This window comes from Camarhynchus parvulus, chromosome 6 (assembly GCF_901933205.1).
Source record: "Camarhynchus parvulus chromosome 6, STF_HiC, whole genome shotgun sequence".
NCBI classification, from domain to species: Eukaryota; Metazoa; Chordata; class Aves; order Passeriformes; family Thraupidae; genus Camarhynchus; species Camarhynchus parvulus.
Window position 1 is genome coordinate 28567785 of NC_044576.1, and position 61699 is coordinate 28629483.

Below are 61699 nucleotides of genomic sequence, written 5' to 3' on the forward strand. Positions count from 1 at the left end.
TGTTTAGCCGAAATCAAGTTCATTACAAGTTAAATACAGTACCTAGCCTATTAGGATGGTGTTTATAATTATAGTCATAAAGCACTTGTAAAAACACCTTCATTGCAGCAAATAGGTGGAAGTTGGGTGTAGGGGCTGCTAAAGCCTCTCAGTTCACCCTCTGCATCTTTGCAGCATCATGGACCAAGGTCACCTGTGCCACTGAATCACCTCCAGAGCTTGTGCCAACACTGCTGAATTTCGGAGGGACACGGCCTACAGCTGTTAGCAGAAAAATGTAATACTGCACAAACTGCTGTGCAAAGGTTTCTGCAGTGCAGCTGGACCTTACTGAACCCTAGATCTATAAATAGGCACATTCTCATGCTAATATACCTGGTTATTGGCCAGCTTATTTGCCTGATAATGAATTTTTAACAATAAAATAATACAAGAACTAAGGGATTACACCTCTCTTTGATATATCAGATTTTGTATTTCATTTTCTGGCTCTCTGAGAGCATCATTACAGAAAATACCTGATCTGCTTTTGGTATTGCCCAAAGTCTTTCTGCCTGAACTCCAACAAACAAACACCTTACTCAGAGAGCTACACCAATTTTGCTGGAAGCTGAGTCACGAGCAGCAGTGAAGCTCCACCTTGGGCACACAAGGGAACTAAAGCCATACAGATGGCTGGTGTCACTTCTGCTCAGTCACACACATAAAGGAGCACCCAAATTCAAGCATAACCACTTGGCCTGCCTCACTTTCATAATAAATTAGGTTTCTTTTTATAGCCATTTTCATAAGAATAGTAGCACCCAAAAAGAGAAATTAGTTTTAAGGTATTTTATTTGACATGATTGAAGACACAAGAACACTCAAGATACAATCCAGACAAGTTGTGAACAGCTCCAAGTATCAGTGAAATCTGAATTTATCTTGCACAGAGGTGAACAAGACCACAATGGTTGGTTTTATAATATAGTTTAAGACTATTTCAAGCAGGTGAGTACTGTGACATTATGCCCAACAACTTTTATACTATTCATCCGCTTAAGCCACTTCATATCATAAGTATGCAGCTTATCTTGGCTATTAAATCTCTGCAATATATAATTAGCCTTCTCATAATAATGCATTAAAACTCCTGTATACGAATATTGGTATACTCATACCACTGAAAACTGTCCTAACCACCACTGCACATTTATCATATTCTAGCACAATTAACCATTCCATCACAATTAGCTGCTAAACTTCAGCCTAGAGTTCAGTAACTTGGACCCAAACTTGCAAATTGCTGCTTACAGCAAAACTCCTGCCAAGACCTTCTGCTTTCCCTATGGATAGCTGGCCTTGTTGTCTTTCCAACACTAAGTTGCACAATGTCATCTGAAACCCCTACCAAAAAAATGCTCTGCAGGGGAATGTCCTGCAAAAGTATCATAACTACAATCCTAAAAATGCCTCATTTCCTAGTGAATTTCATATAAATTTTACAACCTAACATCTTTTATCGAAATGGGCATCCTCATGCCTCTTAAAATGTAAAGCTGTTTAATTGGGTTATTGTCTACAGACCACAGCATAATATTCTATTTAACAATCCTAATTCCTTAGAGAGACAAGCTAATTTTCCATTCTGAAAGAGGGCAACAAGGACAGCTGGGAGTTTGTTCAGTAGTTCAGTGCTCTGCAAAGATAAGCTTGATAGTGTTCTCACCAGACTGAAGGAGGAAGTGCAAAAATATGTAAACCACGTTTTACAGTTAAAGGGATTTCAGAAACAAGCCCCTGCTTGGATCCAGATGGGATCTTACAAAAGGTGAATCAGAAAGGCAGAGAATCACTGCTGTGCAGGGAGCTGTGCTTCACAAGAACTGCAGAATCCACCTGTAGCTTTCCCTGCAGACAGGCTGGAAACAGCACAAAGCTCATGGGCCACCTGATCTTGCAGGTCACCTCTTCACAGGCGGGACAGGGGGTGGCAGCCATTTATTAAACCAAATCCTGTGTTAAGGCCACTGAAAACAAATCTGTGCAGAACTGGACAGAGTCAGCTTAACATAGCATGCAAAGACAGCAAAGCCTATTTTTCTGTAAGAATTTTGGTTTTTGGCAGGTGGAAGTGGTAGACAGACTGTGTCTTACCTGCAGCTACAATATAAGAGTGTTGCCTGGCTTTGGGAGGTAGTTTTTCACTTGTTGTTGTTGTTGTTTTTTAAACTAGAGAAGATCCTTATTAAAAACCCAAAACCTAGTGAAGAAGCTGTATACCCAGATTTTACAATCTGATTTTTGGTTTTACAGGAGGATTCATCCATTATTATGAAGAATTGCTGGAGATGGAATGGTCACCATCTGAAACAAAGAAATGAAAACTCCAGCAACAGACTATTGCATTTGTGTGATGTGCTTAGCTGGTATGACTTGCATTGCAGGAAGAATGTTGTATTCTCTGACACACCAACATCTCTTTCCTATTATTAAAAGATTGGCCTTTTACATTTCATATCTTACCATCTTTAAAAGCCTATAATTACAGAAGCTGATTGAGAAACTGTGTTATTTAAAATTAACAGCTGAATGAAATCAACAGAGGCAAAGTGCATTTTTATACAAGAAAATAGCACTGTAGAAAGAAAGAGTCTGTACAATATTTAAATATTGTATATACATAAAATTATATTGTTCATAACTCATCTTAAAGTTTCTCTTGTTTGTAAACCATGGAAAGCAGCACACACAAAAAAAAAATCCCAGTATTTAGCTTTTAAAGCATTTAGCAGGCAGCAGGAAATCGACTGCGAACAAGCACACTTTGTAATTATAGAAAGTATCCAGCAGGATACTGTGACTAGCATTCTCCATAGTCCTTTATTTATTTATTTTAAAGCTGAATGCAGAACACATTTCCCATTAAATCAGGGAATTCTGCAGGAGACACAGAAAACTCAATGACAAAATGCAGTGGATCAGCTGTCCAGCTCTCTACTGTGGCAAAACTCCAGGATAAACACAGAAAGTTTAAGTGCAGGATTGGAACATAAATTAATGAAATAACTGTTAAAGCTTTAATCTCCCAAAAGTGTCAGTAATGGATTTAACACATGCTCAACTTTTTAAAAAGGAAGGTTTAGATTAATAATTAACATTGCAACGTTTTGAAAATGCAATGAATTCCAGCAGGTAATCAGGCAGCTCTGTATAAATGCACTGGGAAATGTCAGCATTTTAGGATGATTCTACAGGTTTGTACCACTCTGCTAATTTGGAGTGGAATTAGGATTTGAATTTGAAGTTGTCAGTTCATGGCAGAATGTAAGCTTCAGAAGTTTTCTTCCTGTAGCATTTTGCAAAATAAAAACTATTCTAGTTGCAAAAGAAATTTGCCAGGTGAGCATGCTTAAGGAAACATTTCCACTTAAGTTATTATTTGGAAAACAAGATGCTACCATGGCCATCAGTGCATTTCTCCTGCATCAAGAGCTCTGTGCTCACTGCCAGGTAAGGGATGCTTTATTTAATGCTATTTATAGTTTCATTCTATTGGCTTCTGCCTTCCACTTCATTGGCCATTCAACTGAACCCAGCAATATATTTTACTGAATTAAAATGTTTCCTACAAAAAAATGTATTATGGTATTTTAGATTTGAATGTTTTGTCTCTTGTGAATTGTTTAAATGTTTCTGGACAGCCATCATCTAGCTGTGCTTCCAAATCTTAACACAGGAATGAACAAGAAAAGAAATATAATCACCTGAGGAAGTGCTTGATAAAGCAGATGGGTCAGAGGGATGTTGAGAAATGTGCAGACAGGAACCTCATGAAGTTCAGCAAAGGCAAGTGCAGAGTCCTGAACGTGGGCAGGAAGGAGCCCGTGCACCAGGAGGAGCTGTCTGGGAGTAGCCTGGCAGCACAACACCCCCTGGCATCGTGGCAGGCAGACACTGAGCCAGGCTGAGCCTGAGCCAGCAGTGTGCCCCTGCAGGGAGATGCCAGCAGCCTCTGGGCTGCACTGGGAACTGCACTGCCAGCAGAGCAGGAAAGGGATCATTCCCTGATTCAGCCCTGCTGGGACCATGTCTGAGTGCCAGGACACGAGAGACACAGACACAGCTCTGAGACCAGCAAAGGGCCACAAACGGGAGAAGGGACTGGGGGATCTTTCATGTGAGGAGAGGCTGTGAGAGCTGCAGGGAGGCTCAGGGGATGCTAGGAATGCCTGAGAGCAGACAGGAAAGAGGATGGAGCCAGACTTCTCAGAGGTATCCAGTGAAGGAGCAAGAAAGAGGCAACACGCACAAATTTAAACTCAATAAATTCCTTTTAAGCATAAGAAAAAAACCTTTGCAGTGAGGGTTGTCAAATAAGTTGCCTGGAGTTTAGGGATCTTCATTTTGGAGACCATAAAATTGGAAAAAGAAACTTGTTCTGACTGATACTGCTTAGAAAAAGAGGTTTTATCAGACAGTCAGTGGATGTCCCCTTCAAGCTTAACTACTCTGTGATTCTGTGGTTTCAGATGGAGACTAATAAAAATAAGTTTAGAAGACCCAAAAGAGAAATAGGTTTGTTCTTAATATTATTTTCCAAAGTATAATGAGGGTAATGCTAGCTAATTAATCTGACAGCTTGTTCTGAGAGCTCTGACAACAAAGGCCTTGTTTTTAACCTGGAGCAATCAATATTAGGCCCCCAAAACACATATGTATTTCCTAAATATAATTTTAAGAATTTCTGGGGATTTTCTTTACACAGAATTTAAGTAATTGAGATCCTATTTCTTTGAGTCATTAATTTTCAGCACTTTAAATTCTGAAAGCATTGGGAAAAATCAAAAGAATACAATAAAGCTACTAATTTGTTCCCATTGCCAGAGGATGGTGCTGTTTAAACAGATATCCCACACAGATACATCCCCTACAGCAGCCACGTGGGTTAGTGAGTTTTTCTCAGGAGGAAGAGGAAGAAGAACAAGGCAAAGAGATTAAAACTTGGTATTTTTTTAACTAACCTTCAGGACCCAACAATAATCAGTGTTTATTTTATAAAGGTAGATCTTTAAGCATGCGTGAGTAACTTGGTAACTTTTACTACCTCTGGAACTTTTGCTCCTAAAACTTTTTAAGGGTTTTTCAAAATGCAGTCCTTGGTCACCAAAGGACACAAACACAACACACCCCACCTTACTAGCTGTTCTCATGTAGCCTGCTGAAATTCACGGTGATGACATGACAGACAGAAGTCAAAAAACGGAACAGTGGAAGATCAGTCTCACAAACAGGCTGTGGCAGGGGAAAGGGCCGTCAGTAATTTAAGAAATCAATACCGACTTTGACACTTTTAGAGGTGGCAACATCAACAGCCATGGCTTTGATTTCAGTGTCCCCAAACTGCATCAGCGTTTTGATCTCGCGCCGGTTGGGCACGGAGGCGTCAGTTCCCGTGAGATCCAAGCGCAGCGTGCCGCACTTCTTCACACCAGGCTCGGTGATGAAGCTGACGTTGTCCTGCTCCGAGCTGTAGATATTGATCACTATCACTAACTGAGAAGGCTTGGCAGGTGTGTAACTGCGGGTCACAGTCTCTCCCAGGGCTACAGACTGGTCGGCTGAGATGAACTTGTCGAAGACATCGGTGCACCAGCGCGTGCCGTCCTTGACCAGCAGCTTCTCCGGGGGATGCTTGCCCTCCACGAAGCGATTGAGCACCCCCACGCCGTAGGTCAGCGGGGAGCGCCGCACCTTGATGACCGCAGGGTCGAGGCCAAAGAGAACAGCTCCTTTGAGGATGGTCAGCCCCACATCCTGGGGAATGATCACCCGGCACCTGGAGCCAAAAGCGCTCTGCACGGCTTGCTGCAGCAAGGGGGATTCAGCGAAGCCGCCCACCAGGAAGAGGAACTTCACATTGGTCACCTCTGGCTTATCGAACACCTCACCTGAGCAGAAACAGAGAGCATCCAGTAAAATCCACTTTGACAAGGCAGTGCAAGTGAAAATGGCAATGTCTGAGTGTACTGAGTGTTCCATGCACATGATCTGAAACTGCCACGTCTGTGCCCACACTGCCACCCCCTCAGCATGCACCAGTCCTACATCTGTTATCTCTAGTGTATTTCACTACGAATTCACTCACCTCAAACCAAACCACATTTTTGAAATTGGCATTTAAAACTGAACATAAATTGCATTCCAGATAAATCACTCCATTCCAAATTCACTTATTATTTCTAACCCTAGCAGAACCACAATAAATACCATCTGCAAAATAATCCCTCTTTACATTTTTACACATTTTCCTTCTTAGCTTAAGCCTACATCTACTTTCAAGAAAACCATGCACTGCAGTTGTAGGCTCACTTTTAGTTCAAACAAGTGAGTTATCTGTCACAACCGCTGCAGTCCTAGGTGCCTCCCTCCCTCTCTGCTCACATATAAGCTGCTCTACACTTATTGTCTTATTAAGTTCTGAAATTTAGCTAATAATCCCTCACACATGATGAGCAAAGCTGGATATTTATTCCAAACAGTGCTTTGTAATGTGTAGAAAGAAATACTTTTCTCACCACAAACATTATACTCGACACTAATTTCATCTTTGGCTAGGAAGACCTTAAATAGTAACTTTTCCAATAAGCAGATGTCACTTTCCATTACTGGACAAATAAATTCATTGCTGCTTAAGCCATGCCTGGAAGTACTTTTATCATGATGCATCATTTACTATTTGTGCTTTAGAGATGTCAGTGATGGTCATGAACAAATGTGACCTTCCACTAGGGAGGAATGAATTGGAGGTCTTAATAGCTGGAATAGTCAGAAACTAGATACAACTCTGGCATAATTTGGTTGTTGCCTGAACCAGGAAAAAGAAAGGCAGGATCTGGGTTTTCCAGTGGATGTCAGCCCTCTGAATGCTTGCAGCCCTGGAAGCATAGAGTAATTGGAGCTTAGGCAGTAACAGAACTGAATCACACTCCGCAACTAGCACTAGAGCTAGGCAGGAGTATGTGCTCAGGACACATCCCTTACTTTTATTATTTTCCTAGTTGATTTGTAGAGAGCTGCAAGTTTCAGAACTGAATTCCTTGTCAACAACTGGTGCATACCAGGAGTTGTTACTGGGTTGAAAAGGGTGAGCAAAGTTTCAGTTTGAGCTCAGGCAGGAAGTAGAACCACATCCAGATACGTACTCAGGTGCTGAACGATCTGGTCAATTGTAGGTTTGAAAAGAGCATTCATTGCATCTGGGCTCATCCTCAGCATTCCCTGGGAGGACCACTTCACAAAGTCCACACTGCAAAGGAACAGTGAGAAAGAACATTAAAGCATTGCAGCTGGGCTGTGAAACCACCAGCATTAAATAAATTAATGAATTTACAGAATCTGCATGCATTTTCCTTGGAACAAAGCACCCCACCCTCACCCTAGCCCCATACCAACTGCAGTTATGTAAAACTTGAAGGGAGAATTATTATTTTGGCTTGTCTAATTGTTGTTTTCTTTGCCTGATTGCCTTCTGCAGCATTAGCAATGCTCAACTGCTCTCTGAAACAGCTGGCAGTCAATGCAGTGCTCGCTCATCTGAAACAGCACTGATTCATCCCCAGAAGGGCAACATTTAGATTATAGCAGTGGCCTGCCAAGGCCACTGGAAACACACAAGGAAAACAAGCAAGTTGGGAAGCCTCAGGAGTAAGAACAGAGAACTGCATTTGTAATGAGGCATAACATTTATTAAGTGAACACTGGCATTATGCTATTCTATCACTGACACACACATCTGTATAGCTCAGTAATCTCCCTTACATTCATGCACATTATATGTTAACCTTTACTCTCTCTATCCTGTTATCCAATTAATTTCATTTCATCTAAAGGGAGCATCTATCATTTTCTCTAAGATTCACCATTAAGACTACTAACAAAAAGGAGATGGCCTCGTGAGGAGGAGGATTTCCAGAAATTTTTAATGATTTCAGAACCTCAGTCTCATTTAGAAAGCAACTTTTTGCTGGATTCCAAGTCACATAAGCTTCCCGTACATTTACCAATAACTTCTGAAAGAGATGCAGGAGTTCCAGCCTGCATACTACATTCAACACTGGCTAGTTTAAAAAATTAAGGTACAGGTACTAAATATGAGATCTTCCCCTCTCAGGTCCCAAGCACTCTGTCCCAGATTCAAAGGCTCTCTTGCTCATTCTCATTAAACTCCCGGTTTTTCGTAATATGTAACTTCAAGAGATGCAAAATGCCCATTTCTACTTTCTGCTCACTTCCTTTTCTACAACAGCCCAGAGCCTTGTCACTTAGAGTGACTTCTTGATACTGAAAATCATTAATTAAGATCTCTGGAGGAGATTATGTCTCCCTGCCTACCAAGCAAATTATCAAACTTGTTAAATACTATAAGAAGCAAAAGCCTGCCATCACTTCAAAAGCTGAATGCTTCCTCTTACAGAGCTTTATGCAGTAGGGTATGTTTTCTCTAGTGATCTGATACTGTTAATAACTTCCCTCAAGCCATGAACATATTTTCACATCTTACAATCTTGGACTTTTTTTTAGGATCCAGGCCACTAAAAATTAAGGTTCTAGGCAACAAATTCTGTGTTTGATCTGACATTCCTAATTAACATGCAAGAGATCCACAATATACAGTCAAAGAAAGCATTGCAGTGGTGACCTAACAAGTCATAGAAAGCAATATCTGAAAAGTGCAAGTCTTGTACAGAAAAGCTTTTGCAAGAAATTGATGAGAACTTTTCATTTTGGAAACTGCATCAGAAGCAACCCCATTTTCTCATCCTTGCACTACACTTCTACACTATTCCCTTTCAGTTCTAGTGTAATTAATTAGGATATTTTAATTATTTGTCTTTGCTACCAGTAGTTAATTCTGCATCCATGTGCTTGTCTACTCACTTGCTTTTCCTCAAGGCATGCTCCACACTGTGCCCTCGGAACTTCTTGTAGTAGTCAATGAAGGAGAAGGGCAGGGTGATGTTCAGGGGGTTGGTCCTGTCAGGAGCTGCCGCCCGCTTGCGGGACTCAAACGCGATCATCAGATCCACCCAGGCTGCAGGGCGCTTGATTTTAAACTGCTCGATGAAATCTTCCCCAAAGATTTTACACAGCAGCTTCTCAAACTCGTAGTCCACACCTAGGGAACCGTATGGGCCACCTGTAGCACAGACAAAACACAGCTTTAATATTCAGGATATTCTTTAATATTCCTATGACATTTCGAGTTGGCCACATACACATCGGAACAACACTCTCAGGACTGTCACAGGAGAAGATTCACAAAAAGAGGATCTTTGCTAAATGTAACAGTTGGTCTAATACACAACAAGATCTAACCTTTGCCTCACTGTTACTCCTGTATCATCACAGCCACTCTAACACTACCACTATACATGAGTGATTCAGCCAACCAGCAGCTGGGTTATCGTAGAAACAGGCGATCGCCCAGCCAGGGAATAACGTGCTTTGACTCCATGATTCAGAATGCAGAACAATTGATTTATTAAAGCTATACTATATTACACTAATACTATATTAAAACTACACTGAAGAGATACTATACTATACCATACAAAAGATACTAAAGGAAAACCCATGACTGTCTGAGACAGCCAGGACACAGCTTTGACCCAACTGGCCAAGGAAACAAAACAACCTTCACCGGTGTCCAATTACCAAATCACTTTCGGTAAACCATCTCCATAAGGCATTCCACAGGTGCAAAACAAGAGGAGCAGTGAATAGAGGTAAGAATTGTCTTCTCTTCTCCGAGTTTTCTCACTGCCTTTCTCAGGAAAAATCCTGGGAGAGAGCTTTATGTCTCTCTCAGTTCAGAGAACGTGAATGCCACACTGGGTTATACTAATTTTGTGTGCTGGTCTCATTTCAGGAAGAACTGTCAGTAAAATGCAATAAAGGCACACATTTCCTTCACTGACAAGCCAAAACATTACATAAATATGTAATACACCATCTAATTACACAAAGCAAGCAGTGGAAGTGACATTACATGAGGTGTTAGGGCATAGGTTGGACTCGATCTTAAGGTCTCTTCCAACGTAGTAATTCTGTGAACTCTGTGAATACCTGTTGCTTTGTAGAGCTCCTTCAGATGTCCTTCAGGGAGCCTGATCTGATGGACAGTCATGTCCACTGTGCCTCCTCCGCTGTCAACCACGATGTACCGATCACCTGGAATGCCAAGGGGACAGGCCAGGGCCATTTAGCCATTTATACCACTATGAGCACAGCAGCTCATTGCAGTGAGAGCTCCTGAGGGCATCAGATAAGGGAGATAAGGGTCTACAGACAGCCAGCAATGGCCATGCTGAAGACCTGAACTCTGCTAGTAATTACAACACAATGATTGATAACAAATATCAAAGTCAGATGTCAAAGGCTATTAATGTAGCACAGCTGAAAAGTGGAACTGCTCATGCTGCTGGTGTACATCCTAGTGGGCTACCAAATATTATATCATATTTACAAAGCCTGTTCTGAGGAAAATATTCCAGTTGCATGGCTTTCCACCATCTCATTAATAGATCTTATTATGCTAGAGCATACAGAATTGCAATTCAGCACTTGTAACCAAGAGCAGCACGTGAACTTGTGGTTTTTTCCTTTTTCCCTTTATAACCACTGTGAGAACAATGCAGTGCACAGCACCTTTGTGGGAAACACAATATTTGCCTGCAACACAAAACCAGTGAGAGCAAAGTTTGCTGAAGAAAGGACAGTACCTTCCTCCAGCTCAGACCAGATCTCTCCTATGACATTTTCCACCATGAAGGTTCGGCTCTGCCGGTTCCGGCGCACGTGCTCCTTCCCTAGTGATTGACAGAAAAAAAAAGTTATTGAGTTTAAAAAAGCATGAAGAAATAGAATCAAAAACTACAGGAAACAAGTGCAAGCAGGCTAACAGATCTGTATGTATCCCTTCTTAACAAATATACAAAAATGATTGCACTGGGACCAGGAACGTTCGAATGTCATTCCTGGAAAGAAGGAAAAATGGTTTACAGCCACCCTGATCTTCCTTGATATTGTTATATATACTTACTGTCTTTTAATCTGTATGAATTACCTAACAGAAATAATGCAAACTAATGATATATAGTAACAATCTAATAATAAGAAAGCTATGAACAGGTCTGACTTGCGGTTTTTCAATACACTCTGGCTTGCTAAGTGTGTGCTGGCAGCAGGGTAGGAGGCTAGCAGCCAGCTGTGCTCACAGCAGCCAGCTGTGCTCACAGCAGCCTCCACCACCAGCAGGTGGCAGCCCCAGCCCACACCCAGACAAACCCCCCATCACCCGGGATGGGAGAACATTCCCACATTTCCAAAAGCCACTGCTCATTTTGAGTGCTCAGGCAAATACGCCTCCCCAGCCTCTCAGGATGTCAGTCTACCCCAAAAAAAGCAGCCAGAAGCACTCCTGCTCAGATTATTCAGAATTATCTTAAGGACAAGTAAGAATTAGAATTAATCTTAAGGACACAGTGACCACCAGGGCTGACCTTCACAATATTTAAAATATACACCAATTTAAAATTAAGTGCAATCTTGCAAGACTATTGTAACAACCCATTAACTTACAAGATTTAACTGCTACTTAGACATTTAAAAGATGCAGAACAGTCTGTCAAGAGAAAGCAGAGTAGTGAGAACCTCTGCTATTTATGCCTCTAAATCAACCTCCATAACTGAACGATCAAAAAATCCTACATTCCTTGTGTTATCATCACTCACCTTCAAAGGCACTTCATAAAACACTACAAGAGAGGCAGCCTGTCATGAGTATAAATTCTTTCTGAAAATACCAGCATGCAAATCACAGAATGCACTTTGCTTCCTATTTCTGTAGTGCCTGTCATCAGAAAATAGAGCATCACCTCCACTTGCTCCTGCACCCTCCCCAAGAAGGCTGCACAATGCAGAGAAGCTGCCCCAGCCCCAGTTCAGGGACTGGGCAGCACAGGGAGAGCTCAGATGAAGAATTCCATGGCAGAACAAGAACTAGGTCCAAGTGAGGGCCTGTCAAGCTCACAGAAATCAATGGCAATCCTTTCATTCTCTCCAGTGGGCTAGAAGTGAACACAAGAGCCAGTCTTTAACTACAACTGAAGCAAGCTTATCCTTGCTACTATGAACACTAAAATTTCTGTTTTGACTTCACAGCAATAATATGGTCCTTGGAGTGCTTCTCTCTGTTTATATTTAAAGGGTTTTTCTCCTTAATCTGTTCTCAGCTTGTCTTGGGTGCTTGCCATGCCTTTATGAAATTTTAATTCCAACCCCAAATTAATTCACTCCAAACTTTGTTTTCATTAATTTTGACATGAAACCTTTCTCATCCCCAATAGCTTTTTACCATACAAAGTCAAGAATGAGAGTGGTACCCCCACCCAAGAAAAAGCCCATTAGCAGAAATCCATGATCTGCCAGATTCTGGCCAGGTTCAAAACCTCTACCAGCTAAACTCCTTTATTATTTTCCTACAAGCAAATCCCTGTGTTGTCTGAAAGTGAGCTCATGTAACATCACATGGAGCTGGAACATTTCAGGGCACGAATGAGGGGGACAGAAGCCAAGGGGCCCTGAAGGGACAGAATCCTGAAAACAGATTGTGTCCTGTACTCTGCGTGGGCCTCCAAACACTGAACACATCTGACAAGTGCTGGCTGGGAGAGCCATGGATTGGAGAGAATGATGTAGTCACTCTGCCTAACTAAAAAAAATGTTCTGGTAAGTGCAGGAATAGCTCTACTAGCTTAACCTCCCACTTGCCTCTACTGTTTTGGCCTAGCAAATGTGATAAAACACAGACTCTTCTGAGAAACTCCTTCTAGGATAGACTGTCACACTACCATCAGTATCAGGGCTACTGTTACAATTCACAGAGGTACAGAGAAATATGCACATTAAGCAGCTATCAGATCTTACTGCTGCAGGCCATTTTCCTTTTTGGTTTCCTCTTTTTGCCTCCAGTTTCAGTAGGCTGCCAAGCTCAAAAAAATCTGGTGATGAAGGATCTTCCTTCAAGTGACTTACAGGGCTCCAATCTCTGACCCTCCCCTTCAAACAGCGCCAGTAGCAACAGATCCCAGCTCAATAAATCAGAAGTGCATCATCCACTTGCTCTTCAACATGCAGATAAATTCATTGCTACATTCCAATGCCATGTGTTCCACTGAGTGTTGAAAGTCATTAATGATATTTCATATAAAGATGACATCAAAAAGCATCTGCCAATACTTGGGAACACCTCAGACTAATAGTTTCATTGCAGATCCAGTTATTTAGCACTGCCTCAATAATGCAGATAATCAAACACATAATTGCTTCCAACAAATTAAACTAAAAAAATGATCCAACATGAAGTACTAACTTAAATTAAGGCAGAAAAATACTGGTGTGAAAATACTAAAAAACTCCTATAACATCCAAATAAAGGCAAGACAAAGAAGCTACCTGCATAAAATTCAAGTGTATATTTGGAAGAAATTGTTCCCTGTGAGGGTGGTGAGGGGTGCCCAGAGAAGCTGTGGCTGCCCCATCCCTAGAAGTGTCCGAGGCCAGGTCGGAGCAACCTGGGCCCATGGCAGAGAGCTGGAACTAGATGATTTTTGAGTTTCTTTCCAACCAACCCAAATAATTCTGTGATGTCTGCTGGCTCAACATATAAACAAGTCTAACTATGGTAAGCAGCAAAACAGTTTTTAAAACAAACTGATGCCAGCCTGAAACATTTCAAGGGAACAAAGACAACAAGAAAAGGTGAGAAACCAGCTCCCCAGCTGGGGGACAAAGCAACGAGAATCTGCAAAGTGAATGAACAGAAGTACCCTGTGTAAATCCAGTTCCAATAGTGTCACTCGGGCTGTAGCCATTGACAGGTGCCCTATTACTCAGGTCTATCATCTGGTGCAGGCGCAGCTTTCGGCAGTAGATAGAGGCAGCCTCGGGCTCCAGGGCAATGATCAACTGCTCGGGGTTTTCAGGAGATGCCATTCCTGCCTGTGAGAGAGAAGGGATCAGAGAAGTGGGGTGGGGAACCCTGCAGCCCAGCAGCCCCTCTCAGCACAAGGCTGTCCCCAGCCCCTGGGCTCCACTGGCTCGCCCTGCAGAGCTCACCCCAGCAAGGAGCTGCTGCCAGGGGGAAAGGTCTGCATCTGGGAATTGTCCTGCCCACACTGCACAGCACAACTGCACAGGCTGTAACAGGGAGGATTGCATGCACTTACCATGCTAAGTGGCTAATCGAGCACTTGTGTACATGACAGGTGGAGAAACGAAGGAAATCGGTTTGAAACCTGTTATAATTGGCCTAAAACCTGAACTCAATTCTAATTAACCTGTGAATCTGCCAGCTAACAGGGGCCCCAGCCTCCTTTCAGCCTCCTTTTGCCTCTCCTCGCCACAACAATATTGTAAGTATGTCTTTATGTCCCAGATATTCACAGTCCTTGCCAAAATGAGGTTCCTGCACTGTTTAACTGTATAGGAATATACAATACACTTTGCCAGTAATGCATCTTCTGTCTTACAACCAACATTTTCTATTTCAAAATGCTTTAAAGTACATTTGCTTTTATACCATCTTCAAAATGCTCAGTATATTCAAGGAGACAAAACACAACAGGGCAGGTTCCCTAAAATGTAATGAGAACAAGCCTAAAAATAATACCACAGTATAAAACCAGTGTTTGCCATTCTTTCTATTTTCTTACTGGATTTTCAGCCTTCAGACACAGATATTTTCAAAAAGCCACAAGTTCTTATGTAACTACATCACTCTCAGAACTAGGCTTAGAGAAAAATATTCAAAGAACAGTTCAAAAAACTCTGTTTTAATTTCTTTTTCATAATACTTCTGCCTACAAAATAAGACATCTTTCAACTCTTTCTGCCAACTTTTGTGTTAAGTGCTGAGCACTAACGCTTGCTAGCAAACAAATAAAACAAAATGAACATTTTCCTGCTTCCACAGTCAGTCTTCCAGCCTTCAACTCATACACACACACACACACACAGTGGTATCTCTAGAGCATCCCCAAAAGAAGGACTGGAAAGGACATGGAAAGTCTGCAGGCCTGGACTGGAATTTGGCTTCTTTCATACAACTACACTGTGGGCTGTGGGAATTGCTGCCTCATTGACAACTGCAGCCAGAAACTCAAAGTAAAGTCGGTTTAAAAAGTAGTACCAGGATAAGACTTGAGACACAAAACTGTCCTTCACATTTCCTGACTCGCTTTACCCTCTCCATCCTAAGAAGTAAACATAAACAGATTCTGAAAGAAAGCATCTACCTCACTGTTGGTAAAAAAAAAAAAAGGCAAAACAATAACAAACAAGTTCTAAAATGAGTTAAGAGTTAAACTCTTAAATCATGGTTGCTCATTATTTTACAAGCACACCACGACTGGGATTATGGTCACTTTACAGCCTTTACTGCTGTTGGGCAAACCTTTCTGCTTCAGTTACATCCACTGGACTAAACAGCATGATCCAAAATTAGCAGAACTGTGGGGGAAGGAAAATATTGAACAAATACTACACAATTTTAAACCTTGCCAGCTCTGTGGCAACACATATTGAAAAAAATATTGTATTGAAAAGAATGTTTGCAACCAAACTTTCAAACTTTGGAAAATCAATTTACATCAGCCAGAGTAACCCTAAAATGTATAAAAAGAGTATCAATTAAGCACAGACTCTCCTGCCATCACACCATTTGTATGTGAGCATGCTGGCAGAAGCAGCCCTGGAGCTGTACTGGGGATGAAGATGTGCCTCAGGACAAACCCAGTCCCTCCTGTGACCCATCTGGATGGAGTAGGCTGGTTTCATGCCAGCTCACTTCAACATCACTTATCTCCAGCTGAGCTTTTCCACACAGGAAGTTTTGGTTTGTTGCACTGGAAAGAGCAACATTCCAGATATGAATCAATACTTGGGTCCCTGACAGACAGACTTGTCTGATCTGCTAAAGAATTCCACAAATGTATGGTGTCTGCACACAGTCTTTGCCTTTGGGGAGTTTTGCTAAAAGCCAAATCTGGATCTTGCTGCAGCTCTAAGGGCAGCACTTCTGGCTCTATCCAGTGGCTTGATCCTGACTACCCCGCTTCAGTTTTTACTTGCATTAAATCCATTATCATATTCTGTGAGAGCTCTGAATCTGAGCAGCAAGTGAGGTTTTTTCACTATCTAGCAATGTAAATGAACTCAAGAATGCTCAGTCTGCTCCTTGTACTGGGCATGTGTCAGCAGCACAGACAATTCTTAGGCTAACCTAAGCACTGAAGACAAAACTGTATTTTAGGGAAAAATAGTTTGCTGCCAAGGATATTAAAATGCAAAGGCTACAACCTAGAGCATTTGCAGAGGTGACAAGGACTGAGTTGCACACACATGGAATGCACTGGTATTTCCAAACTGGAGGTGGTGGTGGGGAGAAGATTGTATTAATTGCCAAATCATCTGTTCTAGGGGGAATTTTAGTACAAACTCCCAAGGCTGGTCCTGCTAAAAGCAAACAGTAAACCATTAACAATAACATTTGCTTCCTCCCCTCCTCCAGCAGCCTGTACCATGAACTTTTCACACTGCAGCCAGGAGAGGAAGGCAGTGACCTGCAGCGGATGGACTCGAGCTGTGTTCTCAGACCCTCCGTGCACAGCAGATGCTATTCTTGCTCCTTTTTCTCCCTAGCTATGATTTTAACATATCCAAAATATCTCCTGAGGAAAACATGCAACAGAAATGACAGTTTTTAACAGTTCAAAGCACAGCTGATCCTAACAGAACCTCACGAAGAAAGTGCTGAGGTCTTTAGTTTAAAAGCTCTTCTTACAGAGTTTGAAGGGCCAGTTACAATGAAGAATGTGTTGCTTCACATCATAAAAAGACCATACAGAGGATCTTTTAGAGTGAAAGGTACAAGGCATCCAACACATTTTATATGTAGACACACATATATGTAATATACACACACATATATATTTACATATATATATGTGTTATGTAGCAATCAATATTTCATACCTCATGTATACAGTATTTCTACTTAAACCATGAAAGAGAGCATATTACATATATATCTATACATCTATACACAGCACAGAGAAAATGGGAGAGGGGGAGATGATAAAGAAACATGAGCACATAAATACTGCTGCAGAGGAATGGAGCAATGAGGTTGTTTTAATCCAAGCTCCAAGAGGAAGACTTAGGCAGTGCATCTGTCCCATCATTACGGCCAAGGGACAGATGGGAGAAAAATATGGAGCATGCAGAGAAAGAGGAGTGGAAACAGCAGGCAGCCAACATGAAGAAACAGTGATGCATTTGTTAAAATTATTAATTGCAGGCATTTGGGAATTTGCTGTATTTTTCACTTTCTGCTTTCTGTCTGCCTCACTCCATGTTCTTGCCCACTGCTGCCCAAGCACTACTGTAATAAACACCAGGGATTCACAAGTTAACAGGCCTGAGCAGGGCAGATCTAAACAGTGTATTCAACATTCTAGAGATCATTCTGGCAGTGGGAGAGACACACCAATTTGCTTCTGCCCAGGGCAGCTTATAGCAGAGTTTAGAACAGAGCAGTATCTTGACTCCAGCCTGCTAAGGAGATTTTCTTGCTCCTGTAACCCTCACTAGCAGTCATCACTTATGGAACATGAAGGAAGTAGAGAGCAAATTCCCCAAGAACACAAAAGTGGAAAACTCATCATGGGATTACAAAAATTATTTGAGCACAAAAAATTTCTTAAATCAATTTGCAAGACATTGCTGCATTTATACACCTGGAAGAAGCAAAGAGCACTATGAAAAGAACTGCTCTAAAATTCAACTTTGCTCATATGCCTGAGGACTAGGATTTCATTTTTTGACAAGAGAACTCCCAGACCTCACTCCCTCCAGTAGCACAGGTCTGTGTGCTGGTGCCAATTCATTGCTGTTCATTTGCCAAGATGCATCATGGACAGCAAAATTCAAAGCACTTCAAAGTCTCATGTAGTGGAGCATAAAAAACTTCACCATCCAGATGCAGGTGAATTCTCACCCTGGCCAACAGCTCTGTTTTTATAGCCAGAGAGGTGTCACCAGGAGAGAGCCACAGCTGACCACAACACATTCCTGACTCCCTGAACAACATCAGCTGCCAACTGCTGGAGTAATTCACCACTAGCAAATACTGAGGTCTGGACTGCAGCTCACTACAGCAGTCTGAGCGCTTCAGAGAACTGTTTTCACTCACTCCACATGCAGAATCACCATTGCTACAGATTAAAAGATGCTGCTTTTAAAACCCAGTCTCACATGCCACAGCACACAGGAAAAAAAAATCAAAGCCCTTTTATTTCTTTTTAATATTGTAATGTATATGACATTAAAGACAGCACTATAATAGAATATTCCATGTAGTCAGTCTTTTTAAGGTAGGCCTAGATGAAAATGTCCCATCTCTAAATGCTGCTTTTAGATTAGAAGCATCAGCATCTAGCTGCAGTTCTCCACAGCCAGACAGAACACCAGTGTGTTCTTTATTTATCACACCACAGTGACCTCAAAAGAAGTCCAATGTTAGGAAATCCACCATGATTGACAAGGTACCTCTTTCCTATTCGTATCCTTGCAAGTTCTTGAAAGCAACAGGTAAAGTTCCTTCTTTTTTTGGTTTATCAGAAAGATACATCAGATATATTTTCTAAGGGGGGAAAAGAATAGCTTGACTGCTGATTTGTAACACGAGGAACATGCCTTATGTGACTGCAGCTCTTTTGAGCTATAAAACTTATTAAAAGAACAACTGGATGAATTCTACTTTTTTTCTGCTTTGATATATTTTGTAGTCATCTAAGACCCAATTCACAACTGCTGCAGAGTGGTAGGCACTGCATTCACAATTAATAAAGCATTTCCAGATACAAAAATGTAGCATAAATAAACAGATAACCACTATGCAAAAGAGGTATCCTCATTACACAGTTGGAAAAACAAGGCACAGAGACTAAAAGGTTTTCCTTAAGGTTGCACAGGAACCCACAACAAGGTGGGATTTCCCTCTACAACCCCAGAACTCCAATTCAGTGTCACAGCTAAATGCTACTCTTCCCCAGACAGCAAGGTTCCATGTCTGCCCATGGCATGGAGCACATGCAGAAGCTGCAGGAACAGCTTCATCCTCACCTCCACAGCCTTGGGTCCCACTCTCCTGTCCCACTTTGTCACCCCCACCAACTACACTACTTTAATCACTGCTGAAGGAATGCTGCAGACCAGACAAGTACAATGATCCATTCTTCTGGGCGGTAGGAAAAACCTTTTAAACCTGTTTTACCACTACAGCCCCATTTGTCAGCACCAGAGATAAAATTTAGAAGTTGGATCCCATGAAACAGCTCTGTAAAAACGATGGGGTTCATTAGGAAACAAAGCTCTGCAGGACAACATCATTCAGCCAAAACAAGAGAAGCTGAGAATTAACATCAACATTTTCCTATTTTCCAAGATACTTACTATAATTAGTAACAATAGGAGAGGCATGATTACAAGTTAAGCACTGTGCAGGCTGCATGAAGAAAGTGTTGTGAAGCCGAATCAAGGCAAGACAAAACAGCGGCTGGAAATTAAGTGCCTTGTGAAACTTCCAGTGTTTAAACTAATCAGTTCATTGTGTTAAGGGCTTCATGATAACACCATCCACTTAGGGCCTTGAGAAGTGAGCTCCTCTAATCCTCCTCCTTTTTCACTAGCTAGCACTTTCTCCAGTCCTATGGCATCAGACTGGGATGTCACAAATAAACCACTGAGATCTAATTACAGAGGCAGAGCGTGCCAGGAAAGAAGATGAGCAACATGGGAAAAGACTCCCAGCAGTATCCCAAAGAGGAACTGGAGGGGAAGCAGGGCTGGCAGGAAATGGGGTGAGTGGGTACCACAAAGCTGCAGGAAAAGCACACTGAATGCACTTTCACTGGATCCTCAGCCTGGAGAAGGTTTAAAAAAGATGTTCGAAACTCACTACACCATCACATAGCCTGATGCTTTTGCCCTTAGACTTCAGAGTAATGAGGATGCTACAGTACAGGAAATATCCTGGATAAATAGAATAGACTGAGGTCAGACAGCCCAGTTAGCTCTGCCCACTTATCTCTTCAAAGACAGATTCTTAAAATTGCTCAACAACCACAAAATAAACAGAATTTTCAAAGATTCCTCTTGGTGACCACAGCAAAGAGGCTGGGTTTGCCAAAGGCAGGAGGAAGAGCTGCTGGGAGCTTCCCTCCTTTCAAAATTACATACTATGGATAAAAAGCCTAGAGGAAAACTGAATATTGACTTTTTTTAAAAAATCCAATCAACACAGTGTTTGGGGGGCAGTTGATCCCACAAAGATCTGACATTTACAATGTCAGAGGCCCTTTTTGCTTCACAGAAACAAGAACATTTTGCTTTCTCTTAGCATTCACTACACAAACATGCACATACCTAACAGATATACATGAATGCATACATTTTCACACTATTACTGCTGGCTGAACTAAAATCAGGCTTGTGGCACAGGCTGTCCTTCGTCCTGGCCTGATCAGGGGTCACTGATACTTTGCATTTCACAAGTGAGAACATTGTGGATAATTGTCACAGCTGCAGAATTCTTTCAGCGTCAGCTTCCCCATCTGTACAGCTCAGGGACAGGACAAAGATACTCATCCCTCTGTGAGAAAACTGCTTGAGAAAGCATAAAGGTCATCTAAGGCTATGGTAAAACAGTAGTAACTTCATTTTGCAGACAAGAGGAACACAAGCTATAGAAGATGAAAAAGTCACTAATGGAGTAGCACAAAGTGGAAGCTAAGAGACCCCTGTAATAGTTTTCATTTACTCACTTCACACAAATATAAGTGATGAAATAACATGAAAGGCATAAAAGGATGAAATCCAAAGTAAAAATCAGCCTCTAAACCTTCTTTGGGATTTTGGGTTTATCCTGCTCTTTTGGGGCCTCAGACATTTTCCCTTCTGCCATGAAGAAGTAGATACTGTCACCATATATTTATACACTATTTCCCTGCTTTTAAAATACCAGGGTGTAGGCTTGGCAGTGCTTTCTGAATTCCCAGGGCTTGCCCATATCAGAAGCCTGTATAAAGGAACTTAACCCACAGAAAATTCACAACCTTCCCACAGTTTCCACCTGGGCCAAACCCACTGCTGCTTCCACTTCAAGCAAGGAACTCAAGCTGTGAGCTCCTGTGAAGGGTTTTTGGGTGAAATCCTCCCATCTGCAGCCAATCAGGATAGATGGTAATAAGGTACCTCATACTGGCATCTGTACAGCTGGTTTGGTGACCATCACTGGACAACATAGAAAATTAATTCCAATTAATAGTTACACTACTCCCCCTTTACAGTTGTGCATGACCACGTATGCTGAAGGACCCAGAGGTTTAGGTTAGCATTTTACTTACAGTTGAAACTAGTTTTATGGTGAAAGAAACTCTTGTAGGCCAAGGAGCAGTTGAACACCTGCCTGCAGCTCTCTGAAGGGCAGGTCCCAAGCAGAACACAATTCTTCTCAGTCTTGCCAGGAGATACAAGGAGGGACAAAAGCCACATACTGCAGCTTGTGGGGTCCAAACTGGGTGTTAAAACCCCTTTTTTACTAAGATGGTGATGCAGCACGTGAACAGCTGCTCAGAAAGGCATCTCTGTCCTTGGAGAGCTTTAAAACTCGATTCAATAAAGCCACTGCTGACCCATGTAGCAATAACCCCGCTGCACCTGGAAGGTCAGGCTAGATGATCTCCAACCAACACTCCCACTTAATGCCTCCATGTCTAAAATGCTGCAGTATCCTACACTGAGAAAGGCCAGAACTGCAGGAAGGAATCCTTCCCATAGGTTAAGGACCTTCACACTTTTTCTCTCCTTGTCTTTGTGACTCTGGTGTCAAATCCTTGCGTGCATCAGTGAGAGGGAGCCCATGGTGGCTGACAGGCTGGCAGCAGGACCAGACTCACTGCTGCAGCTATTCAGGTCCTCACAGGTTTCTGTATGGATTGTAATAAGAACTTCTGTTCAAGTGTCTTGGAATCAAAAGGAACCATTTATCACAGCATATTTCTTTTATTTTTAAAGCTAAAAATATATAGAGCACAACAGCCTCAAGCAGTCCTGTAATCCTAAACATCAGCCACGAGCCACATGAAAAAGTGACGCATCATATGGAAAGCAATTGGTTCAATGCATCAGGGGTGCACAAGTTGAGTTTACAACACTAACACAATCTGCACTCAAAAAAATTACCTGCCTCAGTCCAGTGTCTTGTCAGAGAAGGAAATTCAGCTCCTAACTCATTAATTCATTAGTTGTAGAGGTAAAAATGGTCTTTATGCTTAAAAACATGAGGATACAAACAGCAGACATAGACTTGAAACCCAGCTTTTGCATCCAGCTCTGCCACAAGCTTCCCACGTAACATTTTGTAAATTACTAAGAACAAATTTTGTGAAACAACCCACTAATGAAAAAGCATCAACTTCTGAGTACCCAAATCAATATTAAGTTTTTCAGCGGAGCTGTTGCTGAAGTTTGCTGGAATGAGGGGTGCTCAGGCTATGAATAATCACCTGGCTGTCTGTGCATGCACATACTTGATCATGTTACTTAGCAAGTCACTTTGGGCCAAAGCAGAATCCATTTGATATTTCACTTCTGTTTGCTAACCAGTCAGTAAAGCTATTCCTGTGGTAAGAAATAACATGGAACATTTCTCCTCCTCAATGGCTGCCTAGAAACTATGCCATTATCTCACTGCGAAAAGCAAGAGAACAAATGGGGCACCTGGAACCATAATGAAGTGTGACTTTTATTTTCAGAACACTTAAAATAATGAATGTGTGGAGCTGCACTGGCTGTAGCCAGAACTGCTGCATTTGTGTGGCCACTGATTAGATGAACCAGTTTGTTACAGACAGCTAGGCTGTCTGATTGAGATAAATGCCTTGCTAAGCACAGCCAGACTGCCTCAATTTATTTTTGTGGTGTTGCTATTACCCAGCTAAGAGTACAAATTGCTTTACCTGAGCATTTCTATACTCTGTATTTTATACACTACTTTTATTATCTATTCTTTTATTCTCAACCTGAGCTTAAAATTCTTTGGAACTGTAGAGACTGTTTGACTCTATTAGTAAAATTTATACTTATCAGATCTTTTGGATTTTATATTACAATTTCCTCTTTTTAATTTATAAAACCTTTTTTTTTTCTTTTAGGAAGAAAAATGGAACATAAGGCAGGAAATATCTGAATTATGACCACTAGCTACCAATCACGAAGCAGGACTTTTGTTTACAATTCACGGAGAAGGTTCTGGAGTTTACCTGTGCCTATTTGACAAGAAGCTTTTATTAACTGCTCATAAGAAAGACAATTTCTTGCTACACACAGGCCATGCAGAAGATTTCTGCCTCATGAAAGAGAAAAGGATTTCTTGCATTTGTGAGACATAACAGAATACCAGTAACAGCAGCAAACCTTACATAGGACACTAGACCCAGTGTATCACACTTTGGTCTCAGAATTTTCCAAGGAGAAGAATCTTGGATCATTTTTTAGGTAAGGAATAATCACAAGAGACTGGAATCACCAACATTTTTCTTTCCACAAATTGCTTGTTTTGTTGTGCCCTCAAAAAGTTTCTCAGGTATTGGGACTACAAATAAATCCAAATTAGCATTACTAAAGCTGAGTTACATATTCCTGAATGATACCAAGTAGAAGTCATGGTTTTTGGGAATGGGACCACAGTGGCATTTGGTCCATATTTCTCCAGGGTGATGCTGCTGCAGCTCCTTCCCAAGGGACTCTTGTCACAGATCACATTTGGGCAGTAACTGAAAGCTTAGCTCCAAGTGGCATTACCAAGAATTTTTTGCTGCATTACATTATATCCCCCAAGGTGCAGGAAAACATTACTTGCAAGTTTGATGAGTAGCGTGCATTAGAAAAATGAAGCCATTAAATTCTCATAAGCTTTTCAATTTTTAATGTTATAAAACTCTAGAAATGCTTTTTGTACCCGGGGCATGCACCAGTTACCACAACAGCAAAGCCTGACTCTTCCTATTCAAGTCTCTTCTTAATGTCTCAGGCTCTCTCCTTCCCTTTATTTAGAACCATCCTCATTGTGGCTCCTCATGGCTCAGGCTGATTTTACTAAAAAGACACAAGTGGCCCTCACTGAGAAGGACCTGCACTGAGAAAAATGCCTGCTTGCCCTTTTCTGTAAGATGCATCTTGTTCTGTACCTTGGGCTTTTTCATTTTGCCTTAATATTTTTCACTACAGTTCCAATTTCAGCTCGTATTTCTTTTCTTTGTAACTGAATATTGGCATCTAAGATGTCTTTTAGACCAATCTATTGACCTCTTCTATGAATTTATTATAATCAAGCCCATTAGTTTCAGACCCTGTCCATCCTGAGTTACATTTGTGGGTTTCTATCACTCCCTAATGATTGTAGTTTGCAGACTTTCAGACCATCATTTTCTTTTTGGCTTGGTAAATGCCACCTAGCACAGCCTTTCCACCAGGCAGAATGAAGATTCTATTTTTTGGCTGTATCTGTTGCTTTCAGTCAATTTCTAAGAGCCTGAGAAATGTGCTTCAAAACTGTGCAAGAGACAGGCACAGACTATTACAAAGAATGCTATTAAAACCTCTTGTTTTACTTGTTTAGCAAAAGAAAAAACTCCAAATGCTCCAACTTGTGCCACAAAAGTGGACAAACAGAAATGTACAGAACTGGATTAGCAGATGCCTTTGCCTTCATGTGAACCTGGCTGAGGAACTCAAATGTGTGAGCACAGATCAATTAATATACATTTTTCCACTCTGTAATCTTCAACCCTCAATTAGTTATCATTTCCTAATTAAGCACAGCTATAAGATGCAGAATTGTCCCCAACATCACTCAATAAACAATTTAATCCTCACAATTAAAAAGATCTTAATATCACAAAAGTGAAATCAGAGACTCAACAGACCCCCACAATGGCTGATGTATTAACACACTTCTGCCTCACTAACAAGTACTGTTTCAGAAAAATAACCAGCTTCCCAGTGCTGCTTACACCTTCTAAGGCAGTTTATAGCAGAAGCCTGACACACTGTCCCTACACAAATAAATTTTAGTTGCATGCATTTTATGTACAGAACAGACTTATGAGGGAATAAGAGTAGCTTCACAAATTTCAATCTGGTTAAGCCTCCCAAGCCACCTTTTAAAAATCAAATATACTTCATGTCATGTTTTTATTAGCAAGGAATTTCTTGTGCTGTCACATTATTCTCTTGCCAAGTTTGTTTATTTTTCTCTGAAGGTTTCTTCAGAGTAAAGCAATATTGATCAATGTAATGTCACTGACCCCAGAACACAATGTGTTAAAAAATTCTCATTGTGCACATTCCATGACAAAACTGATGTGAAAACAATAATAAATGTTCAGCATAGGAGCTGGTTAAATTAAGCCTCTGGAATGTTAGGCTCACATGCTTTAATCCTATAACCTAGACTGCCTCTCTTTTTGTTTATATGAATTTACCATGCAAATGATTTTATTTGCTATTTGTAATTGAAAAATAAATCTACTTCAGAGCTCTAGAAATCTATTTCAAAACTCAAGAGTTCATATTAAAAAGAAAAGAACCCTCAGTATTTCAGACTAGACCACCTGACTAATGTTTGAAAGCCCAGAGGGTATTTTGGGCAAGCTTATGAAAATGCACCAGCCTCCCCTTTCTTTTGCCCTGCCCCCAAGTGCATTTGTTATGTCATGTTTTACTTTCTTATCTCACAGCTTCTGCATTCACATATCCCTGTTACACTCCAAACTTTTCCTTAAGACTTTATTCCTATTAGCATGTTCAAGGAATTCCAGCCTGCAGATTCCAGCTCTTCACTCCCTGTGCCCAAAGAGTGTGAAGCAGAACAATAGACACAGAAACAAGAAAAGTTGATGCTATTTATGAGGTTTTATGTTCTACCAGTGGGGAGAATGGCAAATTTGACTATAAACCCTGAAAGCCATTCCTAAGGATGTAGTGAACACTGATGCAATGCACACTAATCCCAGCAGACGTGTTTTGGGGAAGGAAACTTAAAGCTAAGTGAGTCCTACAGAGTTAACACTCTGCTCTTGCCACAGAGCTCTCTCCAGTTCTGACCAGACCTCAGCAAGTGTCCCAGAGCCTCAGAGCCATCTCTGGGCACATGGGAATGAAACACGAGGCACAGGAAAAAGCATCTGTGAACTGTCATTCAGGAATAAAGTAATTTTGATTCAGCAACATAATTTGTAAAGACATGCAACTCTCTACAGCCTGCCAGACTGAGTCCCTCAGAAGGCCCCAGAGAGAACAAACAAATATCTGCTTCAAAGAGGCAGTAACTCAGCTACAAAAATTTTTAAGGATACAAAAAGCACAAAAGATGGCTAGAGATAGGGCAGGCAGAGTAACAGCAAGAAGCAATGAGTAGTTTTCTTATGTAAGTGGGTTAATCACAGTCAAGTTTTTGTAGGCATGATAAAACCCAGCATTTTAAAAAAAGTCTCTGAAGAGGAAAATAAGTAAGCAATGCAGATGTTCATGTAGCTTATGTCTGAGACGACACAGATGGAGTCAAATGTGGGCTGATTCCCTGTCAAATGCAAGGCTACAAAACTCTTTTGGGGCAGTATTCTGAAGAGATGCAAACCAGGCCAGACTACAGCTGCTGAAGCCAAGGAAATGATGTTGCAATAACCAAGATGCAAAATCACTGACAGCTTGGATGAAAGCTCAGCAGTGTGCAAAGACAGGAAAAGCTGTCATGCAGACAGAGTTAGCAGGATTTTGATAGGCTGGATGGAAAGAGAGAGGAAGAGCTGTGAGCAGAAGGGAACAAGCAGATTACTCATTCAGTGAGAAAGCAGCACAGCAGCTGGAAGGGGACAATGCAGGAGCTCTTGGGCAGATGAGGAGCTCCAGGTTAGCAATGTTTTGTTTAAGGCAAAGGACAGATGAGGAGACATCAGAGGTGCACTGAGATCATAGGTTGGTCACAAGCTGATGGGTGTTGAGCACAGAAGCAGATTTCCAACACTTTACTTTATCAATTCCATTAGCTTTGCCTAGACAACTACTTAACCATTCCAGGAAGGCTGGGCTTTACACTGTGAGCCAGTGACTGAAGCTGTTTTAGTACTTCACTTCTCTTGGAGCTACCTCAGTTGACACAGATTGCTCAGCAGATTTCCGCAGCTCATTAATATTTTCTGCAAGTTAACTCTCAGCTCAGACTGGTGGTTGTAATTCTGTGTGTCTCCTGCTACAAGGTTTCTACCACTGCCTTTTCACACTCTTCTCTACATGATGCTCCTCATTTTCAAGATGCTTCCATCTTCCAATAGCTAACAACAAGAGCTGCAACTTCTGATCCATCCATGAGGAACACCTGGATGCAGCAACAGGAATCTGGAAGACTGAATGGCAATTCAGAATTCTGTTTTCTGCATCTGTTTCTTCATCCCCACTGCTTTGAAAAAATCCAGCCACGTGTCAAGTTAACATGAATTATTTCCCTAAACTCGAGTTCTCCTGCAGTGGATCACACACCCCGAGTTAAAAGCCTTGTCAGCCCTTGCTGTTTGTCAAGCTTGCCCATAGAAGTACACAACCACAGACACAACCACAGACACAGACACTAATTAACAACATTCCATTGTGCCACAAATGAGAAATGCCAAGAGATCTACCTGCACCCTGCCCTGCTCCTTACACAGCTCCCACTTCACGAGCACACATGCACACAGACAGCAGGCAGACAACAATATACAGAGAGAATGAATGGGTCTCTAGTGTTTCAGATTTACCTACAACCGTGTCCTTCCATCAGAACTTTAAGAGTGTTTTGCTTCTGGCACTAGCATTAGCAATCCCACAATACAGACTGTTAAGAAAAACGTTGCTCAACATTAGAGATAGTCAGAAACAGAGTTAGAAAAATCTGGGTGCTTCCCAGGAGCACTCTGCAAATTACTCATGTGCTAGAAGATATTTTACAAACTGCATTGCATAGCTGCTGCCAATGGGTTACACAAGTCTCTGACCAAAAATCAAAAAGAAAAAAAAAAAACCAACTAAAAATGAATATCCTGATGAAAAGAAGAATGTGTACATCTCATGTATTAGAGACACAAACTGAATTTGAAATAAAGGACATGCATATGGAAAGTGCAAATATCTGAGGGGCGGTTGCGTGGAAAGAATTAAATGCAGATAAAACTCTTGCTGGTGAAAATAACATTTGAATTTAATTTTATATCCAGACTATCCAGTTCACAGTCCTTTCATTCCTACTGTGGGAAAATGGGAACTGGGAAAAAGTCCCACCAAGGAGGCCCTTTGCTTTCCTCCTCTTTTTTTTTTTTAACTTTAAAAGTCTGTGATGACCTAAAGAAAGTAACAAAACAAAAGAGTGTCCAGTATTTTAAATTCAACTTTCCCTAGGGTCTCAAAACTGCATCTGTTCCACGTGCACTGAATTCAGCAGGAATACATTGTCCAAGATGACTAAAGTATCAGAGTCTGCCGCAAGGGACACCAATATATAAAAGTAAATAGTAAGAAAAAGGCATTTAAGAAATGAATACATTCAACCTACAGCCACTGCTTGGTAGAGTTAATTTCTCTTTCAAGGTTGCTAGACTGTGTTTATACCAAATCGCCCCAAATACATTTTATCATTTAGCTTATAAACTAGGGCTTTAAAGGGGCATTTCTACATTCAGCCTGTAATATTACCTTGTAGGCAGCTTGTCTCATAAACTGCTTTGCAGGCTGCTTCCAAATAGCAGGCACTGTAATGACCCATCTTACTTCAGTGTTTTCAAAGTCCGAGCCTCCTTGGTCACTGAGCTCCTAAAAAATGGGAAAGAAGAAAAAAAAAAGAAAATAGAGGTGAATGTAAAATGATGGGTGTCTACAGGAAAACATTCTTTTCTGCTGGCTCTGATAACAGTAACCCCCTTTGCAATTTTTTTCCTGTTACATCCATGCTACAAATCAGAATTACTTCCAACATGCCAAGAATGCTTTACTGTGCCAAAAGGTGGGATTAAGGTTGAAGCTTTCTCAAGGAGGCCTATAGAAACGTTTACTGCTCAAAATAAAGCAGAAAAGTTGGCTTTTGCAAAAGTAGCAATTTACAGAATATTGCAGCATATTTATGTACATCCTTAGCCATGGTGTGGGATTTGCTGTTAGCTTGAAGAATTCACACATACATCTTGATTAATGCACAGAAAAATATTTGGGGCATCACTGATGAACATTTATGTTTTACAATCTGGATTTTTCAATGACTTCTTTATACACCACTTACCTTTAAATCAAACTTTTAGAATGCAGTTAACAAGGGGAAGTTACAGTTAACCCCTCTAAAAAAATGACTGATTGGTCCTTCAAAATTTTGCTTTAAGCAAACATTCAAGACTAGTTTAGTACTTTTATTGTCCTTTTTATACTCCCCTTAAAAAAGAGGGAAGTCTGTACTGCATTTGCAAATTAGGTGATATACTGACATGTTTTGGGCAAGGTTCCAAGTAAAATGTCATTACCATATGTCCTATCTAAATCTCCATCCAAACAGAGAAAGGTTCAGAAAGGTGGACAACAGGCCTTTAGAATGTAAAAAAATATGTTTCTGCATGTGCTGAGCCAAGGTGTTGTGTTTGTTTAGCTATGCTGCAGTTCAAAAATCCATGCTGGAAAAGTAGCACCTTTATACTGCACAGGGCACCACAGACAGACACAGCACAGTGCAAAGTAACAGCTCACTTACATGGCATGTCTAATTAGTTCCAGGATTCACTCACAAATGCCAGGGATTTAGTTATTAACATCAGGAAAAGGATGTAGCTCTGAGCAGGCAGCACAGCAAATATATGGGATTTTATCCAATATTCATATTTGCTAAGAATATCCCCAGTTTACACACAGGTCCAAGTCTGTGACTCCACAACCAACCCCAAAAAAGTACAGTTAAAAACGTCCCTAACAAGATGAGGCATTTGAGCTATAGTGGCAGGATTGTTTCTCTGCAGCCATAAGGAACAGACTGGGATCTCAGAAAAAATAAATTAAACCCATTCAAAAAAGTAGGTTAGCTCTTAACCACAAGGCTATTTTAAACAACACTTGCTTGGATGAATACTCTGATTTGACCCAGGAATTGCTCTGCTCACACTGACATTATAGTGGCATGTTGGAAGCCAGTGTTTACTTAACTCACAATTGACTATTTACACGAGATTTAACATCTCAAAACCTGTTTACTGGGGACATTGGAGAATAAGAAAAACAATCTTGTGATCCAAGAAGACTGAAAGAAATGAGCACTGCAACATTTCAAATCAGAAATGGAGAATAATAAGCTTTTAAATTTTCTTGTCAAATGTACCTTTTTTCCCATTAAAAATACAGCAGAAAATACCTAATCCAGTAAAAAGCTATTCAGAACTCTGCATCACAGGGATGCTATTAGTGAATCAAGCTTGACCTGTGCAAGGGGAAATTACTTCAGGCTATTGTGAGCTCTCCAGAGTCCACAGCCTGCCCAGAGTTTCTACACCTGCCTTGCTTTGTTTACATCAAATACAACTTGGGTCAAATCTTGGCAAGGCTAAAAATATTAGACTCGTGTTTATACTAGTTATAAATACAGAAAATCTTGATAAGGAAGCATTACCCCACCTTTAATGCCTGCTCCTTAAAGAACTGCAGAGCATAAGCAAATATCTCAAGTGCTTTGACTTTTTTGCCATTTGCAGCTGTCAGGTCTGTCTCCATGGTAAGATTCTACATGAAAGAAAATAACTGGAAGTTATTAAAAGAAAAAGGCAAACATCAAATTAATTCCCACTGAGGACAGTGAACTCTTCATTATTCACCTGATTAGGAAAAAGTGACAAAACTATTCTGAAGAGGATTTAACTCATCACTTGAATTTCCTGGAGCATGACACTTTGCTGCTTATTTTAGACTTTGTTTTGAAACACCATGCCTACAGATAACTGCAGGCAGAGAAAGAAATATGGACTAAATATTAAAGAAATGCAATAGATAATACATCTGTAAATAAATGCAATAAAGTTGCACACTCAAGATACTTAATCCAAGTTAAATGTATAGATCTTTGGTTTCCCACCAACAGATGAAACCAGAAAACACCTCAAAACAGAAAGTACTGGCCAATTCCCAAAGCTCTAAAATGGATTAAAGACAAAAACACAATCAGTAGGAATAATGTCAAATTAACAGCCCTACTGGCACTTGCAGTTCTGGCAATGAATTCTGGGTGGATTTGCTTGGCTGCTCTAGAGCTCAATCTGGCTCTTATATCCCATTCCTACTGACCAGATTTATTGAACAAACCAACCTCATGCAGTCTCCCCAGACAGGACATGAAGATCTAAGCAAAGCAGATTTTGAACTTTTAAGATCTGCAAGATACAGCTGCCAAATGCAGTGAGAAATAAAAGGAACCATAATGCTAACTGAAGAGTTTAATTTACTCAATTTACTCTGCAAACATAGAGATGCTTCACTTCCAGTTGACAAAAATTTAATAACGTTCAAGGAAAACAACTTGAGGAGCAAACACAGTTTTGGTGTTACTTACACCAGTGGTATGCAGCTTCATCTTAAACTTTTCAAAATACAACCAGTGCTTTGATTCAGTGGGATCCAAGTCATGGTAGAAGTCTCTTGCTGCATAGCCAAAGCTATGGAACTTTCTCTCTGGTGTGAGGAGGATTGTGGTTGGGGTCTTCTGGTTGGAAACACCTGGATCTCCACCTTCCCATCGTCTGGCCAAAAAGTGAAACAGCTCCAGTAAGTGATGCTCAAGGTCAGAGCAGCAGGAAAAAGCAAGTGTATCATGAGAAAAAGCCATGAGGTGGCAAATTACGCAGATTGCTTTTCCCTCCAAAAATAGTAATTTCAAACCTTATCATACCAAAGTCAAGTGGGTTTATTTCCACCTAAGAAAAAAGGAGTGCAATTTTCATTTCAGGTAATTCAACACATTTTTGTGGTTATGTATAATCCTTAAGGATACATCACACTCAGATAAGAACACGGGTTCCCTGAAGCAACCCATACACAATTAAGGAAACAGTTTTGTACTTAAAATTTCTACCTAAGCCAACACATGTAATAAATATTGTAGAGAAAAAAAATAAATCAGTAATTATCCAAGAACACTACTAATAAAAACCCAAATATGGCCTCTCCAATTGTGATTCAGACTTTAAGAATGGTTACTTGCAAGGGATACTTTTCCCATTTTGAATTAGGGACCTGCTTAAGTCATCTAACATCACCAGGGGGAGGCTGAGTAAATCCCCATTTCTGTCCCAGAACATTGCCTGAAACAAGACAAGCCAGTTCAACCAACATCTGATCATGTGCTTCATTTCCTAGACACTTGAAACTCTGAAGGCATCTATGCCTGCAGATGCTGAGCTCTCTGCACTGCATGTGAAGTTGATGGATTTTGTGTTTCAAATGCTGAGCTCTCTGCACTCATGTGAAGTTGATGGATTTTGTGTTTCAAATACCCAAAATGCTGTACAAGTTTTAAACTATCAAAAATGAGGCAGCCTTCCCCAACCTCCAAGGATGTTAAAGGCACCAAAATATTTCTGTCACTACTGGTGAATAAAACTAACCTATGTCATGAAGACTGTGAAGGTATTTTTAGGGGATACCCACAAAAGTTTTAAGGCAAAGGTAAACCCAAAGCTGCTTTCACAGAACGGATCAGGAAATAAATAAGGAAATAAATAAGAACACTGAATATGGGAACACCCAGCGGCAGGAACTGAAGGGGGGCATGGCAGGACAAAAAGGTCAGACAGTAGAAAGTTGTAGAAACAGCTGTAAGCATTCCTTCTCCATCCCAAAAAAAAAAGGCAGAATGGAAGAAACTCACATTACTGTTCCTCCCCCCACCATATACAAGTACTTTCTGTATGAGAAACAAACATTTACCAGAAAACATTTTCTTAAAAAGGCATCAGTGGAAAATCTGTTTATGCTCTCAGACATAATCATAACACAGCTCAAACAGGAGCCAAGTTAAGATCACACAGGCAACTGCATTCATTATTAAACTACACGTCAATTGCTTTTGCTAAAGATAGCAAAACGTACTTTCAGAACATACTCCTGCCAAAGCCCTCATTCTGAAGCACAAAAAGTCTGCCTTGCTCTGTGGTAGCTGTTTGTGTGACATAGGAAGAGTATGTAGAAAAAATAATTTCCATCTCAGTCTCAGAAACAGCTGAATCCATTGAACATGAATTGACCTTCAGACCAAGGCAGAAAACTGACATGGCAAACTGCAATTTAAGGGGTTGGTACTTGGCAAAGTAACAAGGAATGGGATCTTCTGAAGGGCTGGGACCCCTTCACATCATTCAACTGGATCAAACTGAGCTAAATCTTTTTTTTTTAGCTCAAGCAGCAGAGAATAATACATCTGAACTTCCTTCAGTGCAGAAGACAATTCCACTGCCCTGAAAGCAGAAACTGCATGATGAGGAGAGGAATGATTTCCACATTCATTCACTTGAAAAAACTTCCCTAAATCTGCCCAGTTCCACTGCTCAGTCCCTGAGCCATGATCAACTGGCAAGGGCTCTGCTCCAGGTCATTTCTTCTAACCTGCTGCTAGAAATGCACTTGGTCAACTCCAAAATCTTTGAGTAGGTGTTACAGCAAACATATGGTTCCAATGTGAAGAAGCTGGGATCTCACAGCTCATGAACAGAAAACACTGCTATTCCAGCAGATTGTTAAATCCCACACACCTGCTGCAAGCAGAGAGGAGACAGACTGATATCGTTTTTGCTTGGAATCATTAATGATTCATTCTGAGTCACTGGTGGGAAATGCCATAAATAGGCTGTGGCTAATAACAATGCTTCTTTGTTTTTCATTATGGCCAGGCACATTTTCTCTTTCCAGAATAAGCACGCTTAAGGTGCAGTTTAAATGAAGACAAATTTACGTTCAACGCCGTGGGATGAAATTGTCAAAGCCACCTGGAGACTTGGATGTTTGCTTCCCGATGAGTTTCTGATGGAAACTGGACACAGTAATTGCTCAGCACCTTCTAAAGCCCCCAGCTTGTATTACTGTTCAGTCACAGAAAGGACAGCAAAGAAAGACAAGGGGAAGCAGGACTCTACCATTTGCAATCAGAGATTTAGAAATACTCTTGTGTGATGTTTTTCTTGAGAGAAGCAGATGCTAAAGCATGGGAATGGTAATTCCTGGCTGCAACACTCTTGCCAGGTGGAGACCTGGCCTCCCTCCAGTTACAGGAGGATTTTAGTCAGTAGGACTAGGATTGCAATGCTTTCGTTTGCAGTTTCCTTTCATGGTACCAATACAGGCTAAATAATGGTAAAAATCAGGAAAACTAAAAAGGAAATGCCTATCAAAAGCATAAACCTATACAAGCCAGAACTGCTGTAAATACATGTGGGGGATATTTTTGCAGCACAGAATCACAGTTAAAAAAACTATTCAAAGAGAACCAAGGTAGATTTCTTTCAAATGCAGACATATGTGCTCCTAGGATGATGTAAGTGAAGTATCTGAACAGAATATAAACAACATAGACTTGTTTATAGCCACAGAGCATCTAACTGTATACTAGAAGTGAAAATAGAGACAAGAGAGTCAGAGAGGAAGGAAGAACGAGGTTATACACAGGTTAGAGAAATGCCTTCACTTGCACTTCAATCTGGCTAAGACAGACCAAAGAGGGACTTGTGCAGAGTGATGGGAATTTGATCCAGAGCTGCAGCACCACAGCCAAGGAAATGAAAACACTGGGGTCATCAAAATGCAGCTGAATGCCACCAGCATGGTGTATGCAGAAAAAAGGCAGGTGTGTGCCTCCCAATAATTACAGTCAAACAGGGAAGAGAGGGGAAGGGGAAAAACCTGAAGTTGCACTGAAAAGAGACCACATTCTCCCTCCTTCCAAAGACAGACTGCCATTTCATTAATTTCCATTTGTGAAATACTCCCATTCAGCTACCTAGCCAGTAGCCAAAACATCTGTACTTTCATGTAAGTGCATATAACTCAAGAGGAGTTTTTCAGAACTGTGTAATATCTCTGCATTCCCTCCAAATGAGATGTTATTAACTCGTTCTACAGCAGAAAATTTTCTGTGTGGCTGTGGCACTGCCCTGCTCACTGAAGTGCTGAGCTCATGGCCAGGCAGCTCAGATGCCTTTCCTCCAGCCTCAAGTTATGCTGTAAACAGCACTCATTGTAACACATTCCCTCTGCAAAAAGAACCTGAACCACAGCTACCTGTAACAGAAGCTGGGGGTAACTATCAAGAGTTGTCAGTACTACCTAAAACTGATAAAACAGTAACCAATGTTTTGCAATCAAAGTGAAGTCATTCACTGAACATTTACAAACCCACACCCAACTCCAAACATGCTGAGTGAGGCCACTCATACATTTAAAGATAAATATATGCTTAAAGAACTTTGTTCAGTCAATGCTTATAAATCTTTTTTTTTTAGCACTGGGGATCACAGCAAATAAGCATACAGTCAAAAATGTGACTTTGTTTGCCTCCTAATTACACAACAAGAATCATGGCACTGCTGGCACTACACTGAAACCTGGAGCTAAAGCCCTGTGTGTTCACCCTTTTCCAAAGTAGGACCTTCTAAATAAACCCATCTTACCCTTTTAGAGAAAAGCAGCTTTGTTAAAAGGCAGTCAGAAACCTAAGTATCTGGAAAGAATCAACACTAAGGAGGGAAGGTGGAAAAAATGTTAGGAAGTAGAGAGGACCATGCATCACTGGTATGCTTTATTTTAATGTAAACATTCTCGAGTGCCGGCGGGAAGCTACATTTACTCTGCTGAAATATTTGTAAGTTATCCTACATGTAAGCCTCATTATATACAGCCCTTAATGCCTTCTGAACTACTGCAGACTTACTTACCTTAATAAATATACCATTCTTTTGAATGGTTGAATTCATGACTGAATTTCATGATTTTGTGAGTATTAATATATAAATATATATAAAAATATTACATATATTATTTTGTAAGCCCATTTCAATTACATCCTGACAAAATCCTTTCCAGATAGAAATATCTATTAAAATATTAAAATAATTCTTGGTATTAAAATATTTGCCACTATTTGAAATACCTGTTGGAAATATGAATACACCCCCCCAAAAAAAAGTTCCTCCCTTTTGGTTGGAAACACATTAAGTATTTTATTTCATTTTATTTCATCAACATCAGTATCTCATATCATAGCTATGAAGTCAGAGTCATTCTGCCATTACTGCATAAGGACGAAAATGTCATGTTTTGAACCACAAGTAGCAAAATGTCAGCTGAGATTCGGAATATAATCTCAGCACTTGGATTTCAATGTCCCAGTGACTGACAGCAGGAAGCCTGGTAAGAAGGGGTTCCCCCAGGAGAATCTAATCTATATTGTGAATACAGCAGCAAAACCAGGTCCTAAGGTAAAACTTGAACCCAAGGCACCTCAAGGACTTCCCCAGAAACAGCAGTGATTCCTCCAGTGTTTACAGGAACAACACAGAGTGCCTCTAAACACAATTCAGGCTTGCTCAGATACAGCTTAGAGATGTTTTCTCTCATTCCATCAAACTTCTTTAAGAACATTAATGAATTACTTGCTGCAAAAGAGAACAGGAATTGATAAACATGGGTTCCAGCCTGCCCACCCTGAGAGCTGTCTGAGGCAGCAACTCAGGGTGTGTCCTGTGACTTCAGCCTTGTGCACCTTCCTGTGCTGCTCAGAGAACAAGAGATGGCTGAAATGCAGAAAAGATCTGGAAAACATTACTTGTCCATCCTGCAAAAGGTAGATAGCTTTGCAACTGGATGGCAGAATACATTTCTAAATTTACGTTCCTTTAGACAGTATTTTAAATCCCTCAGCTGCATTAGTGTGCAGCCATACACAAACCAACTATGCAGGCTGACTGCACAATCAATAGTGTCTGCTGAGATTTAGGGAGCTGCATTCAGCTACCACCTGTGCTTAGAAAAAATGCAGTATATCACACTGGACTGCAGCAAATTAGGCTTTTTGACCTTTTGTTCTCAGCATTACAGCACAGTACCCACTTCTGCAACAGCAGCATTGTTTAGAAGAGCATCTATGGTTGAGCTTTCCATATATACTTTTTTATGTTCAAAATTATCTATATCTTGCTCTCATTACTATACAGTAATTTAAAATATACTATAATAAGAATTAAATACGCTTGAAGTTATAAATAACTTTTTTAAAAAATACTATAAAATATTGTAGCAATGGTTTGCAGGGCAAACATCTCAGGCAGCTGCCATAACAGTTTTTGCATTTGTGATTGCATAGAGTTATACTGTGCTGATTTAATCAAGAAATAAAAGAATAAAAAAACTCCCTACATCACAGCATCTAAAGTCTGTCCTTTACATACATATAACACAGACAGATTTCACATCAAACCTTCATTTTCACATTCACACCTTTTGATTGCTTATTTCCCAATATCAATGGATCATTATCATAGATTTGATTCAGATTTAATACCACAAAGTTTACATCAGCCAAACAAACTCCCAGTGCAAGTAACCAAGTGCTGTACACCCAACTATACACAGTGAAATTCCAGGGGATGGGCACCATGACCTTAGAAAATCAGTGTCTGAGATAAGGGCATCCTGACTTAATTATTAACTCTGCTCCCTGAACAATTCCGAATACTCAGGTTCCTCCTTCTACTCTGTCATCTTGTAAACTCAACAAAATAAGAAAGGGGATGTGCTCCCATGGACTACTAAAGCAAATCAGAATACAATAAGATGCAACAAAAAGTCATAACCAATGGAAATCTGCACGCTGTGATAATGCCAGACAAATTCAGACACTTCAGGTTCCTGTACAAAATATCTATGGCTACTGCAGGCAACCCATGTTCTCAGAGTCACAAACCAAATGCTGCATTGCAGCCCTTACCTCATTACATGAATACATTCTGGCTCCTTGGTGAAGCTGTAGGCGTAGCCACTGGAAGTTGTGCCAAAATCAATAGCCACAACAACAAGAAATAACTGTTCTACAGCATCGTCTGCATCAGAGTCCTTCTGTTAAACAGCAGAAGCAAAAGAGACACAGAGTCACTGATCAGAATCATTGTAACCTGTCACAAATTCTGCTCTGCAAGACCTGCATATCTCTTCAGTGAAAATGAGGACTTCCTTATATTTGCCCTTGTGACTGAAGTTGATACCAGAAAGCTGCACATTCCAATGGAATTGGAAATTCAATGCATGACTCAACATATACGCTAGAGCCTTTTATACATCATTTTCTATTCAAAGCTTCCTTCACACTCCTTTCTGGAATACTTCTTATCCTGTATTATTAAAACTTATTAATTTGGGGATTGGGGCTAGTTTGGTTGGTTTTTTTCTTAAACTGATCAACTGAAGAGTTTGTCCATCAATGTGATATATTTGGGATTTACTTGGTGGTTTTAGGAGTTAACTATATCATAAGTATGAACATGACATACTATTACCATTCAAAAATAACAAACCCACCCAAACCACAGCAATAAGGTTTACATCCCATGTTACAAAGAAGAATTTATATAACACCTATTTAGCCAGCACTACATGCAGCACTCCTCCTGCCTGTGCTGGAATGTGGGAAGCTGTTCAGCTGCTCATGATGAATTGGAATCCTTCTCCTGCCTTTCACCTGTAATCCTGCAATCCCTGAAAAGCAGAGTCAAGGGCAATATGCTCCAGACCCTTCACCAGCCTTGTTGCCCTAAATCCACCAGGACCGCTCAGCCTGTACTCCCAAAAACACCTGGAAGCAACTGATGTTACCTTTCACAGACCAGCTGCCACACAGCCTCACTCTATGGGCAGTGCTCCACCACAAATCTCTGTTAATTCCACACCTCCCACTTCCTGTACATTCCTGTTTTATCCCTACATCTTCCAAGATCTCTCCATATACCTGCTACTTGAAATGGAGAAACAAGAGCAACAAGTTTTGGTCTCCGACCATAAAAGACTTGTTTGGATTCTCCTAATAAAAGTTTTTCAACAAGGACAGTGTCTTCCTCAAAGAGTTTAAGGAGCAAAATCTAACTGAAATATGATGTAATTCATCAGTGTGACAGAAGTAAAAGAGGAATTTCAAGAGTATCTAGAGAAAGAAGGGAATAAGATCCAAAAACTATGGGAGAGAGCACTGGAAATCCTGAAGATGGGTTTTTGCAAAATTCTGAACTTGAATCAGAAAGCTAAGACAGTGTTCCACCATAAGCTGCAAGAATAAAAATGTGCTCTGAACACAACCCCTTGCAATAACAGGAAGCACACTGTGCATGTACTGTGTTAAAATCATACAGGTCATCTTAAAAATCGGTGTGAGTTAGTTTTAATAGGAGTTTATCAACAAAATTAGCACGATGTAGAAGAGATTAAAACACACTACCTATGGGACATGCTCTTGGTTCTAAAAGCTTACAGAAGTGGCTATGTTCCTTAAGAAATAAAACCAGTTACTTCTATTTTGAGCTTCTACATCTCTCTCTCTCTCTGGGCAGATTCTTTTCTCCGAGAATTTGGGTTTTACTGCTGAGTACCATATATATCCTTCTTTTTTTTTCTGAAAGGAAGATGATTTTTCAGGGACTGACTAAACAAATCAGTGATAAAGACAGGGACAGACCTTGGGAACCCTGAGGATCAAGAAGCCCCTGTGTTTGATATAAAAATATGCAGGAGCAAGTCTATGAGTTTAGCAAATGAAAACCAGCAAAACCAGGAGCCCAATGAAAGGAATCAGAGCTCTGTCAACAACTCAGTGTGACCAAAAATCTCACCTAATACTATGGATAGCCTAAAGGGTATCAGTATGTAGGAAATGACAGCTCTAAAGAAATTATGTCCCTACTATACAGGCAGGAGAAGGTAATGTAAGCATGCAGTATAAGTTACGAGTGCATTTCTTACCGCAATGTGTGATGGAGACAGTGGAGTTATTCCAGGGTCTCCCAAGCTTTTGGCTGGTGATGAGTAAGCAGATGTGGAAACTGCATCTAAAAGGAAACAAACACCCATCAGTGTCAGCAAGCAGAATGAGTAAATACACCAGTTACTTTGCACACTGCTAAACTGTTTTCCAGTTGTAAAGAATCTGCTAAAACACAAAGCAAATTCCACAGCTGCCATCTAAAACATGTTTTGCCTTTAAAACATGCTAAGACACAACTGTCGTTTTGGTTCTAAAATGTCTGTCTGACCTTCATGACTATTACTATCCTTTTACTACATTGTCATGCACAATCTTAAAATCTTCCTAAACATATTCAAAGATCATGGTACAAGCAGCTTGAGCAACACACACTGCCTAGGATTTAAATGCATGAATGCAGAACCTAAACACAAGCTGTGAGATCCAAAAAGACAGACCCATTTACAAGAAAAAGAGGAGTTGAGAGCAATTGGAGAAAGCAGGAAGAGTAAGCTGCAATTTGTCCATCCTGAGCCTTTATTCTGAAACTTTCCCAATACTGTCTCTGTTTTTATCCTTCACTACACTCTGCACTGGAACATCCTGCAGCTGTTAATACTACTACAGGACAGAATCCAGCTGGGAAAAAGGAAAGCATTATTAACAAGTCATCAAAGAAATATTTCTACCCAGCATACAATACTAAAATTTCATTTAAAGGCACAGACCAAATCAGTGACAAATACTGTAGTGCACTCATTTTATTTTTCATTCTTTCATTTACACTGCTAATGATAGAAAAGGAAATTGCTTAAAGCAAATTAAGCACTGATGGTTTAGATGGATTTATATATAATCTGTACTCTTATGAAGAATGCAACAGTTTATCAAAACAGAATGTAGAAAAGCTACCACACACCCAGTCCATGCTCATACCCCACTGCTCCAAAATTTAAGCCCTATGTGCTTACTGAATTCTCTTCCACAGAATACAAGCTGTAATTAGATGTAAAGCAGAATGATGTAATAGGCCTCTGAAGATTAATAACAATAATTAAATAATAAGTAATACATTTCAATGTATTTTTATCACTTACTTGGATGCATCACACATTTATTCATAGCATGTAACTCCTAGACATGACTGACAATTCAGAGCATCACTCCAAGATGACACCGGCTCTCCAAGACCTCAGAATTACATAGGGAAAAATGGCAATCAAATATGTCTTGTTTCCCAGGGAAGATTTAAAAACCCTGTATGAGAGAATTCGCCTGCAGGGAAAAAAATCTTCCTCCAAATCTTAATTTTGCTCTCGAAACTTCATTTACTTCTTGAAGTTATAACATGCATGTTCAGCCTGATTTTCAGAAGCATTTGCAGAAGCACAATATTTGCATTTTCTACACAAATTCTCCAGGAATATATTAAGTTACTCCTCTTGCAGTGAAGTACAAAAAGTCACAGGCCAAATGTGACAAGCACAGAATCTGCTCGGTTCATTAAGACATCTTTGGAACAGATGCTGTTATCAGCTTCCCTTGTGCCATTTTTACCTCTTAATTTTTGCACCAGCAACATGGTATTTATTTTAGAATTGAAAAACAGTATCTCAACACAGAAAAAAAACCCAAAAAACTAACAGAATATATTCCTTGCATCCTGCTGTAATTCCTGGCTGAACCTGAACTGTACTTCCCAAGCATACCAGCACATTGCAACACTGACTCAACATCCTTGGAAACCTGCACTTTACCCACACTTAGGATGATGATTTGAAGCACAAGATGTAGACATCAAACCATGTGTTTTCAGTGTTTCACTTTGCCACTAATTCTTTTGGTTACCTGTTTCGGCACTCATGTTTCACAGATGGGCTGGGGCAGGTCAGAGGAGGACACAGAGATGATCACAGAGCAGGAGCACCTCTGCTGTGGAGACAGGCTGGGAGAGAAGGCTCCAGGGAGACCTCAGAGCACCTTCCAGTACCTAAAGGGGGCCTATAAAAGAGCCAGAGAGGGACATTTTACAAGGGCAGGTAATGACAGGACAAAGGGTAAGGGCTTTAAAATGAAAAAGGGTCGATTTCCATCAGGACATGATTTAGACATTTAGACATCAGGGTGAAATTCTTTACTGTGACACTGGAGATGCACTGGCACAGGCTGTCCAGAGAAGCTGGGGCTGCCCCACCCCTGCAAGTGCTCAAAGCCAGGCTGGACAGGGCTTGGAGCAACCTGGTCCAGTGGAAAGTGTCCCAGCCCATTGCAGGGCATTGAAAGAAGATGATCTTCAAGGGCCTTTCCAACCCCCCAAACTATTCCATGTTTCTAAGATGCATTTTCCAACCTGTCTTCAGCTATCAGCCTTGAAAAGTTATTTTTATCTCTGTGTGCAACTCAGAAAATTCTATGTGACAGGATACACATTTTTGTAGCTCAGAGAGCAGTGAATAAACATCCAGAGCAATACTGACATCCATCCAACAAAACCACTAACTTGGGTGATGTCCTACCAAGAATTAGTTCTAGTTAATTAATAAAAAAGACCCTTCCAAACCCATGACCATCCTGCACTGCCTTCATGGCTCCTGCAAATACCCAGCTAAATAAAATAATTCTACAATGCATCCTGGATCTAATGCCAAAACTTCTCAGCAGGTAGTGAAACGACTGTTAAAAGCAAATGAAATTAGGATATTTGTAACATTATACTATCTACCCCATCTGAACTGCAAGGTGTTAAAATATATTTGTCTATGTGGGAGCTTTCCTATTTTGTTGAGTTAGTGTTTCCATGGTGAAAAAAATGTGCATGTGTAACAATTTTTACAGCTGTGTTCTGAAGAACAGTAAATGCATGGATATTCCAGGATATTTAAAAATCCCTTATCTCTAAAGCACTGTGATTGGTTGATCTGACAGAAACAAAAGCATCTGTTCCAAGCCAGAGAATGGGAAAAGGGTTCCAAGCAACCTGATTTGCAATCATGAAACTGAAAAATGATGCTTAGACTGTCCTGGATAGGATCAGGGTACTTGGAATAGTTCTTAGAATCAGAATGACTTATTATGGCTTCTGCAACAAAAAAACATAATTAAGTAATGTTCTACATAGCTCAAGTTCCAGCTTTATCTCCATATTTACTAAGGATCTTTGTCAAACTACATGCTATGATAAAAACACAGCTAAACAGTATGCACTAAATAAACACTTAAATTCTTGCCAATTTACACACCAAATTAAACTGAGGAATCTGATTTAGAATCCAAATTAAATAAGTCCTCAAACAAACCAGTATTTAAAATAATATTTTTCTAAATATGACGCAAACTTCTTGAATAAAAATTCTTATATTTACTTTGATATGAATATTAACCTGGGTTTGGGAAATTTCAATAAATGTGCATAGACCAAATTTGAACACATTAGGATTTCTGACTTAGTCCTAACCTAAGCAATTGGAAAAGAACACCTTGTGCATTTTTAAGATGAGAAATTGAAGGGAAAACAGAGAAGGCTCCCATTTTCAGGCAGATTCCCAAACCATTACAGAATTGGTAAAATTAGGAGATCAGAAGATATTGTATTAGTAATGAAATCATGTCCATTATCACATTAGCTCCAATTGCTGGTTTAGCAGACTTAATTTAAATTAATCCTTCTTTTCATCTAAACAGATGCAAGAGTTTATTTTCTGTGGTTTCCTGCAATGCCTAATCTGTTTAGCTCTTTCTGTTTTTCAGTAAATGATCAGCAACATTGTAGATTTTGACAAAATGCAACGAAGGATTAACCTTTAAGTGTGAAAGAATGCAGACTAAAAGCAAAGTCCAGAACATTTATAAAAACTTCGCTGATGCAGTGTGCATATTTCGCTGATTGCATGTGCAGCTGAATATGATTTTCTGATAGATCTGGAGATCAAGACCAAGCTCATTATTTAATTAGAAAGATAAGTTAATGGCAGCTGGAAGGCCATCAGTCTGTTCTGAATTTTTGAGAGCCCCTGCCACACATTCCTATTCAGGACTGGAAAAATGAACTTTAGGGAACTACTAAAAAAGCCAGACACAGACCAATACAGTCCCAGATAATCAGTTTCAAGCCAGCAGCTAAAGAAGGGTGACTGCTGGACCTCCCAGTCACAAGGTGGTACTCAAACAAACAAACAAAAAAATTCAGCAGCCACACAAAATCTTCTCTTTTCTGTTCAACTTTTCACCTGTATATAATTCAGCTACATAGGGCGTCAGTAAAATTTTCTGCTTCACATATTATGGACCTTGTTCATTTCCCCAGTGAAGCAGATGGCAGAGCACTGGATTCTGTCTAGCCCAAGTGCCATAAGCAATGGATAAGGTAGAGTGGGCTTTGTCAGCAGGTAGAATTTAACAGGACAAGTAAATCAGGAACCTGGGAATCAGGGTGTGGGGCTGTGCAGCATAATGCCCAGAAATGCTGTCACACCAGGGAAGGGGGGACATTTCTGAATGTGCCCCGTGTCACCAGTTCTGTGTATGGAGAAGAAACAACTTTTTAAAAAAGAAGAAATAAGGATTCAAGCCCCAGGTCTTCCATTAGAAACCATTTCAGGCACATTTTGCACTACTTTAGAGTGATGGCTACAAAAGCAAAGGCTTCACCCGAGAAATTGCACTTTCCAAACCTCCTCAGACCTCACTCCCATGTGACTGGATCTCTCTCCTACAGCTCTTTCACAAATCAAACAAGGAAAGGAGCATCACTATGGTATACCTCTGTAAGAACATGCCTGAACACCAGTGTGTGTTATATCCCAATCAAGACAAGTTAATTTATATTTCTATCCTGACTAAGTGGCCACAAACCCAACACAAACTCTTCCCACAATTTTCTGAATCAACAACAGGATCAATACCATTCCCCATTTCAGATCAGAGTTGCAGTATTTTAGTAAGTGCTTTCACAATAAAGACATCAATGGGTCCCAGCACAGCCTTTTCCAGGTTCTCCCAAACTCCCAGCTGAGAGTGGCTGCAGGACACCACCCTGGCTCAAAAGGAAAGCTGCAATAACTCTTTCTGATTTGTGTAATGCACAGCCACTGCTCCAAATGCCAAATCATCCCAGCACTCAACTATTTGTAGGCTGCTGAACCAGGTGCACAGGGGAAGTTGGGATACATTAGACCTACTAAAAATGTCACTACTGCAGCTGATCTTCGTGGCTCCAACAAATCCATGTTAAATGAATTCACCATGAACACACTGAACATGTCACAAATCAAACATTGCAAGTATCTCATGGCCCTTTGTCTGGAATTTCCAGCCATCCAGCATGTGGTGAAGGTGACTGCTGCTGTGTGTATACACGCTGCTCTGCTCTCAGTCAGACTGTGGGTAATACCGAAATCTTAGCCAAATTCTTTCTTTCCCATTCAGGCACTATATCTGGATTTAAAATTTAGGAAAAGAGAAGGGAAATAAAAAGGAAAAACAAGGATGTACTGAACCAAACATGACTATAAGTAGCCATCAGGCAACAAAAGAATGGAATAAACCCACTATTTTTCATTCAAAAGATTATAACCTTTTGAGCATCAAAATAATTTTGACTCAAGCAAACCTTCCTAATGATATTTGCACAAGAAAAGAAGGGTTTACCATATTGCTATTAGCTGCCAACTGCTGCACTGATGAAGAAAACCTTATTCAGCTTTTCCTATTGCTGAGATTTTCCTTCGCATTAAGCACAAAATGTCAGAGCTTCCAAACGCAATGTGACAACCTAGAGCATTTTACTGTAAATACAAAGATAGCCTTTTAAAATAATTACAGAACAATAAAAAAATAAGAGATGGAGACAAGCAAAAAAAATCTTAAAATATTCTTATGCATAATAAAAAGATCCCATATTTCATATCAGAAGTAAGAACCTTCTGTTCTTACTGAAACCAATGGCACCACTGTTATGACCATCAATTAAAGTTCTTTGTTTTAAAATGCCAGCAGGCATCCAGCTGGTTTGCTGAAGACTGCAATACACTTCTCTTCCATGAATACAGTCATAGCTAATCTCTGATACAAATCCAAGTTTCCTGATACCCTTTCATAATATCTAGTCCCCTGAAGAACTGGAATTCATTGCACTGATACCAATTAGAGAACAAGGACTTCCTAAGTAAAAAAAAAAAAATTCTAAAAATAAGACATGTTTGTCATTACAACTTTGACCTTTTCCATTTATTTCTTCTATATTGTCTCTCATCACGATCATGCTTTGACTAGAGGAATTACATTTTCACTACACTATGAATGCTTTCTAAGGTAATTTTAAGATTTTACCATTATTGCTAAGAGTATCAAAAACCAAGCCCAGTTTCATCCCATCATTCACTCTGTGGACAATATTCATTTTCCTGAGCCTCAGCAGCAAAGGGAGACCAAAAGATGCCACCAATTTTCTGTGAACTTAATTTGAGATGAAAGAAACACGCAAGAACTCACAATAACCTCCTGAAAATGCCTCAGGGGCTTTGTTCACTCCTCCTCTATTAGACAGGACATAGGCTAAAATACTTTACCTAAAATTGATCTGATCTCTCTATAATGCTTGGTAAGACGGACTGAAGCTGAGCAATCACACTTACTGGTTGTGTGTGATGCCCCAGCAGATTCTCACCAACAGCTAAGTGTGTCCTTAAGCTGCCTTCAACTCAAACCCTTTCACCATCTACACTGCAAGGTCTCAAATCCAGCTCCACCCTGAATGCCCTGAGAGTTTTCCAGCTTCTGTGATCAGCCAGCTCCCTTTTCCCACCCATTTCCTTCCCCACCCCCTGATGGGATTGCAGTGTGCTCAAAACCTGCTCATGCCCCAGAGCCTGGGGTGAGGGGAACTCAGCAGCAGTGCCCTGCAGTGATCCCTCTCTTCCCACATCCCAGCTCTTCCACAGCCATGCACTACTGCCAGGAGACACAACTCTGATCCTGCTTTACCTGCTGTAAAAGGCAGCAGGCATTATGTTGTGATAAGGGTAGGTTATCAACAGATTGGGCAGCTCAGAGTCGTAAAAGACAATTCTCCATGATTTCCCTAAATATTCCCTGACACAGTTCTGTAAGAGACACCTTCAGTGCACTCTAACTAAACTTCTCTCCCTTCAACAAGCTCTTCTTTGAACTTGCTTCCTTCACAGCTCCTTGCACTATTTGCCTCTGAGCAAGCACTGCCTTCCTGTACCTCTCACCTCCTCCCTCGCTGCTTCCAGGAGCAGGTAAGGAACAGAAAACAAACCCCAAGATGTACAGTGTTAAATGAAAAGATACCTTCCTGGAAAAGGCTTCCTGCTGCTTCTCCTCCATCATCATGTCTGTCCTCATCTACCTCCTCCACTTGGCTCACTGCAAGGTTGTCAGGAATGGCACTACTAAGGTTATGCTCTAATTCCCAGGACCATGCTCATAAAACAGAACATTTGTGATGCTAATCACTCTCTTTGAGAAAATCACCATTTCCCAGCCCAACTGGACTGGTTCACTGCTTTTTCTTTTTAAAAAACAAGATCAAAATATTACAGTTATAAACATGCTTTGCTACAAGTTTCTGTTTCAGAACCATGTCAAGAGGCAATTGTATGCTGAAAAGAATGCAATCCTACCTTTCTCAATCAAGGTATTCAAAGAATCACTGTTCACCTTTTCAGACTGTGCATCCAGCACACAGGAATAAGAACATTTTGGGTGGCATTTGTTCACTTAGAAGGCAAAAAGGTTATTTAGTTTTCAAGCATTCCTAGATTCAGACAGCATCTCGGAATGCATCAAGCTGGATGAATGTAGTGACACCTTTTTCTTAAAACATGAATTGGGAAAAAATTTGAATATGTTTGTCTTCATTTTGACAATCTTCTGGAAGGCTTAACATGATTCACACATTTACAGAGCCTTGACAAGAGAAAACCAACCACTCTCATCAATTCACAGGGTAAAAAAAAAGGATAAGCAGGGGGCAGGGTAAAAAGAAAAGCCAAACTAGAATAGCCATTACTTATGGTAGTCAGCATGAGTGATGCTGTATATAAATTCCTTCATATTCTTCAAGGCTATTAAACCCAATTTTGTTCAAAGATGGAAAAATAAAGGAACAGTAACTATGACAAAATGTCAAATATAGGTATCACATTTGAAAAGTCATTAGCAAAGTCATCTATGAAACCAGTCTATGGCTATTGATTTATCTCCTGAGCAATATTTCATTGCTGTATCAAAAACCAGATCTTCTTTCTTTTTATTTGATGGCCTTGAAAACACAGTTACCAGGCTTAAAGAAAAGCTTAAAGAAAAAATACCTTATGAGAAAAGAAGAAATTACCTGATGAGTATTTGCAGAGTAGACCACAAAATCACAGAGTCACCAACCAAAATCCACTTCCAGAGGTTTTTATGCTAACACTCATCAGGGTTACGTTCAAGTGCCATGACAATGCATGCACAGACCACAGTGACTAGCCAGAAAACCAACTGCAAATTTACACTGTCATGGTGACAAGCCCCTGGCACAACCTTCAAAGGAGTTCCTGTGGTTAAAATCCTAACAGGAGCGTAGCTGAGTAAGCAAGAGAGCTCCTACAAAAGGTTGATTTTTGAATGCAGCACTTCCACAGTGCCAGTACTGAAAGCTGCTGTAAGTGGCATGCCCTGCCGTTCTGATTACTGTGAGTGCTCTGCTCAGGTATCCATGGAAACTTGAGAAATAGATGTTAAATTTGTTGGATCTGTTTGGCATCAGGGAATGGGACTAGTTGCCAGTCAGCCCAGTCTAATCACAGGTATTCTGATCTTTAATCATGGAGAAGGCATCAAGCGTTCTCAAATGATGGTGAAACTGACCAAATGGTCACATTTCCCAAACAATGACAAAAGGAGGGGAAAGGATGCACTGAGAAACTGCTATTTTAATGGTGTTATTATCTCTTGAGAGAGAAAACTATCCCAATCCCTGTAATGAGGAAAGAGACACCCAAATATTCTGCCAAGCTCACAGGGAACAGGAAAAAAAGGAAAGCATGGATACAAATGCACAGAACCTCACAGGGACAGGTGGACACAGAGTACTCAGGATTGTAAAACCCTTTGAGAGAAACTGCTTCAATCCTAGAGGTTGGTCCTGAATAGCACTGAGAACTAGGGATGTATCCAGAAATGGACAAACTGAAGTTGTGTTCCCAGATCATTCCCTCTGGGTGAAGGAAGTAGCAAAGGGAGAATAATTTATCTCTGCTTCCTTGCCTAAGGAAACTAGTGCAGGTTGGGCAGGCTACTGCAATAGGAACTGATTTTCTTCAGAGAGAGAATGTGGATTAACTCCCTCAGATGACATTGAATTGCTATTGAACTACATTCACATCCACACTTTTCTGGACTCCAACTGGTAATGATTACTAGAAATCTCTCTCCAATATTCCTCAGAAACTGCATCTGCAGAACACAGCCTGAGAGTGTTGAGTTAAAAGCTAAGAGCAAAATCCTCTCCAGGTCTCCCATTCTTGCAAATTTAGGTGCACTTGGAACTGATCCATGTGCTCAGAGCCTGCAAATCCGTAGCACCAGAGCTCCTGATCTGGGCCAGGGAGCACCCAGTGACCCACAGGGGAGGGGAGAGCACCGAGCCAGGGCAGGGGAGCACCAGCACAGCTCCCAAAGCCCCTCTGCTGTCCTTGACACACCCTGATGCAATCCTGGGTGAAGAACAAAGGCATTCTAGGCTTTCTGGCCACCATATTCTGAGGAGTTTTGTTTGTTTATTTGCTTACTTCTTAGAAATGACTGCATTTCCCTCTTCATTTACATGAAAACGTTTCTCAAATCCCTCTGAGACAGCCTTTGAAGGAATTTCCTGTTTTAATACTGATTACTGACACAGATCACCACTGCCATGCTAATTTTAAAACACTGCCAAGTCACTGTTTTAATTGCAGTTCTAGCAAAATTTTAAACTTGCCTTTGTTTATTTTAAATGCATATCACTATGATTCTTAACAGCACAGCACACAGGCCAGAGCTGACACATTTTGAATAATGAGAGCTATGGAATGTTCTTCCAACATCAAAAATGTGCCTGGTCACTGAGAAAAGGCAGATTGGATGTAGTGACCCAGGAGCCAGGACACTTGTCACAGCGAGGGAGATGAAGCCTGTGGATCTGTCACAGGCATTTCAGATCACCGAGGCTCAGCCTTGGCAGCAGCATTCCCTCAGTGCAACACCAACATCTGTGACCTTACAGCACCAAACAGCTGCACACTCTGCAGTGGAACATCTGTGAAGCAAGTGTACCATTTACTGCCACAGCCCATGGACTTCAGAGCTCATCCCTGAAACAGACTCCAAGCCCTCCTGGCACCTCTCTCACCACTGCAGAAACACCAACCTGATGCAACCTGGAGCTTCACCCATCCTTCTTTTCAACCAGCCAGGCTGTTTAATAGAAAAGTGACAAGTGCCACACAAAAGCTGAGTAATTATGTAAGAAATCATCTACGGATGGACAAAGATTTCACTAAAGCTGCATAAAGAAAATATCAACAGCTAGTTCACTTAAGGAAAACAAAAAAAAGGAACAGATGCATACTCCCCAAAAAGGTCATGCTGCTTCAAACCAAATTAAGGTCATGACTGTTCTCCTCCTCCTAATTGAAAGTAGCATTGTTTGCGTGCATTGTTTTTACTCCTTTCACATTTTCCATTATCATTTACTGGGAGCCAGCACAGCTTTTTTAAAATCCAAAAAGGTAATTTGCTTCTTCACAATACCTACAGACTAAAACAGCCACAGGGAGAAGTTTCTAAACCCATAACTGGTGTGCTCTTTGAAGTCAAATACTTGTGAAATCCCATCTGACACATCGTCAAAAGGCAGAATCAATTCAGGTACAGAAAACTGACACAGTGGGGTCTTTTAATATTATTGTTTTAAAGTAAAAAGTATATTCTTGAGGATTTTTTTTTAAGAAAGGGATGGTTGCTTTGTGAATTTATAGAGAGAACAGGGGAAATCATAGTAGAGGGGAGCAAAAAGGAATTAATCCCCTGGAACAGCTCAGAAGAATAAGTAACTGGAAATTTTAAAATATTTGACCAGATCTGTAACTTTAAAAGGGAAAAAAGAAAAGAAATTCAGACTTAATTGCAACAGCAGATATGATGTCCAGAAGGGGCCTAAAAAATTTCAACAGCATTGTCAGGAAAGTGGGAAAAGTTGTCCATGGCAGGTCACATCAACTCAACAAACAAAAGAAGCATTTGGCAGAAAAAAAGCACAAGATGAGACACCAGTCAAGTCCCATATAACCCCAACCACCAGTGACACAGTTAGAAAACAAAACATATCCTAAACACTGACATGTTCATGAAGGGATCAGGTCTTTTACAGCAGAGGCAGCACTCTGGCCTTGCTGCACAGACCTGGCCTCCCAGAGGCTGCTCTAACTTGAGCTGACATCCAAGGCTGCAGCATCCTCTTCCAGCTCCTGGTGACAGTTGCATTTGTCAGAAACCCTGGTCACTCCCTGTGGACCAGGATAAAGCCCCTTTACCCAGAAATGCATCAGCTGAAAATGCCTCTGGACAGAACAGACCTCTTGGGGCCTCTCTACAGCTGACTGAAGCTTTGGGGAGACTTTGCAGGGACAGAGCAGGGCAGATCTGTTGAACACCAAGTGCTGTCCCCATGGGAGTGAACGAAACACTCAGACTGAAAGCTTACAGGGTGCCTGTCATGAAGGAAAACTTGTCAGCTCAACCAGCATTACCCAATTACAAGCCAAAGGCTTGAAAAATGCCAAAAATCAGTATAATTAGAAGCTTTACATGCAGTAGCTCCTGGGTATGAACAGTTTCACTAAGCAAGCTGCAGATACCGCAGTGCTGTGCTAAGTGGAGCTATAAAGATGATGGGCAGGCACTGCATACAGCACTCAGCTATTTTACATACAGACATTTCCTTTACGCATTGTAGTGTGCTGCAAGAAGTGCCTGCAGCTTCAATACTGTCAATACAACACACACTAAATCACACTTTATCCCTCAAGCCTTTTTTTCCCCTGACAGCCTCTGCATTCCAGCGCATGGAAAGAACATAAAGATTTCTGGCATCACAAATCATTGCTTTTCTACCTGGTCTTCTGTCTTCTAACCAAATCCCTCCAGCACAGATTCTCCCTATGTCACAGGTTACTTCATTTCAGTATTGCATTGCACCAACCTTGCAACCTGGCAGAAAACAAAACGTGATACCCTGTCATCTGAAAGACAAATGAATCTGTCAGTCTATTCTTCCCTTTGTCAGCTGCATGCTAGAAAATTGTTACAGGTTACTTCAAACCAAACAGGTATCAGAGACTTCATTTACAAAGAACTGAGAGAACATTTAGATGTAGGGAGGTGGAAGAACCCAGTGGAGCATCTTGAAGATTCGACTAGCTTCTAAGTAGTGTTTTCTGATTTAGTTTGGGGTTTTTTAATGGACACTTTATGACTCTATTATTCCACCTATGCTGAAATTAAGCTATGTCATTCTAAACGCTCCCAAAATCCTACTATAATCAAACTTAAACTTTTAAGTTTCCCCATACACTTCTACCAGCATCGTTGGCTCAGCACTGCAGTTTCCTCAAGTCTGCAGATTACAGTGAGGAAGAAGGCATGGAGAGATCGAATGAAATCAGGCTGACTCTGCATTTCCCTTAGGGTTATTCACCCATATCATTTGTATCCTAGGAACCCTCTTCCCTCCCCCAGCTCCGTTCCCACACAAGGAGAGCCCAGCCCGTCCTGCAAAGGCTGTGTTGTTCCTATCGGGCAGGGTAACCCCAAACGGATCAAACCCACAGCATCCTTCTTTCAGGCAAAACAAGATTCAGCTCAGCTCGAGTCAAGTCCGCAGAATCGGAGACATGTGGCCCCCTTAACGTGGTAAAACGGTACCGGCGGGGGTTTCCCCACACCTACACCTCGCTGGGAGCTCCCTGGTCCCCGGGGCTGCGCCAGGATGCTCAGGCGCTCAGCCAGACAGCGCCGTCTCTCCCACCCGGCTGCCAGGTCTTTCTTTTCCAGTGCATCAGGCTCCTCGCTATATAGAGGGGCTGCCTCTATGTCAGCAGCAGCCGCCGAGCTCCAGTCCGAGCCCTCCTCCCTCTGGCCGCTGCCGGGAAAGGGAGAGACCCCGACCCGCGGGGAGGAGGGAGCCACAAAGGCCCGTCCGGCGGGGATGCCGCGCCCGCCGCAGCGCCCGGCGCCGGCCAGGGCGCCCGCCCCGCCTCGCCGCCGCCCGGCCGTGCTGCCGCATTGTTTTGTCACCTGGGTCCCCCGCGGTGCGGCACCGGCTCCCCGGGCACCGCACGTGGAGGAGCGGCGGCGCTGCCCGGCGGGCGGGGGGTTCCGCACCGAGCCGCCGCCTCCCGCAGCCGGCCCTGCCCGCGGGGCATCCCCCGAGCCGGGCACCGCGGGGCCGCCGGCCCGGCCCGGCCCGGCCCTGCCCTGCCCCGCCCGCGCGGCCACAGCCGGGACATTGTCTGCCGCCTCCCGCCTCCCCTGCTCCGGACGGGGCTCCCTCCGGCTCCAGAGCGCTTCCCCCCATGAGCCGTGGCCGCCCCGCCGCCGGCAGCGCTCCTGCATTGCGGCGGGGCCCCCTCACCTGCGGCACCGCTCTCCGCCTCCGACATGGCCCGCTCCCGCCGGGGCACGGGCCGGCGGCGGAGCTGCGCTGCCCACCCCGGGGGAGGCTCCGCTGCTCGTGGAGTCCCCGCCCCGCTGCGCCTTCCTGCGGCCGGTGCGGAGCCGAGGGGGAGAGGCTGCGGGGCCGGCCCGGCGCTGACGGCTTCCCGCGCCGGCTGCGGGGCTGCGCCGCCCCTCCCCGCCTGCTCCGCAGCCGCACAAGGACGGCACCGGCGGGGGGGCCGCCTGCCAGGGCCGGCCCGGCCCCAGATGCGGATTTCACGGCCGCTGAAGCGGAAAGCCCTCCGCGGTGACAGCCGCAGAAAGAGACCCCTGTCTGTGGCCGGAGGTGACAGCCCGGCTCAGCCCCGTGCGCCGGGAATGGGTGCTGGGGTCCTGCAGAGACGGAGCGTGAGGAGGCTGCGGAGGTTACCCCAGCTGTTCCCCCGCTTGTCAGGGGTGTGGGTACAGCTAACCCGGACAGGCAGAAATCATGGACGGGTCCCCTGACATCGTGTATTACGGGGTGGCTCGTACGGCAGGGAGTTCTTTATATTTGTCTTCGGAGTGAGCTCTCCCACATGGTTCTGCAGTACTGTCAGGCCAAGAACTTCTTGTTTCCAGTGATTTTTGTCTCCAGGACCTGGGAGAGAGACACCCCTACTGTCACTCGATCCAGGATGAAGTTTAAGAGTTTTCCAAACTAAGTAACAAACCATTACAAACACAAGAGAATAAAAATAAGGCCGGTATCCTCCCAAAAACAATCCTGAAACCAGAAAAGGTTTTTTCCTCTTGTCCACCCGTGCTTCATGGTGTAATTCTCCTTTACTTTCCAGCCCCAGCAGCCATTGATCTTTTGAAAGCAGTGCTAGTATTTCACGTGAAATAAATAAGGGCATTCACTCCAAGCACAGCCTCGGTGCTTGCTGACTACTGGGCTCAGGAGGCCAGTGATACTCAGGACAGTGTAAAATCCACCCAAAGTTCTCCCAAGTCCTCTCACCAAAGCTGTTACTCACACAAGGTGGGATCCCTTTGAAGCCCCTAAGGACCAGGGAATTGTGAAGCAAAGCCCCTGGCACTGCAGGTGCCTCTCAGCACCTCCCTCTATTTGTTCCCTGGTTTCTTGTTCTCATGACATTTGCTCTGCTCCCTGTGAGCTTTATTGCGTCTGAGGACTGAAGGTGTGGCGCAGAAGTTAAGGCAGTAAATATCTTCACATCTGCACACCTGACTCGTCTCAAAAGCCTTCACCCACCCTGCACACACTTAAAAGACTGTCTCATCCTGAAATCCCATTGTCTCATCCAGGGAAAATGCCGAACTCATTTCTCCCGCCTCCCAAAATCAGCTGCACAAACGGGATTTTCTAAATGGAAGGAGCACGCTGGGACAGGGGGACAGCAGCTCATTCCTCTGCTCACATGGGAGAAACCTTCTGTCCTTGGGGACCCTCAGTAACTCCCACAATTTCCAAAGGCAAGGACAGCGTGCAGTGGGACAGCCGGCACTGGAATTGCAGCTTCCTGCTCTTCCCTCAGCTCCACGCCAGGCAACAAAGGGGAACATCTGGCCAAGAGTCAGCTTTAATTACCTATTCAGAGTCAGGCTGAATATTTATGCTGTCATTAAACAGACTCGGAAATAAGAAACCAAACAACTCTAATACTTGGTTTCCTGACAAGAGACTTAAATAGCAGAAACTTTTGCTTCAGATTAAATGCACTTCAATAGCAATTAATGGTAGGCTTTAAACATGTATTGAGGTAATTAACAAAGGCAGAGGAAAAGAAAAGAAGCAACCAAGAAACTCGTAAACACATATCCAAATCATATACTTTCTGGGAACTAAAATGTAGTACTCAGGCTAGTTTTTTTGTGATCCCTCAAGCAACAAGACAACAGACAAAAATAGCATTTACTGGGTACAGACATCTTTCCGAGAGCCACGGCAGTGACTACGTTATTCAATATCAAGCCAGGTTGCCTAAGTTACACACTCAGCTGTAGGTGTTTTGAATAATGCAGAAGGAGAATATTTGAAGACATGTGACTGACTGCTAGTTTCAGAAATTAGACCCTTTTCCAGAGAGCTTAGTATGTCCTTTTAAGACCTAATGAGAGGAATCACATTAAAAAAAAAAAAAAAGCATTTGAAGTAAAACCAGAGTCTAGATTCTCAATCTGAATATAAAATTAAGATCTAAGGCTCATTAAATTTTATTTTGTTTTATAAAGGCAAAAAAATTAGAAAAATTAATTATAGAACAATAAAATACTGTAGTTTTTTCTCTTGTCATCTCTCTCTCCTGGAAATGAAAGAAAAGGTACATTTCATGTGAAAGAAAAACACTTTTTGAAAAGGTCACTGTCTCAAGTGAGCCTGCCCTGGGGCTGAAGAGGTTTCATTTTTGTTACTTACTCCATAGGAAGTTTGTCATTCTTATGGCCATTTTGCAAGGTTGTTTGGAATCTGTGATTTTAAAGGTTATCTTATAAACATAACAGAAAATGAGTCAAAATATACTGATCAAAATGTAAAAATGGATGGTCAAACTTTGAAAAGGATGCCATAAGCAGTCGTCTACATCCTCTGAACACCTGCTCTTACAGACTCCTAGCCTGTCCCTGCCCAAGAGTCAGTTTTTGTGTGGGTCTGGAAAGAGTTTCTTCCCTTCTCAGGAAGCTGACATCAGCTGGCTTAGTGCACTGCAGAGGAGGAGCAGCAGAAAGGAAGAACCTTTTTTTGACCCTGAAACATCAAAGTGGTTTTGTGTCAGACAGCCAAGGCACCCATCAGTGTTCAACTCAAGCACCAACTCCGTTGTTATGGTGTCACTCTGACCATGGAGAAAGGCAAGATTTCTGCAGAAGCTTGGGGCAGGCAGTGTCTGCTGGTAATTCCCCCTTGTATCTGCTTGGGAATGAACACCTCTCAGGAGCAATCAAGAAGTGATTTAATACACTGTACTCTTTGTCTGCAGCCTGGGTGATCCCCAGAAAGCTGCAGCCTCAATCCATTCCATTCATCACACAAAGGGCTCAGATACACTGGCATAAACTGACAGTACAAGACAAATAGCTGCTTAACCTAGCCCTGATTTTAGCAGAGCTACCACATGCATGTTATCCATTAGCATCAATAAAAATTTCATGAGAGAATTGGAGATCAGCACAGTGTCCTCTCAGAGCCATTCCCACACGTGGTAAGAGCTGCACAAAACTGTGTCTGGTCAGTGAAAAGAGTTCTGTGCTTCTCACCCCTGAGTACCAGAGTCTAAGTGAGGCACTCATGGGGTAGCACTGAGAATCAGTGAGCTGGAAACACCAGGCACAGAGATCTGGAAGAAATAGAGTTATTTGAATATTGTTTTCAATGCACCTGGCAACAAGATGTCCAGACATTATCACAGACACAGAAACCAGTGAGCCACTGAAGCCCAACACCCAGTTCAGTACTGGCACCAGGGAGAATTGAGTCTTTAAATAAACTACACCACATTTAAAACAAAAGAATAGAAGGCAGGTAAGCATGCCTTGCATCTTGGCAGATCAGGAACCCCTCATCAAGCACTGTGTTCATCTGCTAAATTAAAATTCCTAGAGTAATGGTTTCTGACTTCAAAATTTCCTCTTATGTAGTTTCTGGAGCATCACTAAACATACAATACCTGGTTTTTATTTGTCACCTGTGTAACTGTTACTGCAGTCTCCTCCTTCATTCCAGCTGTTCAATTTTTCACCTTTACAGCTCTTTAACCTCTCCAGTTCTGCTTATTCCTGGGATAAAAACTTAGAAATTATTTTTATTACAGAGCCAACTGGCAATCTGTTTCCCTAGATGCAATTTTATCTTCCCCCTCCCTAAAACCAGCCTTTTATTTTAATACTCAAGAAATCTCTATAAAGATAAGAAGAACGAAAAACTCTTCATCACTGTCACAGCCTTTCAATAAAGAAGCTTATTGTGCACTGAGGAACATGAAGGGTTTCTTCAAAAGGAGCAGGTTATATAATTTTCACCTGCCTTTTATACATTTCTCATTCCCAGCATCCCAACATCTGTTGGAAGTGTATCACTCTGGAAACACTGCCTGCAAAGAATTCTCCTGCATTTCTCAGCAGGATGGTTTTCCAGGAAAACTGCTGGGCTGGAGACACTGAAAGTGTGTTGTGCTCACAGATCTCTGGCTCACTTACTTATCTCAAGAGTACTTTCAAGTGTGACAGTTCTCACACTGTCTGCGTGTGAGCAGCACTCCCAAAATATAAATGTCCTATAGTCTGCTCATGGACCCAGTGGCCTGTGGTAGCTGCTGTGTACACAGAACTAAAAGGTAAGTTCAGTCCCAAAAATCTCCACTCATGCTGTATGTCCTGAACACCATTTTTTCCTTAAATTCATTGCTCTTCCTCTATCTTAGATGTATTAAAGCCAAATGAAAAAAAACCAAAAAAAACCAAAAAAACAACCACCACCACCAAACCCACACAAACCTCAAACAAACAAACAAAATCCCAGAAGAAACAGATTTATTATATAACAACGTTGTCACCCCATCATTACTCTCCAAACATGCACTCATCCATATACAGTAAAAAATGCTGTTCTGTCAAGGCATTTTTAAAATATCAGCCAGATTGTGCATCCATATTGGCTTGTTTCACCACTCATTTCTCAGCACTCTAAAAGAAGCAAAGCTCTAAATGCATCAAACAATTAATTTAGTTTTGTGACATGGCTCTTTTGAGCATGTACACTGCTCAAGTAAGTGATGAGCATGTTGGCTCCCACTGAAGTCAATAAAAGTGGCAGATGGCTCAGCCACCTCTAAAACCAAGGAACTACAGAAAATTCTGCAAAATCATCTGCCTACTTTATGTCTTATTTCTCTGCCCCAGAGAAAGTTGTACCCCTCAGGAGGCAAGTTTAGGTATTGTTCACACCCTTGCTTTGCAGACTGCTTCACTGTATTATACAGCATTAGAAAATTCCAGGGTTATTTCTGAAATAACACTGAGTTAAGAGTTCTGTCCATTCAAAATATCCTGCAGCAGCTCAAGAATACGAAATTTGCCAATGTAAAGGGGAAAGGACTCGGAAAATCATCAGATTTATAAAGGGACATGGGAGTCCATTCTCTCACTGTGCACTTGTGACAGATAAAAATGTCACCACAGGAATACACAGAGCATATGAGAGCTACCAGGCTCCTTCCTAACTGCTTCCTGAAGCTGCTGAAAGAAAAGCAACACGATTGACATGATACCCAAAACAAGTTTAATCCAACAGGAAAATCTGAATCTAGAATTATATGTATTCTCCACAGATTGATTGCTCACAAACAGACATTTAGGTTTTATGTAGGGACATATCAGCTTAATGGTTTGGGGGATTTTTCCCGAAGGTGTTTAAGAAACTGTGTGGAGAATATCCAAACCTAATAAAAATGTCACCCAGATCCTCCAGATTAGAACAGAATAAACTGGAAAAGTGGGAACTGGGATGCACCTCATATTTAGTCCAACTCACCCTCTGTCTAGGGGGTAGAAGAGATCCCACTGAGACGCACACAGACAGAGGAATAAAAGGGCTTTAAAGGCCAACTGCAGAATGGAGGTGAGCAAAGTCATGGAGTAAATGAGAAATAACACCAGAAGCTACTTGCAGTTTACAGAGGCATCTGTGGCTCCACCTAAGGCTGGACAAACTGATTACTTACTGGAGTAAATCCTAAGGAATTCCATTGACCTCCAGCTTTCATCTGACATTTAAATGCAGCAGGGACATTTCAGATTTTGCAGGGAAATGAAAAATAAGCAAGAACCCTCTGACTCTTAAGAAGTGCCTGGTAAATATTGATTTTTTTTAATCATTAAAAATATTTTTGATATGTTTTACAAACTTTAACATATCATATATATGAACATTCATCTATATGAATATTATATATTTTGAATTTAACTTCTAAGAATATTATTCAAAAATAAAAGGCTAAGCTCTTGTAACAGATGTTTTACAAAATACGTCTTAGGAATTCTCATGAAATATAAATCAGCAGATATAAGTGATGTTGGATATTTTCAGAGCATAACTTATTTTAAAAAATATTTGGTAGAAAAATAAATTTAGAACATCAAATGGTACTATTTATTCAGTCCTGGGCAGAAATAGCACAGTAAATCACACACAGGAAGGAAAAATAGAAATGCTTCTAGACATAGTAGTTATTTTAGCATGAATCTACTGGTTGAAGTATGTTCTTAGAAAACATTTGAGAAAATTCTGGTAACTAACACATTTGTAAAAATTAAAAGGTGAAATCATCCGTCAGTCACCACTGTGAGTCATTTATTTACTCTTGATTAAAATGGTGTCCTGAGTATCACCGACATTTTCTCAAAGTCTTGATGTGCTGCTCCTCTCTGCTCATTCTCTTTTCATGCCACAAAGTTCTATTTTTGGAATCTTTAATGAGGGCATACACATATAAATGGAATATATCCCAAATATCCCAAATGAACCCAGGGAGGTTTTCCACTCAATGTCTAATTTATCTCACCACAGGTTGCACAGACCTATGATAATTTCTTTCCTCCTAATTACTAAAGGCAAGGAAATCCCATAAAATCATACCATTCTATCACTTGTTTTAAAATCTCCCTGGGGAAAGACATCAGTACCATTTTTTTTTTACAATTTCTAAGCATGGAGTCTAGTGTGCTAAAATAAAGGCTATGAATCAATAAGCTGTGTTATTCCTGCAAAGATGAGGGAATGCCATGAGTAGTAGCAAGTAAGTAAAAAGTCAAATTATATAATAAGTAACAATCCAACAGTCATCTAACAAAGACACGATTATTTTTAGGAAAAGTAGTTCATCTTACAAGATTAGCATCACTGAAATATCCAATATATCTAACTTCTATAAATGAATACTGAATAAATTACAACAGCTATATAAAAAATTGAAGCAAAATAAGCCATTTCCTGTATTTACACAAATGTAAATGAGAATACAATTTGTCTCTGACTTCAGAATTCAGTAATTAAAAAAAAAAAAAAGATACCAGAGCTCTACTGCTTTAAAATGGCCTTGTAATCAGAAACCATGATTCAAATCTTGCTTTGGTGAAGCATAAAGCTGGGAGTTGGAGAAGTTTTTTATTTTTTCATTCTCATTTAATTACAACAAACTGCACCAAAATCTTTAAACTGGCACATACAATGCAAGAGACATCCTTCCTCCTATTAAATCTGTTGGATTTGCTTGAGGTATTTTCAATAATGATTTATTATTTTAGTCTTATTTTCCAGCAGAATATAATGTTGTTGACATTCCTCTAAGTGTTTAGACTGAACTATTACTAAACTGCTCAGGTCTGGTAATTCAATAAACCAAGAATTTGTTCAGGAGAAAAACTAATACTTATTTAAATGTTGTCACTTTCTTAAACTTAACTACCAGAAAAATGGTGCTTTAATTCCTTGAAGAAACATAATGAAATCATACTAATTTGCTTTTTCATTAATGAAATAAGAATCCCATAACATTAACCCCATTAGTTGCAATAAAAGATCTGGTTTTTATTTCTTGGTGAAGATTACCATTTAGAAAAAGACATAGATTATTATTTTTAAGATATATATTAAAAATAATAATCTCTATATATAAGATATATATTATTATACTACTCTGTGTATGCATGTGTGCCTTATAAAGCCAGGATTTTCACTGAGCACAGGAATACTGCAGGCCTTTTTGTACTTGAGACATGAGAGCAGACCTT

The 61699-nt window shown here is 41.2% G+C and overlaps 1 protein-coding gene across 3 annotated transcripts; it reads right to left on the reverse strand.

Moving 5' to 3' along the window:
- Positions 1-816: 816 nt before the first annotated feature.
- HSPA12A (heat shock protein family A (Hsp70) member 12A) lies at positions 817-54093 on the reverse strand. 3 transcript variants are annotated; one of them, XM_030951362.1, is made up of 13 exons: positions 53886-54093; positions 42056-42208; positions 40207-40292; positions 38189-38313; positions 31769-31955; positions 30841-30945; positions 28891-29007; positions 13872-14043; positions 10764-10850; positions 10108-10212; positions 8920-9178; positions 7185-7288; positions 817-5930 (listed from the first exon to the last, which is right to left on the reverse strand). In XM_030951362.1, the coding sequence occupies exons 2-13, from the start codon at positions 42069-42071 to the stop codon at positions 5296-5298; spliced, it is 1998 nt and encodes a 665-aa protein (XP_030807222.1). In that variant the 5' UTR covers positions 42072-42208; positions 53886-54093; the 3' UTR covers positions 817-5295. The 3 variants fall into 3 exon arrangements, with proteins under 3 accessions (XP_030807222.1, XP_030807220.1, XP_030807221.1); XM_030951360.1 differs by having other exon boundaries at positions 38189-38316; XM_030951361.1 differs by lacking the exon at positions 53886-54093 and adding an exon at positions 52367-52449 and having other exon boundaries at positions 38189-38316.
- Between the last annotated feature and the right edge of the window lie 7606 nt (positions 54094-61699).

Excerpts from the sequence above, each read along its gene's own strand:
- HSPA12A (XM_030951360.1), bottom strand. Across the intron at positions 10,213-10,763 it reads CTGGTCTGAGCTGGAGGAAG|GTGATCGGTACATCGTGGTT; the intron begins GTACTGTCCTTT and ends TTGGCATTCCAG. Across the intron at positions 9,179-10,107 it reads GGAGCTCTACAAAGCAACAG|GTGGCCCATACGGTTCCCTA; the intron begins GTATTCACAGAG and ends TCTGTGCTACAG.